Genomic DNA, 69406 nt, shown 5'->3' with positions numbered 1-69406 from the left:
AAAAACCACCCAGGAGAGGTAACACCTTCCATTATGAAGCATTTCCTTTTCAGGCTTGCTCTGGGCCAACAAAGGTCCATACAGTCAAAGCTATGGTTTTTCCAGTAGTATGGATGTGAAAGTTGAACTATAAAGAAGGCTGAGCGCCGAAGAATTGATGCTTTCAAACTGCGGTGCTGGAAGACTTGATGCTTTTGAACTGCGGTGCTGGAAGGCTCTTGAAAGTCCCTTGGACAGCAAGGAGATCAAACCAGTCAATCCTAAAGGAAATCAACCCTGAATTTTCATTAGAAGGACTGATGCTGAAGCTCCGATACTTTGGCCACCTGATGTGAAGAGCCAATTCACTGGAAAATTCCCATCACCAGCCATTTCCCTGATGCTGGGAAAGGTTGAAGGCAGGAGGAGACGGGGGAGGCAGATGAGATGGTTGGATGGTTTTATCGACTTCATGGAGAGGAGTCTGAGCAACTCCAGGGAATAGTGAAGGATAGGGAAGCCTAGTGTGCTGCAGTCCATGGGATCACAGAGTTGGACAGGACTGGCGACTGAACAATGGCAGCTGGGCATTTTAGATGAAGGCAGGAGGAGACGGGGGAGGCAGATGAGATGGTTGGAATACAGTGTCAGCAGGGCTAGGAGGACAAAATCTTTTGAGGAAACAGACTTCCAAGTGCCAAAAGTACTCTCACAGTATGTGTGCTGTGCTTAGTTGCTCAGTCATGTCTGACTCCTTGCAATCTTCTGTTCGTGGGACTCTCCAGGCAAGAATACTGGAGTGGGTTGCCATCCCTTCTCCAGATCTTCCCAACCGAGGGACTGAACCCAGGTCTCCCACATTGCAGGTGTTCTTTACTGTCTGAGCCACCAGTGAAGCCCCAAACGCTATACATAAATTACCTGTAACCTGCTTTTCTCCATATTTGGAGGAATTTGAATCACACCTGAATTTCATCCTTGGCAGTGTTGTATAGGACAATAGTTGCTCAGTTGCGTCTGAATCTTTGCGACCCCATGGACTGCAGCTTGCCAGGCTCCTCTGTCCATGCAATTTTCGAGGCAAGAATCCTGAAGTTGGTTGCTATTACCTTCTCCCGGGGATCTTCTTGACCCAGGGATTGAAACTGGGTCTCCTGCATTGCAGGCAGATTCTTTACTGTTTGAGCCACCAGGGAAGCTGCAGTCAATGAACGGACCTCTGTAGACCATACTGATTGTGCTAGACCGGAATCTCTCAAACTTTGCTGCACGGTGGGGTCACCAGGGGAGCTCTGAAAAACCTCCATGATGGAAGCCCACCCAGGAAGCACCGGTGTGTTTTTTGATTCTTGCTGCCCTGGGTCTTTCTTGCAGTGTATAGGCTCTGTTGGGTGTGTACACTTCTCTAGTTGTGGCGCTTGGGCTTAGCTGTCCCAAAGCATGTGGGATCTTAGTTCCCCCAATCAGGGAAGGAACCCACGTCTGCTGCACCAGAGGGCAGATTCTTAACCACTGAACCAGCAGGGAAGTCCCAGCATCAGTGGTTCTTAATGCTCCCTTGGGGAGCCTACCATAGATTTTGAGAACCACTGTGGTAGACTGTCAGCCCTCAATAAACCACATCTCCTGGTTGTCCGTGCCCAGAGAGGGTTTGGCAGTGACTTGTGTTGGCCCCATGGAATAGGTTACAAGAAGAGATTCTGGAAGACCTCTGGCACCATGCAAGTCACTGTAACTTACGTGAAATAAACCATACCTCATGAAGCAGAACCTCCCAGCTGAGCTTGGTCAACCCACAGAATCATGAGAAAGCCCATTGTTTTCGGTCTGTTTTGGAGTGGTCTGATGGGCAGGGAGAACTGGAATAGCCGTCTTCCCCACTGCCAATGCATGCTTTTCAAAGCACCACATCATGCCTGAAGACCCCAACTGCTGACTCATGGGTGGTAAAGGCCTGAAAGCACTTTCCAGTCAATGGGGGAATCTGCCCCAAGCAGCCACTGCTAATGAGACAGTACGTCACCTCCCTTAGGTGGGTTGCAAAGCACAGGTGAAAACCTGTCATCTAATTTTTCCAAATTGAGGGATAATGGTTTTGCAGTATGGACATTCTCTGTGAGTGACAATACAAGAGGCAACATTTCTAGTGGCAGTCAAACAGCCTGTAATTAAGCTACTCAGACTTATACTTAATAACTTTTTTGTTTTATTCTGCATTCCACATGTGGCAGTCCCCAAACCCAATATTTGTTTTTTTTTCCCTTTCTATTCTTTCGGCATCTCTGTCAACACACTTTCTCCCAATAGCAAATACAACTTGATTTTCATCTGCTGGGTACACAGAGACCCTCAAAGATCCTGGCTCTCCAGTATGGGGACCTGAGTCCTTCCTTTCAATTGTGTGCACGTCTGTCTGTGCTGGGGCTCTGCCTTGGTGAATGCCAAACGCGTCATGTACCAACTCTGAATAAATACAGGGGGCTGCTTGGAGCCCAGGGTTGAGGGTCAGATGGCAGGCTGTGTCTGGCTGGGTTCCCTTACAAAGAAAGTTGTGTTGACCGGCAATGTCTGCCATGGTGACACCCACTAGACCCATGTCTGGAATGGGGATGCTGGGAGAAGCGGCTACACGCTGGCCACAGGATCAGAAAGGGACGAGGTGTATGTCCCATCGGTGCCTTAGGTGGTGGTTCTGTTTCCCAGGCTGTCCTGCTTCACTGCCAGGTGGCTGAGGAAGCAGTCTGAAGGCTACGGAGCTCCAAGTGGCTTCTCCAGGCCCTAGGAGAGCACAAGCTCCAAGCTAGAAAGAACTTAGAAGGGCAGCCCGTGCAGGGCTCTACAGGGATGTACATGCTCAGGGCCGCGACGACATCAGCTCTTTGTTCTCTGGAGTCAGTTTTAGCCACACAAAGCCAGCTGGCTGGCTGTTGAAGAGTCAGAAGCAATTTGGGGTTAAGAACACTTTTCCACAGCACTTACCCAGAAATAACCTTCATCTCTGGATAAACTTTTCAAACTAAGAGGTCTCTCTTCTATGTGCTACTGAGAAATCAAAACTGAGGAAAAGGACAGTCTTCCTTTAATCAAGTTCCAGAATGAGGACACACAGCTTTGCAAAGCACTGTCTCAGCAGAAGACGCAAGGATGTGTGCACAGAATGTTTCTAGAAAATACCAAAGGCCCCAAACATAGCCGCGACGTTGCCTTCTGCCCCTCCTCGATGCCACTCGGTACCCATGGTGGGCCTGCTACTTGGTCCAGCTGACTTTGGGAATGTCATAGTGCTCTGTGAGCGTGTCCAGGTGTCTGTTGAAGTCCTGGGAAAGCCAAGGGGAAATGCCATGTCAGCAGTGCCCAGTCCCCTTTCTCCATGCTCTCTCTTCTCAGTGAACCCCCACCCCGTCTCAAATCCACCCTGCTAGGCCTCCTGGATGCCCTTCCCTTAAATGACCCTGGGGAGGTTGGGTAGATCTGCCAGCACGCCAATGCTCCTCTGCCAGGCTCCCAGCCTCTCGGCCCAGCCTGGCCCCTATGTGGCCCAGTCTCCCCCACCAGCACGTGACGTACCTCTACTCTCTGCTTGTGGGTTTTGGATGCTTTCTTCAGGATCCTTTCCATTTGCTGAAGAGAGGAGAGAAGTGGAGGTGAGTCACATGCCTGGTGCAGCCTGGGCCAGCCTGGCTCTCACACTCAGTATGGCTGCAGGTCTCAGGATATACACCTCGCCCCTCCCTTGACTCCACTCAGGAGGGTCTAACAGGGATGCGTGGCCATAACATGCCCCACTAGGAACTCTCATCAGCTGCCGTTTGGTCTGAGTGGTGGGAGACATACTACCATTGACTTAAGGAGACCCTGCTGGGAGCTATATATGCGCTTCCTGCATCCTTGGGCAACTGACTGCTTTCCCAGTTTGCAGAAAAAGAAAAGTCTCAGAAGGGGTCTGAGGAAGGATAATAAATGAGGAAGGCAAAGGACCTGACACATAGTAGGAGCTTAAGTGACAGTGTGTGCGTGCTCAATCGCGTCCGACTCTCTGCAACCCCACAGACTATAGCCCACCAGGCTCCTCTGTCTATGGCATTTTTCCAGGCAAGAATACCCAAGTGGGTTGCCATTTCCTTGTCCAGGGGATCTTCCCAACCCAGGAATCGAACCCGTGTCTCCTGTATCTTCTGTACTGGAGGCAGATTCTTTACCACTGAGCCTCCTGAGTGATGGTACACAGTATCAAGGGGGCTACATGATCCAGATCACCTTGACAAGCATAATGCTGGAACATCCATCCTGTACCACCATGCCCTCCCCCATTCCTTGCTTAACACCAGCGGTACCTGGTATGAGTTAAAAGCACGTGATGCAGAGTCAGACTGACGTGGGGCCACACCTGGCTCTCACTCACTAGCTGGGTGACTGCGGCCAACTCACTGTGGTGCTCCTCCACCTCCCCTGCAAATGAACCCAGCTGCCTGGTACTGCTGCCCCGGTGCAGTCCCCTACCATGCTGACTCTGGGCTGGTCCTGTGACACAGTTTACTTAACAGAATCCAGTGCCAGTGCTGAAAACATAAGAAGACTTAGCAGCTTTTGCTTTGTGTTCTTAGAAGCTAGTCATCATGCGCGAAGTCTGATGACCTTGCTGGAAAGGACGGACCTGGAGAATGAGATGACGTGTGGGGAGGGATGTCCTGGAAGGAGCACTGAGGTACCAGACATGCCATGGTGAAGCTATCTCAGATGTTCCAGCCCAGCTGGGCTCCAGCTGCCATCTTGGTATACCAGGTTCCCAGGGAGGCCAGCAGAAGAAGCACCCAATTAAAGCCAGTCAACCCAGGGAAGCTTGAGATACACTGTAGACTGCCACCTGGCTGTCTCCTTTGCTGCCTCCTCATCTCCCTCTGTATCCAGCTGGCTCCCACCTAGCTGACACTTCCTCTCTCTCTCAAGTCTCTGCTTTGTCCATCCCTGCCTCTTCCTGCTGTGAGTCCAGTGGGGTTCGTGTCTCCTCACAAGAGGCCATGCTGACCTGACCAGCTGTCACCAATGCCAGGCACTTGGCGGGGCTCTGCCCTCCCTCCTCCCACTCCATGCACCAAATTCACAGGCTATCACGGGTGCTGTCACATACCCCACTTCACAGACAAGAAAAAACCAGGACCAGAGTGAAGAGTGGGTGATGGAGCTGGAGATGCCAAGCCTTGACCCTTTCCACCAGGCTGGAGCCTTCTAGGAGCTGTCCAGCCTACAACACCCACTGTGCTCAATCCAACACTCTTCCATGAGAGAATCTGCATTTCCCAACTGTCCTCGCTTTGCCTGCACCTGCTCCCCCACGCCCCTCTCCTCCATCAAACAAAACCCTCAGGAGTACTTCATTTCCAACAACAAAAATTTCACCTTGATCTTCTACCCTCCAGCTGGAGGAGTTTCTCCATTCCCTTTGACAGCAAATCTCCTGAGACTCATTTCAAATCCTTGTCTGCACCTCTGCCTTTCCCCACCCCAACGTGGATCCACTCAAATCAGTCTTCCTTCCCTCCCCACCACAAACGCCAACCAACGGCTCAGAGTGCAGTTGATCACTTCTAATTAAAAAAAATTTTTTTTAAGGAATTCAGGGTAAATCAGATTTATTTATGGCTGTGTGAGGGTGGGCTCTTAATGGTGGTGTTCGGTCTTTCTCTCTAGTTGTGGCACTTGGGTGTAGCTGTCCTGCAGCCTGTGGGATCTTAGTTCTGTGGATCCTTCACCACTGGACCACCAGGGAAGTCCTGCTTATTCCTCCTGGAACACTTTCTCCACTCAGCTCCTAAGAACATGCTCTCTCCTGGTATCCTTCTGGCTTGTGCTCCCTTGCAATCTCCTCTCTCCCACCCTCTGATCATCAGAGGTTTGATCCTAGACCTCTTCTGTCATTATGCCTCCTCAAAGGATCTCATGCAGTCCCAGAACAACTACCCAGACCTTTCCTCCAAACCGCAGGTTCAGGTATCAAAGAATGTCCATGAGAATTCTCTGCCTGAATTTTTAACAGGCACTCAAATTTAACCTCTAAAACCAAGATCTTTCCTTTTTTTGGCTGCACTGGGTCTTTGTTGCAGCATTCGGGGTCTTCACTGCCATGCATGCTGCCTTGCTGCACACAGGCTTAGCTGCTTCAAGGTAAGTGGATCTTAGTTCCCTGACCATGGATGGAACCCATGTCCCTTGCACTGGACAACAGATTCATAACCATTGGAGTGTGTGTGTGTGTGTGTGTGTGCACGCGCGCGCATGCACAAGCTCTGTTGCTCAGTTGCCCCACGGACTGTAGCCTATCAGGCTCCTCTGCTCATGAAATTTTCCAGGCAAGAATACTGGAGTCGGGCAATAAGAGAAGCCACTTCAATGAGAAGGCCTCACAATACAAGGAAGAGTAGCCACTGCTGGCCACAACTAGACAAAAAGCCCTCACAGCAATGAAGACCCATTACAGCCAAAAACAAATAAAATTATATATATATAAAGAATACTGGAGTGGGGTGCTGCTTCCTACTCCAGGGGATCTTCCTGACCCAGGGACTGCATCTATGTCTCCTGTATTGGTACCATGTCTCCTGCATTGGCACCATGTCTCCTGCATTGGCAAGTGAATTCTTTACCACTAGTGCCACCTGGGAAGCCCAAGAAGTCCCTAAAACTAAGATCTTGCTCCCCCGCTTTATAGAAACCTGCTTTACTTATAGTCCTTCCAATTTCAGTAAACCAGTACCTCCATTAACCCAGCTTCTCCCACCAAAAATCTTGATCATCCTTGATTCCTCTTTCCCAACCCACACCCAACCCATCAGCTTATCTGGCTATTCTTCCTTCAAAACCTATCCCAAACCTGATACCTTCCATTACTTCCACTATGACTGCCCTACTCTGAGGGGCCATTATTGGTCATTTTGACAGTTGTATGAATCTCTCTCTCCCATGCCATCCCAACTCCAGCAGTAAAATCCCAGCCCTGCCTCTGACTAGAATCTTAAGGAAGCAGCTTAGCATTCACTTGTTAAATCCTCACCACAAACCTACTGGTTTGAGGCTGGGACTTGAGTCCATTACAGAGATGAAGAAATTAAGGTGTGGGAGGTGAGCCAGCTCGCCCAGAGTTACATCATCAAGAGCAGTGGAGACAGAATGGGACGCAATCTTGTCAAAGCCAGTGAGTTGTCTCTCTCTCTTTTTTCTCCTATGACTCAATTAGGCCTGGAAGTAATGAGTTAACTTTTGCTGATATTACTGGACCAAACCACCAAGTCAGGGTTAGTGTTTCTCAGCCTGGGCACTAATGACATTTTGGGCTAGATCAATCTTTGCGTGGGCGGGGTGGGGGTGGGGGGCCCACATTGTCCCAAACACTAGCAGCACCCCTCCCCACCCCTCAACACACCCAAGTTGTAAAAAAAGAAAAAAAAGTCTCTAAACAAAAAGTCTCTAAACATTGCCGAGGTGGGGGAGGAACAACATCCCGGTGGGAACCAGGGGACCTAGACTGATTACTCCCTCCCCCAAGCATAATGGGCAGAACTTATCTATCCCACGCTGACCTATCCTTCCGTCACCTGAATTTATTAAATATTTAACATGAAGAGAATTCATTCATCAGAGCTTGAAAATACAACATATTTGAAGCTGCCAAAGTTGTCATGCAAACACTTTGTGGTGACTTACAGCAGCGGGTACGCTCATTTAACATCAACTGTGAACATCAACTGAGCACTGACTTTATGCCAGACTAAGTGCCATTTATCCACGTCACCTCATGCAAAGTTTCCATCCCTCTTAGGAGACAGCATTATCCTGACCCTTATATTTGTGGAAACTGAGGCACCAAGAGGTGAGTCACTGACCCAGTGTCACGGGGCAAATGAGCGACAGCGTTGGAATCCAAACCTGGGTCTCTGTCTCTCCCGTTTGTGGTCCACTCTGGCCGAAGAACCTTCTTGTCCTCCCCACCGTGAACTCTTCCTCTCTTACGCACTATCTTCTCCCCGGAATTAAGGTCCTCTCTGACCGCTCTCCCTCCCCCGTGCGTCCCGGGTCTTGCCTCTGAATCCATCCAGGGAGACCCCGACTCGCGATGAGGGGCATCCCGAGGCTTCCCACCCGCCTTACCCGCTTCTCCTGCATCTTCTCAAATGCCGCTTGGGCCGGTGTCCGCTTGTCCAGTCCGCGTCGCTTCTCCTCCTCGTTCTTTTTGCTCGTTCCCATCGCTTCCAGGAGTTTCGCCTTGTCTTTGTCTTTCTTTTTCTTCTTCCTAGAAGATGAGTTGGGTAGGAGAGGTGGATAACGGCGCATCAGAGGGCAACACCCGGAGGTCTCAGGGAGAGGCTTAAAAAAGAGAATACAGGGCCTCCTGGGATCTCAGGACTTACCGCTTAGTCACTCCGAGCTCTGCGACGCCTTTCAGCTTCAGGGGCCCCTTTTGGACCTGCTCGTAGGCCTCCATGGCCTCCTGGAAAGTTCAGGACGTAAAACGCCACACTTCCGGTTTGATAGCCCCTCCCCCATACCCGCCTCCCTTCGTTTTTATTGGTCATCTCGGCGGCGCGCATGCGGTCTTGGAATCTTGACTTAAGCCACACTTCCGGGTTCCGGGCGGCTGGCCGGCAGAGTCAAGCTCGTCTCAGTCTTTGCATCCTGTTTCCTGCCAATATTGCCGACTTTGGCTCCCGACCCCGATTTCCCCCGCCTTGGGAGCCTGGACCCGGGAAGCCAATTGAACACAGGCCGTATTTCCTAAAACCCAGCGTTTTCTTGGGGCTTCCCTGGTGGCTCAGACTGTAAAGGATCCGTCTGCAATGCGGGACATCTGGGTTCCATCCCTGGGTTGGAAAGATCCACTGGAGGAGGGCACGGCAACCCACTCCAATATTCTTGCTTGGAGAATCCCGAGGGGTAGAGGAGCCTGATGGGCCACAGTCCATGGGGTCGCAAAGAGTCGGACACGACTGAGCGACTAAGCACAGCACAGCAACGTTTTCTTGAGTGGTTTGCACGTATTTGGATATTGTGTTCTCTGTCACTGCCATATTTGAGGGTTCAATGGATAAACTGATTTTGTAAACCGTATAAGTAATCGTTAGTTTTTCAGGTAAATGAGGATAGTATGTGAAATACTTTTGTGGTATTTAAAATATTTTTAAAAATCGATTTATTTGGGGTACAATTTATAGACAGTAAAATGCACCCATTTAAATTGTACCCTTTCACGAACATTGTAACTTGTATGTTGTTTTGTTGTTCAGTCACTAGGTCGTGTCTGACTCTGCCACCTCATGGACTGTGGCCTCCAGGCTTCTCTGTCTGCCACTGTCTCCCGGATAGTGCCCAGACTTGCCCAGACTCATATCCATGGAGCCTATGATGCCATCCAACCATCTCATCCTCTGTGGTCCCCTTCTTCTCCTGCCTTCAATCTTTCCCTGCATCAGAGTCTTTTACAATGAGTCAGTTCTTCGCATCAGGTGGAGAAAGTATTGGAGTTTCAGCTTAAGCATCATTCCTTCCAATGAATACTCAGAGTTGATTTCCTTAAGGATGACTGGTTTGATCTCCTTGCTGTGCAAAGGACTCTCAAGAGTTCTCCAGCACCACAATTGGAAAGCATCAGTTCTTTGGCACAAATCGTTAGCATTAAATACGTTCACAGTATTGTGCATCTATCTATTTATTTTTTATCAGATTACAAAAGATACACAAACATTAACTGTGGAATATGTAATTTAAAAAAATACAGAAAAACCCAAAGAAGACGTTAGAACCCATCTAGGGGGAAAAAAAATCTGTTGCTGTGTTAATTTCTTTATTTCAATCTGTTATCTCTAATTTTAAAAAGTAAAAATGGGATCTTACTCCATGCTTGCTTTCTCTTTGACTCTTTTCTCTATCAGAATATCATGACTGCCTTTATGGATTTTTTTTATTTTTTCTTTTCATGTATTGAGTTAAAATTTTTTATTGTTGAATTTTTAATACTGAGGAAAACAGGGAAGAAACCTAAAATCTCCCATAATTTTTTTCTAACATTAAAAATAAATATATACACACACACACACACACACACACACACACACACACACACACATACGTGCGCATGCTCCATGTAAGAAAACCATGCAGTACAGAAAAGGTTAAAAGAAAGAAAAAAAAGGAAAACAAGAGTAGAAAAACAAAAGAGTAGAAACTTCCCGTTTCTTTCCAAACCGATTAACACGTTCATTTTGATTCTTTACAGCACAGAAATGTGTGTTGGTTGTTGTATAGTCACTAAGTCATGTCCGATTCTTTGAGACCCCATGAACTGTAGCCTGCCAGGCTCCTCTGTCCATGGAATTTCCCAGGCAAGAATACTGGAGTGGGTTGCCATTTCCTTCCCTCAGGGAACTTCCCGACCAGGGATGGCACCCACATCTCACACATGGTAGGCAGATACTTTACTGCTGAGCCACCTGGGAAAGAGAAAAGTGTGTATATGCCTATATAGGCACATATATATATATATATATATATATATATATATATATATATATATCTGTGTGATGTTCTTGTATTTCTGTCTCTGATTTTTCTTATCAAAATATCTCGAAACGCTTCACAAGAAAGCAGGTCCACCTCTACCCCACCTTTCTCAAAGCTGCATGTCTGGTGGCTGAGTGACGCCCTCCCCAGTGACCATCTACCTGCCCATAAATTTCACCTGACTTTTGCAAGTGGCCTGAATCTGTAGCTGGCATATTGACTGCAGCACTTTCACAGCATCATCTTTCAGGATTTGAAAGAGCTCAACTGGAATTCCATCACCTCCACTAGCTTTGTTCGTAGTGATGCTTCCTAAGGCCCACTTGACTTCACATTCCAGGATGTCTAGCTCTAGGTGAGTGATCACACCATTGTGATTATCTGGGTCGTGAAGCTCTTTTTTGTACAGTTCTTCTGTGTATTCTTGCCACCTCTTCTTAATATCATCTGCTTCTGTTAGGTCCATACCATTTCTGTCCTTTATTGAGCCCATCTTTGCATGAAATGTTCCCTTGGTATCTCTAATTTTCTTGAAGAGATCTCTAGTCTTTCCCATTCTATTGTTTTCCTCTATTTGTTTGCATTGATCACTGAGGAAGGCTTTCTTATCTCTCCTTGCTATTCTTTGGAACTCTGCATTCAAATGGGTATATCTTTCCTTTTCTCCTTTGCTTTTCACTTCTCTTCTTTTCACAGCTATTTGTAAGGCCTCCTCAGACAACCATTTTGCTTTTCTGCATTTCTTTTTTTTGGTGATGTTCTTGATTCCTGTCTCCTGCACAATGTCAAGAAACCTCCATCCATAGTTCATCAGGCACTCTGTCTGTCAGATCTAGTCCCTTAAATCTATTTCTCACTTCTACTGTATAGTCATAAGGGATTTGATTTAGGTCATACCTGAATGGTCTAGTGGTTTTCCCCACTTTCTTCAATTTCAGCAAATTTGCTATTTTTTCAATATGCCAGCAAATTTGGAAAATTCAGCAGTGGCCACAGGACTGGAAAAGGTCAGTTTTCATTCCAGTCCCAAAGAAAGGCAATGCCAAAGAATGCTCAAACTACCACACAATTGCACTCATCTTACACACTAGTAAAGTAATGCTTAAAATTCTCCAAGCCAGGCTTCAGCAATACATGAACCGTGAACTTCCAGATGTTCAAGCTGGTTTTAGAAAAGGCAGAGGAACCAGAGATCAAATTACCAACATTCACTGGATCATCGAAAAAGCAAGAAAGTTCCAGAAAAACATCTTTCTGCTTTATTGACTATGCCAAAGCCTTTGACTGTGTGGATCACAATAAACTGCAGAAAATTCTGAAAGAGATGGGAATACCAGACCACCTGACCTGCTTCTTGAGGTCAGGAAGCAACAGTTGGAACTGGACATGGAACAACAGACTGGTTCCAAATAGGAAAAGGAGTACGTCAAGGCTGTATATTGTTACCCTGCTTATTTAACTTCTATGCAGAGTACATCATGAGAAACGCTGGGCTGGAGGAAGCACAAGCTGAAATCAAGATTGCTGGGAGAAATATCAATAACCTCAGATATGCAGATGAGACAACCCTTATGGGAGAAAGTGAAGAAGAACTAAAGAGCCTATTGATGAATGTGAAAGAAGAGAGTGAAAAAGTTGGCTTAAAGCTCAACATCCAAAAAACAAAGATCATGGCATCCGGTCCCATCACTTCATGGCAAATAGATGGGGAAATAGTGGAAACAGTGTCAGACTTTATTTTTTTGGGCTCCAAAATCACTGCAGATGGTGACTGCAGCAGTGAAATTAAAAGACACTTACTCCTTGGAAAGAAAGTCATGACCAACCTAGAGAGCATATTAAAAAGCAGAGACATTACTTTGCCAACAAAGGTCCATCTAGTCAAGGCTATGGTTTTTCCAGTAGTCGTGTATGGATGTAAGAGTTGGACTGTAAAGAAAGCTGAGTGCTGAAGAATTGATGCTTTTGAACTATGGTATTGGAGAAGACTCTTGAGAGTTCCTTGGAGTGCAAGGAGATCCAACCAGTCCATCCTAAAGGAGATCAGTCCTGGGTGTTCATTGGAAGGACTGATGTTGAAGCTGAAACTCCAATACTTTGGCCACCTGATGCGAAGAGCTGACTCATTTGAAAAGACCCTGATGCTGGGAAAGATTGAGGGCAGGCGGAGAAGGGGACAACAGAGGATAAGATGGCTGGATGGCATCACCGACTCGATGGACATGGGTTTGGGTGGACTCCAGGAGTTGGTGATGGACAGGGAGGCCTGGTATGCTGCAGTTCGTGGGATTGCAAAGAGTCAGACACAACTGAGCTGAACTGGAACTGAACTGAATCTGTAGCAGTGGAATTGCTGAGTCCAAGAGTATCTGCGTTTATGCATTTAAATTTGTATTTCTGTTGCCCAAACTGTGCCAGGGACTTTTTTGGGAGGGCATTAGCAGTGTGGAGAGGGAGAAAAAGTGAAAAGAAGCAAGCTCTCATAAATCTAGAGGGGGCCTGACGAAAGAGGGCAAGATGTCAGCCTTTTCCCATTCTACCTGCAGGGGGCAGCAAACGACTGCCCAATTTCCAGCCATAGGCTCAACCTTTGGCTAGCTGGAATTGACGAGATTGCCAAGGAAGGAACAGCTTTCCCATGCCAGCGCAACCAGGTAATACCAACTTCTCAGGGAGGGACAGGACAGACTCAGGTGGGAAGATCTGTTCTCCCCTAGGCAACCCAGCGGCTTAGGAGCTCCCTTTTTGTCACTTCCAAGGCTGTGTGCCCTGGAGCAAGTGGCCTGACTTCTTTGAATTTCTCTTCCCTCTATTATAAAATGAGAATGATGATCACAACAACAACAGGTAATACTTACATGAATTCATATGGATAACCTCATTTACTCTCACAGTCACCCTTTTATGTAAATCATCCTCAGTTCAATTCAGTCACTCAGTTGTGTCCAACTCTGCAACCCCATGGACTGCAGCATGCCAGGCTTCCCTGTCCATAACCAACTGTTGGAGCTTGCTCAGACTCATGAGCATTGAAACAGTGATGCCATCCAACCGTCTCATCTCACCCTCTGTCATCCCTTTCTCCTCCTGCCTTTAATCTTTCCCAGCATCAGGGTCTTTTCCAATGAGTCAGTTCTTCACATCAGATGGCCAAAGTATTGGAGTTTCAGCTTCAGCATCAGTCCTTCCAATGAATATTCAGGACTGATTTCCTTTAGGATTGACTGGTTTGATCATCCTAATTATACATTAATAAAACCCTAACCCTAAACCTAATTTTAATTAACATCCTAGTTTTATATTAACAGGTATAGAAACTGAGGCACAAATGTAATCCATGCATACTGAGTGTTCGGCCCTTGTCACCCACTATGAGGCCATCGTCTCAAATAAGAGGATTACTTTTATAAATCTTTTTATAAAGACTATGCATTATTTTATAAATCTTAGGAAAGTGTTTCTCAACTTTTACTCCCCATTATTACCTTCTAAAGAGACCACTTTAATTTAATTTAAAGAGACAGTTAAATACTGATGAATTAAGATTTTGTCAGGGAGGTTTAAGCTTTGGAGGGCCACTTTGTGGCCTATTGAAATATTTGTTTTCTTGTCCCCTACTCTTCCGAACCAGTTTTCATCCTCTTGAGGGTGATTAATTTCACTGATAATTTGTGTTCTAGGGGGTTAAACGTGGCAAATAAACTATGACACAATGCTTTTGATCGCTTAAAATTTTTAGTTCATTTCTTTTCATTTGTATTTTATTTGGCTTTGTCGGGTCTTAGTTGTGCGGATTTTTGGTGTGGTGCATGGACTCTTTGTGGCAGGCTGACCCAGTAGCTGCAGCTCACAGGCTCCAGGGCGTGTGTGTTTCAGTAGCTGCGGTGCATGGGCCTGGCTGCTCTGAGGCCTGTGGGATCGTAGTTCCCCCACCAGGGATCAGACCTGAGTCCTCTGCATTGCAAGGCAGATTCTTAATGACTAGACCACCACCCCTTAATTTATATCCTCTTAAAGGGTCTCAAGATTTTCATCATGTACTGCTGCTTTGTCTACAAACAAAGAAAATACAATGAATCAGTTAGGGCTTCCTCAACATCTTCATCCTGAAAGTATATTCTTCAAAATCACTTTCCAACTTTTCCAGGTTGTCAATGTCTTTGCTTTATCACATGACATCTCCTCCTGTGCTATCAAGGATTCTTGCAAGGAGCATTTCTTTAAGACAATCTGCATTGTTTTCAAAGAATAAGGTATGGAAAGGGGGAAAAACACATATGGTATGGTGGGAAAACAGGGGAAATAGTGCCTTCCAAGCAAGACAGAGTTGTCGGTAACGTGGCACAGCCCTCAGGTAATCCCTGGTGGGACTTCGCTGGTGGCCCAGTGGTTAAGACATCACCTCCCACTGCAAGGGGTGCAGTTTTGATCCCTGATCAGAGAGCTAAGGTCCCACCTACCTCATGGCCAAACTACCAAAACACAACACAGAAATAATATTGTAACAAATTCAGTAAAGACTTAAAAAAAAAAAGGCCCACATTAAAAAAAAAAACCTTAAAAAAAAAGTAATCCCTGGTATGACATGGTAATGAAATTGAGCAGGACCCTGTAGAGCCTTGCCTGAGACAGACCCTCTTGTCTTCTGCCTTTTGTTCTTAGAAAAGTTTTAGTGTCCTAGGCCTTTCCCAAGTTCTGAAAAGTGAACTTAATCAGAGAAGTGAGAAAATGTAGAAAGAAAGGAAAACAGTTAAGCAAACAAAATAGTAATAGTTTAGTCATTGACATAGTAAAAGACCTTTAGTTCCTCCTCAAAAACTATAGATGATATTCCAAGCCCTAATTGAGCTGTTTTGGTTTCCCTAATGGCTCAGACGGTAAAGAATACGGCTGCGATGCGGGAGACCTGGGTTTGATCCCTGGGTTGGGAAGATCCCCTGGAGGAAGGCATGGCAACTCACTCCAGTATTCTTGCCTGGAGAATCCACATGGACAGAGGAGCCTCGTGGGCTACAGTCCATGGGGTCTCAAAGAGTCAGACATGACTGAGTGACTAAGCACAGCACACAGCAGATATTGAAACCCCAGCAGGTGGAAGAAGTTAACTGTATGCTGCCCACAAGCAGGTAACCCCAGACTGGTTGGAATCAGAAGGTTGACGATCAAGATTCCCCCAAATAGCCACCTTGATACCTCACCACCACCCAGTGAAAAGGACATACAAGAGCTGACCATTCACCCTGTGACTTGCTCTTTCACCTTGCTTTTAAAAACCCTTTCCTGAAAAGCATTACGGTTTTCAGGTCTTTTGAATATGAGCTGCCCATGCTTCTTGTTGGGCTCTGCATTGGGCACCTTGCCATAAACGCTGAAATTTCCTTCCGAACAATCCGGTGTCATTAGATTGGCTTGACTACAGGCAGGGGATCAGACCCAAGTTTGGTGCAGTTCCAATGAGCTAGGTACATCACCTCTGAGGTCTTTCCCCCACCAACCCATAAATTCAGTCCAATCATAAGAAAGCATCAGACAAATCAAAATGAGGGCCATTCTACAAAGGCCCTAACTAGTACGCCTCAAGACTGTTTTTGTTGTTCAGTCACTAAGTCGTGTCTGACTCTTTGCAACCCCATGGACAGCAGCACGTCAGGCTCCTCTGTCCTTCACTATCTCCCGGACTTTGCTCAAATTCATGTCCACTGAGTTGGTGATGCCATCCAACCACCTCATCTTCTGCCACCCCCTTCTTATTTTGTCTCCAATCTTTCCAATGAGTTGGCTCATCACATCAGGTGGCCAAAACATTGGAGTTTCAGCATCAGCATCAGTCCTTTCAATGAATATTCAGGGTTGATTTCCTTTAGGATTGACTAGTTTGATCCAGACTATCAAAGTAATGAAAAAAACCCACCAAACTTCCCCAAAACCCCAAACCACAGACTGATCAGGGGCCTAAGGAGACATGGCGATTAAACACAATATCCTGCAACAGAACAAAGGACATAACTGCCGTGTACACTAGTGTTCACAGCAGTGTTATTCACAATAGCCAAAAGGTAAATGAAAGAACCCCAAGTCTCCATGGGTGGATGAATAGATGAACAAAGCATGGTAGATCCATAACATGGAATATTATTCAGTCTTAAAAAGGAAGGGGATTCTGACACATTCTACAACACGGGTTCGATCCTTGGTCCGGGAGAACCCCACGTGCCGTGGGGCAGCTAAGCCCATGTGCCACAACTACTGAGCCTGTGCTTGGGAGTCTGAGAGCAGCAACAAGAGAAGCCACCTCAGTGAGAAGCCTGCACACTGCAACTAAAGAGCAGCCCCCACTTGCAACAGAGACACAGCACAGGCAAAAATAAAATAAAAAATTTTAAAGGAGCCCTATGCCATTAACAGTCACTCCCCATGCCCCCTCCCTCAGCCTCTGGCAACCATGAATTTGTTCTCTGTCTCTGTGGATTTGTCTATTCTGGACATTTCAAATAAATGGGATCATACAACACGTGGCCTTTTGCATCTGACTTCTTTAACTCAGCATAATGTTTCTGAGGTTCATCTACGATGTAGCATGAATCAATGAATCATACCCTGTTATGACTGGATAATATTCCATTGTATGGATAGACCACAGTTTCTTTATCTATTCACTGATTGATGGCCATTTGTGTTGTTTCTACTTTTTGTCCGTTTTGAATAATGCTTCAGTGAACATTCACGTACAAGTTTTTATGGGGACATAGATTTTCAATTCTCTTCACCTAGGAGTAAAAATCGCTGGGTCATATGGTAACTCTAAGTTTAACTTTTTAAAGACCTGCCAGATTGTTTCCCAAAGTGGCTGCATAATTTTGCATTTTTGTCAGCAGTGTGAGGGCTTCCCCAATGGGTCAGTGGTAAAGAATCCACGTGCAATGCAGGAGACACTGAAGATGTGGGTTCAATCCTGGGTCAGGAAGATGCCCTAGAGGAAGGCATGGCAACCCACTCCAATATTCTTGCCTGGAGAATCCCATGGACTTCTGAGCCTGGCAGGCTATAGTCCATAGGGTCACAAAGAGTTGGATATGACTGAGTGACTGAGCACGCATGCATGAACACACACCAGCAGTGTATGCTGGTTCTGATACATCTACCTCCTGGTTGACACTGGTTATTGTGTGCCTTTTTTTATTATAGCCATCCTAGTGAGTGTGGTTTTGATTTGCATTTAACTTATCTAATGACTAGTGATGTGGAGCATGTTTTCATGTGCTTATCATTTGTATATCTTCTTTGGAGAGATGTCTATTCAAATCCTTCAACCGTTTTGTTTTGCTTTAATAGACATTTTTAGAGCAGTTTTAAGTTCACAGCAAAACCGAGAGGAAGGTGCAGAGACTTCCCTTACATCTCCTGCCCTACTAATGTACCATCTCCCCAGTTGCCAACACCCCCCATCAGAGTGGTGCATTTGTTGTAATTAATGAATCTACATTGACCCATAATCAGTCAGAGTCCATAGTTTTAAATTAGAATTCACTCTTGGTGTTGTCCATTCTGTGGGTTTGGACAAATGTATAATGATGCAAGTGTAATGATGCAGACTCATAGTATCATTCAGAGTAGTTTCACTGCCCTAAAAATCCCCTGCGTTTCGCCTATTCATCCCTCCCTCCCCTTAACCTTGGCCCATTTTTCACTTGGGTTATTTGCCTTTTTATTGTGATGGTGGTGATGGTGTAGTCTCTAAGTAGTGTCTGACTCTTGTGACCCCATGGACTGTAGTCTGCCAGGCTCCTCTGTCATGGGATTTCCCAGGCAAGAGTACTGGAGTGGGTTGCCATTTCCTTCTCCTCTTTTTTTTTTTTTGTAGACTTGTGACAGTTCTTTATGTAGCTTGGCGACCAGTCCCTTGCCAGTTATGTGATTGGCAAATGTTGTCTCTGTTTTGTGGGCGGGTTATTGTGTACACATAGGTTTTCATGTCCTCTGGGCAAATGCCCAGGAGTGGGATTGCTAAGTCATGTATAAGTGTCTGTTTAACTTTATTAAAAAACTGCCAACTCATTTTTCAGAGTGGCTGTACCATTTTGCATCACCATGAGCAATGTATAAGAGTTCCAGTTGCTCTATATCCTTGTCAGTACTTGGTATTGTCATTTTTTTTCCCCAAAAAATCATCCTCAGGGGTTCTTTAAAGCTTGATCGTAGTCATATTATATAAGATGGCTTCGCATATTTGGAAGCTGAGGCAGGGGCCAGAGGAGCCTGGTGGGAGGAATTGTGATGGTTCATGCCATGGAAAGCAGGGATGAGGGAAGGGGAAGCCTCAAGGGTGGTTCAGGGGGTCTAGAGTGTGGGGCTGGAAGTGGATAGGCAGGAGAGGAAAGTGGAAGGAGGCTAGATCCTGAGTCAGAAGGGCAGGGAATACCAGGCTGGGAACGTCCGACTCCCAGACCTTCTGCCCAGGAGGATTCTGGGTCTTAATAACATTGGCAGCTGCTACGTTGCCAGTAAGTTCTCTACATATGAACCTTCAAGTTACAAACTCAAAGATGTGAACCCGCATCTGGCTCCAGCAAGGAGTCGGAATTGGTGCCATCGATGTCAGACGGGAGTGAAATTGCAGCTTGCCCTCCATCTCCTATTGCTGATAGTCCTCCAGCTTTACCACATCTCCCCTCCTCTCCCTCCTCCAGTCGGTTCCTCTTCTTGACTGTTCATTTGATGCCAGCCCCTGTACGCCAGCTATTGTACTGTACTACTGCACTTTTCAAGGGACTGTACTGTAGGATTTGAAATGTTTTATTTTGTGTGTTTGCTTTGTATGTACCATGTGTGTGAAAAGTATTATTACTGTATGAACAGTACAAAAAGCCAATTGTATTAGTTGAGTGCTTAGACTAACTTTGTTGGACTTAATGAATGAATTGGACTTAAGAACGTGCTCTTGGGATGAAATTCATTCAATACGTAGGGGAAATTACTGAATTTACCCCTTGAGGATGCGTGGTGCACATTAACATATTAAAGGGTCTGACGAGTCCTGCAATAAAGAACTATGGTGTTAATTTAACCCAAACTTAGACGTTAGATTGCTTTTCTCAAGCCATAACATCATTCTCATCATCATCTCCAATGCACACCTCATCTAGCTTGTTCACTATCATGTGTCTACAATTGGCTTACATTCAATGGTCAAAAAAATTTTGCTTTTGGTTGGGGAAGTTGAGTGAATGATCTCATCAGATCTTCAGAACAACTCTGTGTTTTTGTTGCTTTGTCACTAAGTCCTGTCCGACTCTTTGTGACCCCAAGGATCGTAGCCCACCAGACTCCTCTGTCCGTAAGATTTCCCAGACAAGAATACTGGAGTGGGTGCCATTTCCTTCTCCAGGGGATCTTTCCGACCCCAGGGATTGAAACCAAGTCTCCTGCTTTGGCAGGCAGATTCTTTACTACTCTATGAAGTAGGTACTAATATAATTTCCATCTTGCAAACAAGGCTCAGAGAGGCCAGGTGACCCGCCTAAGACCAGTGGGTGAAGAGCTGGAATTTGACCTGAAGTGTGCCGGCAGCCTCTCCATCACCCTGCCCATTTCTCAAAGATGCCCCACACCCCACACCAGTCTCACTGGTGATGGCAAGTGTGGTCTCCCCACTGAGGGATGCCCTGTGACCTCCCTGAGCCCTTCTCCTTGCCCTGATGACTGTGGACATATACTCAGGCCGTTGCCCAGAGAGCTTGGCTGTAACTTGAGTCTCACCCAGGCTGGGGGTGATGAGGAGGGTGGGCAGGTGACAGCCAGGGCAGGGAGATTTGCCCAGACACTGGTGAGCAGCAGCCTGGCAACCGGTGTGGCCCTGAGGAGATTGGGGGGCTTTGGGAGCCTGTTCCAGAGTCCAGGCAGAGGTCTCCACTAATGGGCAACAAGCAAACAGTCTTCACTCATGAGCAGCTGGAAGCTTATCAGGTAGGGGTGATGGACCAAGCTGTCGGTGGGTTTGGCAGCCTGGTTGTTTTCTTGGCTGAAGAAATGAGGACAGCATCCCTTCATCCTGGGGGGGTGGGGGGCGCAGTCAGCAAGAGGTCCTGGGGTGGCTCTGTGTGTGGATTCAGGCAGTGATGGGTTGTGGGAGAGGAAGGAGGCACCCTCCGCATCAGGCAGGGTCTGGGTTAAGCCAACATCTCTCTCCACAGGACTGCACCTTCTTCACGAGAAAGGAAATCATGAGGTCAGTCTGAGGAGGAAGGGAAGAAGAGCTGGGCCCTTTCTATATGCTTTGCAATTTGACTGCACTCGATGCTTAATGGGGGAATCGTGTGCTCAGTTGGTGGATGACGCAGAGATGGGAAGGCTGCTGAGACGTCCCATCTGGCCCTATTGCCACACCTCTAGGCTGACGAGCTCGGGCTTTCTCCTGAAGGTGGCAGGGAGCCATAGAGAGTGTGTGAGCAGGGGTGATGCAGATCAAAACTTCCCCCTGAGGCCCAGTGAGAACAGGCTGGGACCCCAGGAGGCAGAGTCTAGAGCCAGCTCTGGGTGGTGGGGTTGACATCAAGGTTAGAGGGTGAAGAGGTGGCCCCAGGCTACTGCAGGTTCCTGGTGTGAGCACTGATCCTCCTACAGCATCACTCAGCCCATGGAGCCATTATCCAGATTCCGGACCCACCCATGAACTTTGACTTGTGAAACCCAAGCTGGCTGGGGTTTGACTGCAGAGTGATCAGGGCCAAGGTCCCAATTGCGTGGGTGCAGGACATCCATTATTGATGGGCACAACTTCCACCAGTAAGCCCCACTGTCTGGGTGAGGACAGTTCACAGGGTCACCCTGACCATCATGATTGGATTACTTATGGGGAAACTGAGGCTCACACAGGGGAGGCTGACCTCAGACCCCTGGGTAGATGGGTAGAGCCCCAAAGAGTTTGAGGCTAACACTTTGTGTGTCTCAAGCTTCTTGCTTCTCACGCAGACCTACTGAGCAGAAAGAGGGGAAAAGGGGAAGAGGGACTTACTCGAGGCCATACAGAAACCCAAACGCAGGCTATTCTCTGAAGGGACCCAGCAGTGAAGTTCCAGATAACCCCTCTTCCAGTTCCTAGCCATCATATGACCCAGAGGCTTCTATCCCCCGCTGAGACGTCCCTAACAACTTCAGGATCTCTGGCCCATCAAGGATGGTCTGTACAGGTGACTGCTCAGCATGTTCCAGTGACGGTACGGTATCACCAGGCAAGGGCATTGGAGTAGACACCTGACCCCACCATCTGGGCAGTGTGTATGGCCTTTGCTGTTTTGCAAAATGCCTTCCATTTACCCCTTTGAAAAACCTGAATATTAGACTGTGTCTCTGGCCCCTTGAGGGAACTGCAACCCCCATTATGGAAGGACAGAGGGAAAGTGTGAGGATGAGGGTCTTGCCAACAGTGTGATGATGTCTAGCAAATCGTAGATTGACTCAGAGTCTCTGAATGCTCAATGTGAGATGACCTTGCCTTAAGCACTCTCTTTTCTGTCAACCCCACCTGCCTGCTGAGCTCTTATTTGTGCTTCAAAGCCCAGCACCTAGCACCCATGCCCCCTCCTCCAGGAAGTCCTTCCTTCTCCTTGGCTTACTTTTCCCACTCTAGTTTCCCCTAGCTTTGGGGTCTTCTCTCTCTCTTTTTTACATTTTAAAAACAATGAATGAATTAATTTTCTGGCTGCTCTGGGTCTTGGTTGCTGTGTAGGTTTCTCCAGTTTTGGTGAGCAGGGGCTGCTCTCTGGTTGTGATATGTGGGCTTCTCACTGCAGTGGCTTCTCTTGGGAGCATGGGCTCAAAGGTGTGCGGGCTTCAGTGGTTGTGGTGTATGAGCTCAGTAGTTGCCTCATGGCATGTGGGATCTTCCCAGACCAGGGACCAAACCTGTGGCCCCTGCATTGGCAGGTGGATTCTTAATCACTGGACCTCCAGGGAAGTCCCTGGGGTCCTCTCTTTACCTTGGCCTTGTCCCTAGGGAGATAAAGATGTCTCTGTGTGAGGGTTGGGCCCAGGGCTGATGGCTCAGCATCCTTCAGTGTATAGTGAGCATCTGTGAAAGTGAGAGAGTAGAGACAAGCTCACCCTCACTCATCACCCAGACCTTCTCATTGTTTCCCTCCCCATACCAGGCTCTTCTATCGCTACCAGGACCTGGCCCCTCAGCTTGTCCCTCTCGACTATACCAGCTGCCCTGACGTGAAGGTGCCCTATGAGCTCATTGGCAGCATGCCTGAGCTGAAGGTATGCCCGGGGCCCTGGGGCAGGCATGGGATAAAAAAGAAGGGATGTGCCTTGCTGTATTTCTATGAGGTGACTGTTGCAATTATTTCTATTTTACAGGTGAAGAAACTGAATTTCAGAGAGGTTAAGACACTTGTTTATGATCACACAGCTAGGACATGAGAGAGACACAATTCAAACTCTGGGTTGTGGGAAAGATGAGATGAGATAATGCAGGTAAAGGGCTTAGCACAGGGCCTGTGACATGGTAAGTACTCAGGAACATTGCACTGAGTACGTGCTAAGTCTCTTCAGGCATGTCCATCTCTTTGCAACCCGATGGACGGTAAGCCCACCAGGCTGCTCTGTACATGGGGATTTTCCAGGCAAGAATACTAGAAGTGGGTTGCTGTGTCCTCCTCCAGGGGATCTTCCCAACCCAGGGATCGAACCTGCATCTCTTATGTCTCCAGCATTGGCAGGCAGATTCTTTACTGCTAGTGCCACCTGGGAAGCCCACTCAGGAACATTAGTTCTTCTTTTTCATAGTAGAAGCCATTAAAGACAGATTCTTCTCAGCAGGATGTTTGACACTAGTTTGTGACTCTGGAGGGGACTTGTGGGATAAAGGACAGAGAATAGAGATTATTTATCACAAGGACAGAAGCCTCATTCAAGAGGGGCAGAAAGTGTTGTGCTTCAGAATCCCCCTCCATAATTCAGCTTCTCCCAGGAAAAGGCTTCAGTCTCAGGCAGCCTGATCTCTTGAGGTAGTGAAGGGAAACACCAACTGCCCGAGATTTCCTCCCATCAGCTCTGCAACAAGCAGAAATGAGGTTCCTCCACCCCAACTGTTCAGAAACCCTCCCAAGGCAGCCTCTGATTGGCCATCTGGAGTCACATGATCATCCTAGAGGCAATCGCCATTGCCAGGTGAATGGAAATCCCTGATTGGCCTCACTGGGGTCATGTGACTGCCTCTGAAGCCAGAATGGGGGTTAACTGGCACCCAGGCCATAGAGGAAGAGACTGGAGTTGCCTGGGGTCCTCTCCAGGGATCATATGAGGAAGAGAGTCTTAGTGAAGGGTACTCAGAGGTTTCCAGGAAGGTGGGGGTTGACAGTGAAACCACACGGAGCCCCAGAAAACCTGGTAAGGGATGGATTTCCTGTCTCTAGGACAACCCCTTCCGTCAGAGGATCGCCCAGGTCTTCTCCGAGGATGGGGATGGCCATATGACCTTGGACAACTTCCTGGACATGTTTTCTGTGATGAGTGAAATGGCTCCCCGTGACCTCAAAGCCTACTATGCTTTTAAAATTTATGGTGCGTGCACAGACCCCAGGGTGAGGAAGTGGGAATGAACCCAGGTCTTGGGTCAGGGACTGCATGGCCATCATATATGTCTCACCAAGGGTTCTGAGGCCCTGCCTGGCCCTGTCCTTCATCCCAACTTGGTACCTCCCCCTCCACCCTATCCCTCTGCTAATTCCATCCAGCTACACTGGCCTGGAAAAGACTCTGATGCTGGGAGGGATTGGGGGCAGGAGGAGAGGGGGATGACAGAGGATGAGATGGCTGGATGGCATCACTGACTCAATGGACGTGAGTTTGAGTGAACTCCGGGAGTTGGTGATGGACAGGGAGGCCTGGCGTGCTGCGATTCATGGGGTCGCAAAGAGCTGGACACGACTGAGCAACTGAACTGAACTGAACTGAACACTGGTCTGGCTGTTTCCCCAACACATCAAACCCTTTCTGCCTCTGGGCCTTTGCCTCTGCTGTGCTTTTTGTCTGGAATACCTTTCCCCTAGTTCCTTCTTACCTTGATATCTCCGTCCAAAGTAGTCCCTGCCTCCTAGTCACTCCCATGCCACATTCAATTTCTCTCCTGGCATGGAGCAGTGCTGCTTAACTTCTTGTTCATTCATCTGTTCACATCTTATTGATTTTCTCTCTGAAGAGACCCTAGAGCAGTGGCAGTGTTTGGTTTGCCATCTGTCTCTGGCACATAGTAGGTATTCAGTAAATACTTGTTGAATGAATGAATGAAAATTTATCACAGTGCCTGGCACAAAGTAGGCACTCAGTAAATACTTATTGAAAGAGGGAATGAATGAAAAACAATGATCACTCGCCTGACACATAGTAGTGTTAGTCTCTCAGTTGTGTCCAACTCTTTGCGACCCCATGGACTGCAGCTTGCCAGCCTCCTCTGTCCATGGGATGCTCCAGGCAAGAATACTGGAGTGGGTAGCCATTCTCTCCAGGAGATCTTCCCCACCTGGGGATCGAACTTGAGTCTCCTGTATTGCAGGCAGATTCTTTACCATCTAGGCCCCCAGAGATTGACACATAATAAGTGCTCATTAATACTTGAGTGAATGAATGACCTCCTAGCAGTTACCTACCCAATTCCAAAGCAAGATCTGGCTAATAGCCCAGGGTCTTGGGTTCCCTCCAGTGCCTCAGTTTCTTCCTTTGTCACATGGGGACAAGATGTGTTCACCACTGGCCCAGCCTGCCTGGTCCCTGTTGTCTGGTCACCCCCATGTCCCCACCTGTCCTGCTTTGCAGACTTTAACAATGATGACTACATCTGTGCGTGGGACCTGGAGCAGACGGTGACTAAGCTGACGCGGGGGGAGCTGAGTACTGAGGAGGTGAGCCTGATATGTGAGAAGGTGCTGGATGAAGCCGATGGGGACCACGACGGGCGGCTGTCCCTGGAAGACTTCCAGAACATGATCCTTCGGGCACCAGACTTCCTCAGGTGATATTCCTTGCCATCCTGCACAATCCATTCCTATGTACGAGAGGAGTGCTCATGGATTAGATCCACAGACTGTGAAATTTCCTCCATTTTTTCATTTGTGACACTGGGGAACTTTCCTGACCTCCCTGGCCTCAGGCTGTGTCTTTTGAATGGGGCTAATTAGAGACCCTGGGGACACCTCTTGTGGGTGGACACAGCTCTTTGGGTGAGTAGAACATGGTTGGAACTTCAGTCCTTACTTGCCTGAACATTTTGCAGTGAACAGACTGGACAACTGTACTTGGCAACACTAGGGAAAATCAGCACTCTAGGGAGGATTGTTGTTCAGTCGCTCAATCATGTCCAACTCTTTTGCGACCCCATGGACTGTAGTCTGCCAGTCCAGGGGATTTTCCCAGCAAGAATACTGGAGGGGGTTGCCATTTCCTTCTCCAGGGGATCCAGCACAGATTAAATGAGTTAATACAGGGGGTGGGTGGGAATACATGGGAGATGTTTTTATATCTCCCATGAGCTTGGAATGGTTTTTACATTTTTAAATGGTTGGGGGAAAAAAATCATACTCCACAACACATGAAAGTGATATAAAACTCATATTTCCATGTCCATTGCTGGTTTTATTGGCATACAGCCATGCCTATTTGTGTTCATAGTGTTCACAGCTTCTTTTGAGCTTTAAGGTGACATTGAGTCATTGTGCAGAGTTGTAAATATCAATCATTTGGCCCTTGGCAGAAGAAAGTTGACTGACCTTGAGCTAGTACACGGAAAGAATTTACAGCAGTTCTTTGCATACAGCAGGTGCTCAATAACTGTGCGCTATTGTTACTGTTGTGGCTTTCATGCCCAGAGGATCTCCTTCCTCTACCCTGGATAACAAGGCTGGTCTCCTGACCACTGAGACATGAATAATGACACCATGATGAATCCCTTGCCACTAACTGAGTACCTAATGTGCATCCTGCTCTGTATATTTGCCTCTTTTTAGCCCTCATTACTGTCTGAGCCATCAACTTCCCTAGAAGCTCAGATGTTAAAGAATCTGCCTGCAATGCAGGAGACCTGGGTTTGATCCTTGGGTGGGGAAGATACCCTGGAGAAGGGAATGGTTACACACTCCAGTATTCTTGCCTAGAGAATCCCATGGCCAGGGGAGCCTGGGAGGCTACAACCCTGGGGTCGCAAAGAGTTGGAAAAGACTGAGCAACAAACACTTTCCATTCTTTCAGCCCTCATTACAGTTCAGTTAGGGAGGGATAGCTGTTACTCCCATTTTGTTGTTCAGTCTCTCAGTTGTGTCTGACTCTCTGCAACTCCACGGACTGCAGCATGCCAGGCTTCCCTGTAATTCACCATCTCCTGGAGCTTGCCCAAACTCATATCCATTGAGCCCGTGATGCCATCCAATCATCTCGTCCTCTATTGTCCCCTTCTCCTCCTGCCTTCCTTCTTTCCCAGCATCAGGGTCTTTCCAGTGAGTCAGCTCTTCGCATCAGGTTGCCAAAGTATTGGAGCTTCAGCTTCAGCATCAGTCCTTCCAATGAATATTCAGGACTGATTTCCTTTAGGATGGACTGGTTTGATCTCCTTTGTATTCAAGGGACTCTTCAAGAGTCTTCTCCAATACCACAGTTCAAAAGCATCAATTCTTCCGGGCTCAGCCTTCTTTATGGTCCAGCTGTCCCATCCTAGACTGCTAGAAAAACCATAGCTTTGACTATAAAGACCTTTGTCAGCAAAGCAATGTCTCTGCTTTTTAATATGCTGTCCAGGTTTGTCATAGCTTCCCTTCAAAGCGGCATGTGTCTTTTAATTTCACGGCTGAAGTCACTATCTGCAGTGATTTTCGAGCCCAAGAAAATAAAGTCTATCACCATTTCCATTGTTTCCCCTTCTATTTGCCATGAAGTGATGGGACCAGATGTCGTGATCTTAGTTTTTTAAATGTTGAGTTTTAAGCCAGCTTTTTCACTCTCCTCTTTCATTTTCATCAAGAGGCTCTTTAGTTCCTCTTAGCTTTCAGGCATAAGGGTTGTGTCATCTGAATATCTGAGGTTATTGATATTTCTCTCAGCAATCTTGATTCCAGCTTGTGCCTTATCCAGCCTGGCATTTCACATGATGTACTCTGCACATAATTTAAATAAGCAGGGTGACAATATACGGCCTTGATGTACTCCTTTCTCAATTTGGAACTAGTCCATTGTTCCATGTCTTGTTCTAACTGTTTCTTCTTGACCTGCATACAGATTTCTCAGGAGGCAGGTAAGGTGGTCTGGTATTCCCATCTTTTTAAGTATTTTCCACAGTTTGTTGTGATCCATACAGTCAAAGGCTTTAGAGTAGCCAATGAAGCAGAAGCAGGTGTTTTTCTGGAATTCTCTTGCTTTTTCTATGATCCAGTGAATGTTGGCAACTTGATTTCTGGTTCCTCTGCCTTTTCTTAATCCATCTTGTACTTCTGGAAGTTCTCAGTTCACGTACTGTTGAAGCCTAGCTTGGAGAATTTTGAACATGACTTTGCTAGCATGTGAAATGAGTGCAATTGTGTGGTAGTTTGAACATTCTTTGGCATTGCCCTTCTTTGGGATTGGAATGAAAACTGACCTTTTCCAGTCCTTTGGCCACTGCCGAGTCTTCCAAATTTTCTGGCATATTGAGTGTGGTTCTTTTAGGATTTAAAGTAGCTCAGCTAGAATACATCACCTCCAGTAGCTTTGTTCACAGTGATGCTTCCTAAAGCCCGCTTGACTTTGCACTCCAGGATGTCTGGCTCTAGGTGAGTGATCACACCATCGTGGTTATCCAGGTCACTAAGATCTTTTCTGTATAGTTCTTCTGTGTTTTCTTGCCACCTCTTCTTAATATCTTCTGCTTCTATTAGGTCCATACCATTTCTGTCCTTTATTGTGCCCATCTTTGCATGAAATGTTCCCTTGGTTTCTCCAATTTTCTTAAAGAGACCTCTAGTCTTTCCCATTCTATTGTTTTCCTCTTTTTCTTTGCATTGTTCACTTAGGAAGGCTTTCTCATCTCTCCTTGCTCTTTTTTGGAACTCTGCATATAGATGGGTTTATCTTTCCTTTTCTCCTTTGCCTTTCGCTTCTCTTCTTTTCTCAGCTATTTGTAAGGCCTTCTCAGACAGCCATTTTGCCTTTTTGCATTTCTTTTTCTTGGGGATGGTTTTGATCACTGTCTCACATACAATGTTATGAACCTCCATCCATAGTTTCAGGCACTCTATCAGATCTAATCCCTTGAATCTATTTGTCACTTCCACCATATAATCATAAGGGATTTGATTTAGGTCATATGTGAATGGCCTCGTGGTTTTCACTACTTTCTTCAATTTTAGTCTGAATTTTGTTATAAGCAGTTTATGATCTGAGCCACAGTCAGCTCCTGGTCTTGTTTTTGCTGACTGTATAGAGCTTCTCCATCTTTGGCTGCAAAGAATATAATCAATCTGATTTTGTATTGACCATCTGGCGATGTCCATGCGTACAGTTGTCTCTTGTGTTGTTGGAAGAGGGTGTTTGCTATGACCAGTGCGTTCTCTTGGCAAAACTCTGTTAGCCTTTGCCCTGCTTCATTTTGTACAGGGCCAAACTTGCCTGTAATCCACGTGTCTCTTGACTCCCTACTTTTGCATTCCAGTCCCCTATGATGAAAAGGACATCTTTTTTTTTGGTGTTAGTTCTAGAAGATCTTGTATGTCTTCATAGAACTGTTCAACTTTAGCTTCTTCAGGCTTGGATCACTGTGCCAATGGGGCATACTTGGGGCATAGGCTTGGATTACTGTGATACTGAATGGTTTGCCTTGGAAACAAACTGAGATCATTCTGTCATTTTTGAGATTGCACCCAAGTACTGCATTTTGGACTGTTTTGTTGACCATGAGGACTACTCCATTTTTTTTTTTTTTTGAGGGATTCTTGCCCACGGTGATAGATATAATGGTCATCTGAATTAAATTCTCCCATTCCCAGCCATTTTAGTTCACTGATTTCTAAAATGTCAGTGTTCACTCTTGCCATCTCCTGTTTGACCACTTTCAATTTGTCTTGATTAATGGACTTCCCTGGTGTCTCAGATGGTAAAGAATCCGTCTGCAGTGTGAGAGACCTGGGTTCGATCCCTGGGTTGGGAAGATCTCCTGGAGGAGGGATGACAACCCACTCCAGTATTCTTGCCTGGAGAATCCCCACGGACAGAGAAGCCTGGTGGGCTACAGTCCATACGGTCGCAAAGAATCGGCCACGACTGAGCGACTAAGTACAGCACAGCACACAGGGACCTAGCATTCCATGTTCCTTTCCAGTATTGTTCGTTACAGCATCTGACTTTACTTTCACCTCCAGACTGGGCACTGTTACCGCTTTGGCTCAGCCTCTTCATTCCTTCTGAAGCTATTTCTCCACTCTTCTCCAGTAGCATATTGGGCACCTACCGACCTGGGGAGTTCATCTTTCAGTGTCGTATCTTTTTTCCTTTTCATACTGTTCATGGGGTTCTCAAGGCAAGAGTGCTGAAGTGGTTTGCCATTCCCTTGTTCAGTGGACCACATTTTGTCAAAACTCTCCACCATGACCCATCTATCTTGGGTGGCCCTACACTGCATGGCTCATAGTTTCATTGAGTTTGGACAAGGCTGTGATCCATGTGATCAGTTTGGTTAGTTTTCTTGTAATTGTGGTTTTCATTCTGTCTGCCCTTTGATGGATGAGGATGAGGTTTGTGGAAACTTCCTGGTGGGAGGGACTGGCTATGGGGAAAAGTAGGTCTTGCTCTGGTGGGCGGGGCCGCACTCAGTAACTCTTTAATCCAATTTTCTGCTGATGGGTGGGGCTGTGTTCCCTCCCTGTAGTTTGGCCTGAGGTCAAACTATGGCAGGTGCAATGACTGCTGCATTCACCTGGTAGGTAATAAGTCCTTTTTAGGAGGTTGCCATTATCCTCATTTTACAGGGAAGTAAATGGAGGCCTAGAGAGGTAGCCTTAGAGTCTGGGGCAGAGCCAGGATGTAATCTCTGATCCAAAATGATGTGTGCTCTCAACCCCTGTAGGGGCCAGGAAGACCATGGCCTAGGGTTTATTGAAGGGGTCCATCTCCCCCTCACCCTCACCACCATGGCTCCTTGCCTGCCTTGGGGACTCGCGGTGGGAGTGTTGGGGAGGGGGATGAAGAGAGGCTGCTCTCTGCCTGCTGACAGACTCCTTTCCTCTTTGCACCCAGCACTTTCCACATCCGCATCTGAGGGCACCATGGAGGAGCAGCTGGGCCAGAGGACGTCGGGGTGACCCCTCATCCTGTTGTGAAATCTGCTTTCCCTGGGCTCCGGGAATAAATGCACGTCACTGAGTCACAGCTGCCTGGACAATGTGTTTCCCCTCTAAACCTGGTAGATCAGAGGGAGGCAGCCTGGGATCGCACCTCTGTCCTCACTGTGTGATTCTGTGTGGCTGCACCCTCTGTGGGCCATGATCTTCCCATTTGTACAAGGAAAGGGCTGACTCTGGACATCTCTCCACTGTGAGGGCTGGAAGTGACTCACCTGGTGGGCAGAGGAGATGAGGCCCCTGCTGTGTCCCGCCCCAGGGCATCCCCAGGGGTGGAACATGACTACTCAAGTCCCCCTTTCCCCCCCTCAATCCCTGAATTTCTCAAGGAAACTAAAGCTTCACCTCCTCGTTGAATCATCAGAACTGCCAGGGGAGGCCTCTGGGCAAGAATGTCACTCACTGAGTCTGGCACAGTGCTTTATTGTCACGAAGCACCTGCCATTCTGCCATTGCATTGACTCCCTGTGACATCCCTGGCAGAGAAGCACTCCACTTCATTCAGAGACAGTGGAGTGACTTGCCCAAGGCCACACCTGAAGTCATTTGCAGGGGCAGACTTGAGCCCAGGCCCACCTCACTCCAGATCCCAAACCTCTACATCTTGCAGATTTGGGAAGCCACACACTATTTCACTTGGGCTTCTCTGGTAGCTCAGCCGGTAAAGAATCCACCTGCAATGCAGGAGACCCTGGTTTGATTCCTGAGTCAGGAAGATCCCCTGGAGAAGGGATAGGCTACCCACTCTAGTATTCTTGGGCTTCCCTGGTGGCTCAGACAGTAAGGAATCCGCCTGCAATGTGGGAGACCTAGCTTCAATCCCTGGGGTGGGATAATCCCCTGGAGGAGGGCATAGCAACCCACTCGTATTCTTGCCTGGAGAAACCCCATGGACAGAGGAGACTGGCGGGCTACAGCCCATGGGGTTGCAAAGAGCTGGATACAAGTGAGCGACTAAGCACAGCACAGCACATCACTCTGCTCCACCTAGAGTCATCTTGGGGGCCCATTCCATGGCTCTGATCCATCCAAGGAGTAATCATTCTTATGACTGAAACCAGACTCCAGGGACCTTCCCAGACACCTCCACTGTGCATAATTTCTAGGGTGCCCCCTCCAACCCAAATCCCCATTTATTAAGCACCAACTGTGCACCAAAGCCCTAGGTTTTATTCACATTCTGCTGGTTCATCCTGAGAAAACGGAGACTGTTCTTCTCATTTTCTGGATGAGGAAACAGGCCCAGAGAGGCCTAGTGACTCACCAAAGCCCCATAACCCAAGATTTCCTCCTGAGCCCACTCCCAAACACAGCCATGGACTGCCTCTCCCTTCTTAAAGCAAAGGGCCTCCTATGCTTCTCCTACAGCTGCCACTGATGTCAGGAATGCTACTGTGCCGCACTTTCCTCGAGTCTCATCTCCTCCATTTGCACAAAAACCCAGGGGGAAGGCATGAACAGCTGTGCTCAGGTGCAGGGGATGCGGAGAAAGAGTTCAAAGGCCTAGCTTCAAGTCCTGGTGCTGACACCCCAGCCATGTGTGTGACTTTGGCCACACCTCTTCTCTTCTCTGAACCTGTCTTCTTCTTTATTTTCTAAATTTAATTTAATTTTTTTTTTTTTTTTGGTTGCACCTCAAGGCTTGTGGGATCTTAGTTCCCCGACCAGGGATCAAACCTGGGCCCTTGGCAGTGAGAGAGCAGAATCCTAACCACTGGACTGCCAGGGAATTCCCCTGCCTCTTCTTTAAAATATGCAGAATGAGCCTACCTGGCGCACCTACACAGAAGGTGAAAAAAAGTGAAAGTGTTAGTTCCTGTCAGGCTCTTCTGTCCATGGGATTCTTCAGGCAAGAATACTGGCGTGGGCTGCCATTCCCTTCTCCAAGGGATCTTCCTGACCCAGAGATTGAACCTAGGTCTCCTGCATTGCAGGCAGATGTTTTACCATTTGAGCCACCCGGGAAGTCCCTAGGTCTGCTGAGAGGCGTGAAAGAAATAATGAATGTGGAGGGTCTAGTGTGAGGCCTGGCGCACAGTAGGTGTCCTAGCCCCATCACTATAACTGATTGTTATTATTACTATTATGTTTTGATTGTGCCACATGGCAGGTAGGATCTTAGTGCCCTAACCAGGGATCAACCTGTGCCCCCTGCAGTGGAAGTGTGGAGTCTTAACCACTGGACCATCAGGGAAGTCCTCATTATTATTATTAAAATGACCAGGTTGCCCCACTGGCAATCATAGGACCAGACCCAAGCAATGTTTTTATTACATTTCTCAGGTCCCTGAGGGCTAGTGGGTTACGGCAGAAAGCAAGAGGCCCAGGCATGAACAGCTCCCAGCATTGAGGGTCCCAGAGCCAGGGCGAACCTAGCAGTACCCAGGGGCGAAGGGTGGCGGGGGACGGTACTCCTCAGGGAGAGAGTCCTGGGGTTCTCTCAAGTCCACTGGGCCTGGTTTGGACGCCTGTAAGGACAGGACCCTCACCACCGTCTGGTGCCAGTCCTTGACCTTTGAGGCTGCCTCGTTCCAGCTGACCGACCTTGAGGTTTTCCTGGAGGGGCCCTGTCTGTTTCTTGGAGCTTGGGGCTGTGCGGGGCTTGCGAGGGATGTGGCCACAAAGGGGTCCTTGTCGACGTTATTTTCCCAGGCTGTGTCACCCGTCCCAGTTTCCGAGCCGTTGGTCACTGACGATGAGCTCAAAGTCGCCAGGTGGGATTTCAGCTGCTTCTGGACCTTCCTGCCCGTCTTGGGGAGCATCCTGAGATTCCTCCAGAGTTTCTGACGAGCCTCCTCGAGAGGACCCTCCATGGATGCACCTTTCAGCCCTGCTGACAGCTTCCTTTCCTTTGACCGATGGAGCGGGCCTGGCTTTGCAGAGGCCTGAAACGGAGAACAGATGAGACCTGGGGCCACCCCACCCACCAGAGTGCTGAATCTCCCCCAGAAACTGGGACCCAGGTCCCACCCAGACACCCCGGGATAGACAAAGATCCCAAGAGAACCCCCCAAACCTGATCCCACGGCCTATCCTTCCTGTCTCAGTAAAGGGCTTCACTGTCTCCCCCAGCGTGCAGCAGACTTTTCCCATAAAGGTTCAGAGAGCCAGTGTTTTCAGCTTTGCGAGTCCAATAGTCTGTGCTTCATTACTCAGCTCTGCTATTGTGGGAAGCAGCCAGAGATTATAGTCAGTGAGCCAGCATGTCCGTGTTCCCAAAATACGGACACAGAAATGTGGGTTTCACCTGATTTTCACAGGTCGTGAAATACTATTTTTCTTTTGACTTCTTTCAAACACTCAAAAACACAAAAGGTGCACTTAGCTCATGGGCCACAAAGAGGGCGGCCACTCCAGTATTCTTGCCTGGAGAATCCCATGGACTGAGGAGCCTGGAGGGCTACAGTCCATAGGGTCACAAAGAGTCAGACATGACTGAAGTGACTGAGCATGCATGCAGGCATGGGGATTCAAACCATGACGATGACCTTCTTCCCTGCTTACCCTCCACCTCCAAGTCATCGGCAAGCTCCACCTTAGACACAACCTAGGGACTTGAACAACAGCAGGATCTAATCTTCATTCTAGAAACTCTTCTCTGGCAGCTGTGGGTCACCTCTGCCCCTGCATCCTGCCACCCCACCTCCCACTTTCCAGATCGGAGATGCCACCTTTCTGTCACATACCTCCTTGAGTGGGGCTATGGGATAAGACGAGGGAATCTGATGTTCACTGAAGCCAAGAGCAGAGCTGGAGTCTTCCTCAACCAGTGCGTTGGAGTAAAGGAAGAGATCTTCATAATCCACATTTACTGGATCCCTCTGCAAGGCAGAGGGGACCTATAGCTCAGTCCCAAGGCAGGGGACAGGGATGGGGCTGGGGTCCTGTCCCACCCACAAAACTTCCCACAGCAATGACTGAGGGCTAGGCTCTGTCCTCTGGGCCTTATAAGGATTATGCTACACTCACAGCCAGTTTCTGAGGGCCTAGGCCACACTCATCAGTCCTTATAAGGAGACACACCCCTCCCACAACAGCTTCTGGGGGCCTAGGCCACGCCCATCAATCCTTATAAGGAGATATGTCCCTCCCACAGCAGCTTCTCAGGGCTAGGCCCCACCCACTGAGGCTTATAAGGAAATATGCTATTCTGGTAGGTCAGACAAGGTTATACCTGGTACGTGAATCCCTGTAAAAAAACCAGCCTGGGGACCCAGGGAACAAGGACCAGGAGGGGCGGGGCCCCAGGGGAACAGGGACTGCAAGAATGATGGAATCTCAAGAGGCAGAGGGGGCATGCAGGAGCAAGAGTTTGGGGGGCTTGGCCCTTGGGGGGTCCCAATCCTCACCTGTGGGCAGGACTGCATCAGCAGGTCCCCATGTGGTCGCAGCGGTTGCTGCTGATAGAAGGTGACCAAAGCATCTAGAGAGTCATGGACCCTCTCTTCCCCAGGGATCGTGAAGCTCCCATCATCCAACAGTTTCACCATGAAGTGGTGGCAGCAGTTCTGAGCTCTGTGGAGATACGGTTGGAGCTAGGCTATCCCATTCTCCATCATATGGTTCCCAACCCAACCCCTCCTCCCCACTCCACCCCCAGCTCTTGAGCTGGCAGCATCATGTCTATAGCCCGCTGCCTAGATTCCGTTGTACGCTCCTCCACTCATTAGCCATGTGACACTTGGCAGGTGACTGTACTGTGCCTCAGTTTCCCCCTTTATAATGGGAGGCTATTCAGGCCTTCTTGTGAAGATGGAAAAATCTACTGCAGGTAAAAGCTTAGCTCCATGCCTGGCAAGGGTAATTGATCAATAGAAATGACAATGAAAATTGGTACAGATACTCAAAAATGTTTCATTATTAATGAATGAATGCATTTACTGATTGGCCACTGTGTGCTTACTGAGCTTCCCAGGTGGCGCTAGTGGTAAAGAACCCACCTGCCAATGCAGGAGACATTAGAGACATAGGTTCAATCCCTGGGTCAGGAAGATCTCCTAGAGGAGGGCATGGAAACCCACTCCAGTATTCTTGTCTAAAAAATTCCATGGACAGAGGAGCCTGGTAGGCTATGGTCCATAGGGCTGCAAAGAGTCAGACACAATTAGAGTGACTTAGCATGAATGCAAGCATGTGCTTGTTATGTCTCATTTAGTCCTCACATCAAGACTCTGAATTAACTTTAGCATTTTGATGTTAGAGGTGAGGACTTGGAAGGAGGCACAGAAAGAGTGAGTAGCTTGTCCAAGACCACACAGCATGTTAACTGGCAGCCTTGGGCTGCCTAAGTGACTGAAGGCGTGAGCTTTTCCCTCTGTGGGTAACTCTGTAATAGGACCATTTAAAAAATTCCTTTGGAAAAAGAAAAATTCCTTTGGCCTGGAATCCTTTTGAAAAGTAGTCTGTGCTACTAACTCCTCTAACTGAGATGCTGGATCAGGCATTGAAAACTTAGGGAGCTGAGCTGCCCTGGTTTTCCATAACATGTCCCCAAGGAAGTCAGGGAGTTGCCATTTATTTATTTATTTTTAAGTTAACTTATTTAATAATTTCATTTTTGGCTGTGCTGGGTCTTCTATACTGGGCAGGCTTTTCTCTAGTTGTGGAGAGCGGGGGCCACTCTCTACTTTTGGTTCCCGGGCTTCTCATTGCAGTGGCTTCTCTTATTGCACAGCGCAGGCTCTAGAGCGTGGGCTTCAGCAGTTATGGTGCTCAGTAGTTGCGGCTCCTGGGCTCTAGAGCATAGCTGTGGGGGCTTAGCTGCTCCATGGCATATGGGATCTTCCCAGACCAGGGATCGAATCCGTGTCTCTTGCATCTCTTTCATTGGCAGGCGGATTCTTTACCACTGAGTCACCAGGGAAGTCCAGGGAGTTGCCATGTAAATGGCTGGGGAGAGGGAGTTAGAGGAAAGGCAATAGCTACTCTTGGGTCTCATGCAATCCCTGTTATCACACAGTCTCAGTTACCACCAAGCCCACGTCTGCTGGCTTCAGCCATACCTGCAGCTGCCCACTCTTCAGTTAGATTCTACCAGACCCTCATAGTGATTGCTCCCTGAGAAGCTGTGGTGTGAAGCACCCATGCCCCCTCCAAGTAGGCCCCAGAGTCCCCCTGCTGCCTCCCCTAGCCCAGGCCTTACTTGTAAGACAGTGTGTAGCCCACGTGACTGTGACTGACCCTGATGAGGAAGGATCCCAGGGGCTGTGACTCCAGTAAATTTTCAGCATCCCTGGAAGGCAAATACAGGAAAGAGATGGATAAACACACTGGCCAGACATCTGGTATAACAATCACCCAGTAGTGGCACCCCCTGAGCCACAGCGGTCTGCTCTTTTCTTTTTTAAAAAAATTTTTATGTATTTATTTTAACTGGAGGATAATTGTGGTGGTTTAGTTGCTCAGTTGTGTCCGACTCTTTGCGACTCCATGGACTGTAGCCCACCAGGCTCCTCTGTCCATTGGAGGATAATTACTTCACAGTATTGTGATGTTTTTGCCGTACATCAACATGAATCGGCCATAGATACACATGTGTCCCCCATCCTGAATACTGCTCCTCCCTCCTCCCCCCCACCCTTTCCCTCTGGGTTGTCACACGGCACCAGCTTAGGATGTCCTGCTTCATGCATCACACTTGCATATGGTTTTCCATTTCCTAAGTGAACAAACAGCTTAAAATCACTTCTTTTCTTGGTTGTTTCAGACCTTGGGATATTCAGAGACAAGGATGTTCTCCCAGAGGTGGTAGGAAGTCTCTGATGACCTTGACCATCTCTCACAGCCCCTGCTTGCCTTCCCAACAACTGGAAGGCAAATCAAAGACAGCTTTGGGTAGATCAAGGTGTCACAGGTAATAAAGCAGGAGCTACTCTCAAATGCTTTTGATTAAAAAATTTTTTTAAAATATTTTATTTATTTGGCTGTGCTGGTCTCAGTTGCAGCACACGGGATCTTCCATCTTTGCTGTGACCTGCGAACCCTTTAGTTGAGGCTTGTGGAATCTAATTCCCTGACCAGAGATTGAACCTGGGCCTCCTGCCTTGGGAGCGCGGAGTCTCAGCCATGGGACCACCACACGCATTTGATTTTAAATGCATTTGTTTTTCATTAGCTGTGTGACCCCTGGCGAGGGTCAGTCCCTTTCTGACCTTCAGCTTCCTTAAGGGGAAAGTAAACCCTAACTCCCAGGGCCCATGGGAGGACAGATGAAATGCACATGGTATGCATATGGGAACTGCCGGCTGGTGGGAACACACAAGGTGCTCACTATTATTATTACTATTATCTTGGGTTCACACCTAGTGAGAGGTAGCCTTCTAGGAGACAGAAGGGGGATTTTGGACATGAGCTATCTACTACAGTGGAAAAGGAAATGGAAACCCACTCTAGTATTCTTGCCTGGAGAATTCCACAGACAGAGGAACCTGGTGGACTACCGTCCATGGGGTCACAAAGAGTCGGACACAACTGGGCAACTAACATCTACTACAGAGGCCACTGGCCACGTGTGGCTGCCAAGCACTTGAAATATGGCTGGTAGGAATCGAGATATACTAAAAGTATATAATACGTGCCAGATTTTAAGGACTTAGGGCTAATTACATGTTGAATATCCTGGTTTAAATAAAAAAATATGATTAACGTTAATTCCACTTCTTTCTTTTCACCTCTTTTAATAAAGCTACTAAAATGACATAAAATTACAGTGCATGGCTTATATTATACTTCTGCTGTGCACCCCAGAACTTAGAAACCATGCCCAATTCCTCCTTTCTGTGGCTTTCACAAGGTTTCCTCAACTTCCTGCATTTAGAATGTGGCAATAAAGGTTCTTTTCGCTGTTTATTTAGAGCTAGCCCCTGGGGGTGACTAGGTGGATTTGTTCGTGTCCTAGGAGCTCAGTCTGATGTAGAAAGTGCATTCTGGCTAAACCCTGATGGACAGAGAGCAGCTGTTTGTGGGGCACTGTGTAAAGAAAGATTCTGAACCTGCATTTCACCATCACTGACTCAGTGAGGTTGCAGCCCAGCCTGAGCGAGGTGATGGGAAGGGGCCTGTCAGGTCCTGGGCAGGACTGCTCTGGTGGCCACGTGTATAGAGAGAGCTGAGGTCCAGTAACTTGCCCAAGGTCGCATAGTAAGTCCATGGAGGAGACAGAATTTAACCCTCTTAACTCACTTAGCACAGCTGAGCCCAGGATCCTAAAGTCAAAACCTGCCTAGGGTGGGGGTAGACCAGGAAAGAAGGTGAAGGGCAGGGTGGAAGGTGTGGCGGTGTCCTTACTCTCTTGAGATGGCACCGTGGAACCACTCAGGGACCCCTTCACAGGTCAGCTGGTCCACCTGCGTCTGCACGAACCAGTCCAGTCGTGGAGGCAGTGGTGGGGGCAGCCTTCTGGCCTCAGTCATGGCTTCCAGGGGTGAGGGCTGACCTGGCAATGGGAAGGAGGAAAGAGAGTCAAGTGTGGTCCACTTCCCACCTTCGCTTCATTCATGCAGTTCATGCTGCCTCCTCCTTTGAGAAGTCCTCCAGGTTGGACAGAGCCAACAGGATTGAAATCAACTTGTTTCTTGAGCACCTACTATGTGTTGGCACTTAAAGCACATTCATTCATTGACTCATTCCCCCAAAACCCCCTCCCAAGGATTCTTCCTTTTCGTTTTATTCTTATTATGTGTACCATTACTACAAATATTAGAAAGCTCCTTTTATACATACATGTACTTAAGTTTAGAGCTTCCCTGGTGGCTCAGTTGGTAAAGAATCCACCTGCAATGCAGGGAGACCTGGGTTCAATCCCTGGATAGGGTAGATCCCCTGGAGAAGGAAATGGCAACCCACTCCAGTATTCTTGCCGAGAAAAATCCCATGGACAGAGGAGCCTGGTGGGCTACAGAGCATGGGGTTGCAAAGAGTTAGACACGCCTGAGCGACTAAACCACCACCATTTAAGTTTAAGAACTGAGCTTGTGTCACTCAGTCGTGTCTGACTCTTTGCGACTCCATGGATGGTAGCTCCTCTGTCTATGGAATTGGATGGAATTCAGCAATTGGATGGAATTCAGTATTCCAGGCAAGAATACTGCAGCGACCCGACCCAGGGATCAAACCCAGGTCTCCTGCATTGCAGGCAGTTTCTTGACCATCTGAGCCACCAGAGAAGTCCGAATTTATGTAAAAGTTAAATTTAGTAACTATCACTTTCCCAGGAGGGATGTGGAGATGGCAAAATAATGAGTGAATGAATGAAATAGCAGGTACACAGTGGATGTCGTAAAATGTTGCCATGGTTTCATTAAACACTACAGAGATGTGGCCCCAAACAGCTGCCGCCGCCACTGTTGTCACCGAGGGTGGCGGCTACAGATGGCACATCTATAACTTGACAAATGCATGATTAATTCACACACATTCTCAACAGTTTTAAGCTCAGGTACCAATGGACTTCATGAGGCAATGACACAGAGTTGGAAAACACAGAAAGAAAACAGCAGCAATTCGCAAAATGGTATTAATTGAGTGAAGAATCAGCCAAAGGGTTGTGCCCTGCTTGGTTGTCCACACATGACCCTTCACTCTTACCCTTAATTCTGTGCCCACACCAGAGCTCAACCCTCCCCCGTTCCCCATTGGTCTGATTTTTCAATATCTCAGAAGGTCTTTGTTACCAAGCTGTTTCTACAGGGAGGGTGTGTTTATCAACCCAGCCAATATTGACTTTCTCTTGCCAGAAGACAGATGCTAAGCACACCCTCTGGGGAAGAACCCAAAGAAACTGTAGTGAGTGAAATTAAAGAAATCTATTAAGAAATGTTTAATAAAGCAGGGTGATAAATCAACTGAGCCCAATCAGAGCCAGACAAACTGGGTTCAGACCGCAGCTCTCCCACTTGGCTGCTGTGTGATCTTGAGCATCTCACTTAACCTCCCTGTGCCTGAATTGTCATCTGCCATTTGGGGCTAATGATGGTAATTGCCTGAGAAGGTACAGTTAGCACAGAGGTCAGCATGTACTCATATAATGAATATTCATGAATCCAGTAGTGACGCAGAATGAGGAAATATTCACAGGCTTGTTCTTTTTGCTACCTGGGAGAACTCTTACTTATCCTTCAAGACCCAGCAAGAATATCCCTCCTCCAGGCAGCTTTCTTGCCTCTTCTCCAGGACAAAGCCCTGGCATCCATCTCTGTCTTCCATCTTTCCTATCATTCCCGCCTCTGCCTTAGCCTTGCCTCGTGGAACATCTGTGTCTGGTTCTGTCTCTCCCATATTAGGGGCTCTTGGGGATCAGGTCCAGGGCTAGGTTCTTTTGGATTTTTCTGGGTCCCCAGCATCACCTGGCACTGAGAGGGTGGCACAGGGGAGGGTGCAGGGTGATGAGTGAAGTCATACTAAGTTTTAAGCTCCTGACCACAGCCTCGGAGCCTCCCCCACCTCCTCATCACCCACATCCTCATCACCCACATCCTTGCTCTGCTCCACATTGACCAAGCTCGCTCTCTCCTCTCCATGTGTCTGCCCCAACTGTGCCCCTGTCAGGGATGATGCTCTTTTCCAAATTCCAGCTCTATTTTCCAATGGTCACCTACCAGTGCCCCCAGAAGGTTCTTCCTGCCTCTCTGGACCCCGCCAGCCCTGGCTCTCCTTCTGGTCCAGCCTGGTTCCCATGTGTTATCTCCTCAAGGGTGGAGATGAGGCTGAAGCTCTTGGGGCCCCAGTCTCACCCAGCATGGGGTGGGCACAGAAATAGGCACGTACCTGGGAGACCCCTGTGGGGCCCAAGGCCCTCACTCTGGCTCTGCCTCCGCAACTACAGGAGCCTTGGGTTTCGGTTTAGGGTCTGCACGTCAGCAGGGCGGGGCACTCTGCCCCAAGTGGTTCCTGTTTCCTTAAGTAGGTGAGCCCTGGGCGGGGACTAGGACGCCAACTGGCCCCCACCCCCACCCTCAGCCCCATATGCAGGCCAGCTGAGCTGCTGTGTGCAGGCGGATGGACACCCTTCCTCCATCCAGACCTTGACAAGTCTTTTTCCTTTTTTTACGGTTTTTTTTGGTTGGGTCTTCGTTGCTGCAGGTGGGTTTTCTCTAGTTGCGGTGAGCTGGGGCTGCTCTTCATTTCTGTTTTTCTTGTTGCAGAGCATGGGCTCCAGGGCGCGCAGGCTTCCACAGCTTCAGTGTGTAGGCTCAGTAGTTGTAGCTCTCGGGCCTAGCGGGTTCTCAGCATATGGGATCTTCCCAGACCAGGGATCGAACCCGTGTCCCTTGCACTGGCAGGCAGATTCCTATCCACCAGCTGCCAGGGAAGCCCAGACCTTGACAGGTCTTTACTGAACACCTATTGTGTGCTAGATCCTCAGGAGACACAGAGGTGACCCCAAGACAGGCATATAGGCCCTGCCCTCCCAGCATTGATAACCTGGCAAGCAACGAAGAGGAGTGAGAAATGATTCATGTCGTCGTTTTAAAGTGGACAGCCTATTAGGAAGGGGGAACTGGTGTTGCAAGAACCCCCAGAGGAGGCCAAACTGATCTGGAGGAAGGGCTAGGGAGGGGCAGGTTGGAGTCAACTTGACTTGGGGGTTGTTGCATGGGAAGAATGCTCTGGGTGAGGGTGGGGTGAGAACAGCAGAAGCAAAGGGCCTGAGGCAGCAGGGCTGAGCCTGAAGGGGCAAAGGCCGCACTGCATAAGCAGGGCTACATTACGACTTCCTCCGTAAGCAAACAAACAAAGCACCCATTTAACATTCTACTTTATGACTGCATTGACATCAAGACCAATGCAGGCCAGGCTGGATACATTTTATATGTTCATTATTATTGTACCCATTTTTTTTTTCTGATTAAAACAAAAACAGAACTAAGACATTTTGACGGGCATCCTACACACACTGTGGGCCCCGAGGGTGGGAACCTGGCCTAACGGATCAGCTAGCCCCACATGTATGCTGGCTACCTCACCCCTCCCCGGCAAAACCACTTCCTCTGACCTTCTCAGACAGAAACGGCCCAGATCGCTGCGGCTGAGCTGGGGCCTCCCTGCGGACCTATCGCCCTGGTACAGCTGGTCTAGATAGCTGCCTCCCCCAACCCCCACTGCCAATTGAAGGCTCCAGTTGGATTGCCCCCAGCCCCCTGCTGACCCCTCACACCAGGGGTTGTGACGGGAGTTGGGGGTACTGGTCCTGAGCTCGTGAGTCCACTGTGCTCAAATAGGAGACGCGTGGAGCTCGGTTTCTCACTCACTCACCCACTGTGTGGCTTTGCGTGAGTCAGACTCCCTTTCAGTTTCTGCATCTGTGAAGTGGGCACAGGGACAGCCCTCCTGAGTCACGTGATGATAAGGTGAGACAACCTTGCAGCATGCAGCATGGCGTTCAATTAAGAGGAACACGGGGACTCTTCACTGTGATTTAAGCTGATGCCTTTGTTCCTGGCTGGGGGAGAGGCAAGCTTGGCCTCCCCACTTCACCTCTCGGATCCTCTATGCCTTCCCCGGCCCGATGGATGGGCTCCCAGCCTTGAGGAGGGGAGCAATGCTGTTGTGGAGGGACAGAATCGACCAACAGACCTTTATCACAGAAAGTCTGACCATCAGGGACCTCATTTACATGAAGCTCAGTCTCTAGAAACATGAGGTTTTTCAGTCTCCAGGCCACCTCCCTGAGGCCCCACCATAAAGGGCGCCACTCTGATGATGCTGACTGCGTGGGGGATGTGTTCTTTCACAGGCCAAGTCCTCCCCTGAGGCTGTCACAACAGAATCACCCCCACCTCTTGGTGACCAGTCTTTGAACCTGTGAATAGACACGTGGCCCTCGGAGGAACATTCCAGAAGGGGACCAGCACGGAGACAGTAGGGCTGGGGGGCTCTAAAACCCCTGTTCACCCCCTTAAGTCAGCCCCTTACTCTAGGATCTGCAATCCTCGCTGGAGCCCTCAGCTGGTGTGACATTCAGTGGACCCCGAGTGGCGTGGCTCTCTGGTAGCAGTGGCCACAAGGGAGTCTCAGCCCTGGGACACTCTGGGCTGTGGACGTCAGGGCTGGGGAAGCCCTGTCAACTAGGCTGTGTCAACTCTGGGCTTCACGTGGCTTCATGGTCTCACGTTTGTGCTCCAATGCCTCCATTCTATCAATTCATTCACTCGTTCATTCCACAGACACTGGCGAGCCCGACCTGTGGGCACCATGCTGCTGCTGCTGCTAAGTCACTTCAGTCGTGTCTGACTCTGTGTGACCCCATAGACGGCAGCCCACCAGGCTCCCCAGTCCCTGGGATTCTCCAGGCAAGAACACTGGAGTGGGTTGCCATTTCCTTCTCCACGCTAGATGCTGGTAAAGAAGACCAAAGAGATTCTGTTCTTGTCCTGCCGGAGCTCATTATGGTCCATGAGGAGACTGATGCCATGCAAATCCACATGCAGGAGAGGCTGGCAGGAGAGAGAACAGCAGGGGAAATGTCCTGGGAGAGGAACAAACTCAGCAGGCTTGCAGAGCAGACAGGCAAAGTATCCAAAAGGTGGAGACAACCCAAACATCCATCAGCAGGTGAACGCAGAAAAGACGAGGTCCATTCACACAGTGGGATATTACCCAGCTGTAAAACGGCATGAAGCGCATGACTGATCCCCAAAACTTTATGCTGAGCGAAAGAAGCCAGATGCAGGTCACACAGTGTATGATTCTATTTATATGAAACGTTCAGGACAGGCAAATCCAGAGACAGAAAGCAGATCAGCGGTTGCTGGGGGCTGAGGAATGGGGAGTGACTGCTAATGGGTAGCAGGTGATAAAAATGTTCCCAAACTGGTGATGGTTGCACAACGCTGCACTCTGCGCTGGGTGAATGCTATGTGTGTGAATCACATCTCACTAGAGCTGTTATTGGGAAAGACACTGATGCTGGGAAAGACCGAAGGCAGAGGGGAACAGATGAGGTGGCTGGATGGCATCACCAACTCAGTGGACGTGAGTTTGAGCAAACTCCAGGAGATGGTGAAGGACAGGGAAGCCTGGCGTACTACAGTCCATGGGGTCACAGAGTCGGACACAACTGGGTGACTCAACAACAGAAGCTGTTATTAGAAAGAGCCGAGGTATCGTGTGTCTCTGTACGGGGGCGGAGATGGTAGTGGAGAAGCTGATTCTCTACCTGCCGCCTCATCAAGATCTTTAGAAACAAGGAAAAATAATGACTCTGAGCAGGAGGCTGATACAAGGTGGGACTGAGCTTAAGGATCCCACCTGACCTCGGTGGGAGCAACCGATGGAAACTTGGGGCATAATGGAGCAAATACTTTACAGCTCAAAGCTGGTAACTTGGATGACCTGTCCCTGTTAGACAAGATGTAAAACAAGAGGTGAGCTTTGCTCTTGGGAGACAAGTTAACAGTGCTAATGGTAATGAATCAGATAATGACAGAGGCCTTAGCAGCAAGCCAGGGATGTGCCCTCAGGACTTTTCAGAGCCATCCCGTAAGGTGGAGACCATGACACTGTCCACTTTACAGATGAGGGAACTGAGGCTCAGCCCTGGTTGAGAGCGGGGTCTGAAGCAGGATCTCCTGATAGGTGAGGGAGGGAGCTCACAGTGGAGTGCTCAGCTTGGCAAAAAAGGTGTCAGCAGGACCAAGAGAAGCTTGGTGGCATGGCAGGGTAAATGTGGACACAGTGGGCTCAGTAGAGGGCACGATGCTGGCAGTGAGCGCTCTGTTTTCCTATGCTGTATGTGTATGTGTGTTTGGGGGTGCTGGAAAGCTTATTTTCCCGTCAGTCTTCTTATAATTGTGTCACCTCCTCAGAGCTTGAGGCTACCTTCTCCTCCAGCTTGGGTTAACCTGCCGCCTCCACGTTGATCCCGTCCAGACCCGAGGCCCCTGCTGACCTGGGCTGCATTTTAAATAGCAGGCATCCTGTGAACCCAAGTCTGGCCACATCCGTGTACCTACACGGAAAATGCGGACATAAAGATCCGTTAGCTTTGAAATGAGCTTTAATTTGTTTTCTGTAAGTGCATTTATCGACGTAAACAGAGCAGGTTAAAGAGATTTCCAGGGGAGAGCAGACTATTGCTGGTATGTTGGTTTTAATTCAAAAAAGAAAGAGAAAGGCTCCCTGGTGACACCCCTCTGACCTGGCGACCTGGTCCTGACTGCCGTCTCTCCAGGAACTTAAGAGCTGTTGAAACAGCAGTTGGCGATGACGGCAGTTGAAAACCCACCCAGACTGCTCTACAGCCAGGCCCTGCAGGCCACCCCGAGCTCTCGGGGCGGGAAGGGTGTGCGTGTGTTCCCGATAGATCACCTGGGCCTGCCATTGTAAATCAAAGACGGAATCACCTCCTGACACTACAGATCTGGAAAAATAAAAATCTCTAGCAAGAACGTTCAATTTGGAGACGACGGGGAGGAGGAGGAGGAGGAGGAGGAGCGGGCGCCCTGGCGGAGGGCGGGCTGAGTGGAGACGGTGCTTGAGTGGGGCCCCCGAGGCACGCACGTGACCCCTCAGCGCTCAGGGGGGCTGCGGGAGAGACCTACCAGCCGAGTGCAAGGCCCGGCTGGATCAGGGGACCAAACCTGGCTGTAAACAGGAAAGGCCACGCCATGCTTCTTTCCTCAGGATTTCCTTAATTTGTGCTTCCCTTTGGTTTGACAGTTAAAATGAGATGGGATGGGGGGAACAGGGCGGGGCCGGGGATAATGGTTTCTGTCACTTGTCCAGAAACTGAGAGAAGAGCTGACAGCGGGCGTCGGATGTGCAGGGCGGGTGCTTCCCGGCCTGACGTGGCTCATCGTGCTCAGCGTGTGGAGCCGAGCGCTCCGGGAGCGGTCGCCAGCCTCTGGGGGCCTCGCTTCTGCCGCAGGGGGACGTGGATGGTGGGCGGGCTTCCCAGTGGGGCTCTGGCTCTCGAGGCCCAGAGGTGGTGGCCTGCCGCATGGGCTGCTGCTGACGGCCACGCCGCGACTCCATCTCTCTCTCTAGTTACACTGTGTGGACCCATTCAGTGGACGTCGCAGGAAAGACAGCAAGTTCTTTTCACTCATTCCATCTCCAGAGTTGAAAAAGAGCAGTTGCTAAAATAAACGATTTCTCGATTGTGTTCTGGTGGCCGTGGGCCCAGTGGCCGCGGTGCGGCTGGGGGTGCTGGAGGGGGGAGGGCCCCGGCTGAGTGAGGGGCTCACTCAGGACAGGCACAGTCAGCTGGGCCGAGCGAGGCTCAGAGTAAGGCGGCACTCCTCACAGAAGAACACATCGGAAGAAGCTGCTCCTCTTCTGCTGGTCCGGGGTGATTTTGACTCCTTGGTTGCTCCCCTGGGGGCTGTTGCCTTCCTGAAATCACAAAGGGTTTTCTGGGGTTACAGCCAAGTAACATGAGCTCTACATCCCTCAATCAACCAGCCAATGTATCCATCTGTCACCTTCCAACCAACTGTCCACCCGTCTCCTTCCTTCCTTCCATCCAACCATCCATCCATCCCCTTCCATCCAACCACCCACTCCCTCCCATCCATCATCCATATACCCTCTTCCTTCTTTCCATCCATCCCCTTCCATCCAATCATCCATCCATCTCCTTCCAACCAACCATCCCAACCATCCCCTTTTATCATCCATCAATCCTTCCAGCTGTCCCCTCCAACTGACAACTCAAATTTCAAACCCCCTTAGATCTGCTTTTCATCTACTAGCCATCCATCGCTCCTTCTAACTGTGTATTCCTTCAATCACTCATTCATCTACCCATCCACCCTCTCCAACATCTTTCCAACCACTGATTCACCCATCTCACGCTCTTCTCCCCTATTTCCTTCTTTCCAGTCACCCATCCTTCCCTCCTTTCCATCTCCTATCAGTGAGGCAGCCGAGGGGCAGCGAAAGGCTCTGCCTCTTGGGATGTGGAGGTGCTGCGTCCCAGGTCCCGCTGCCACTCACACCCTCTGGCCTCCCTGTCCCTGTGCCAAGGCTCCGGCTCCCACCTCTCCCCACGGTCCGCCCTCCACCCTGCTGCAGGTGAGGCGCACCCTAAACTCGAGCCCTTCTAAACCCATCAGTGCTGCTGCCCAGCATCTGAAGCCTCTGATCTGGCCCTGCCAGCCCCGACATCTGAAATCCTGTTTTTTCTGACATGTTTGGAAGGGTACAGGTGCTGTTTCTTTGGCTAATTTCTTCTCATCTTCCAGCTCTCAGGTAAAATCTGAATTTATTCGACAGTAACTGTTGAATGTTATAACAATGCCCAACTTATACAATGTCCCATGTCAATTACATTAATAAATAAAAAGACCGACAGGAAATGATCCGGGACTGCCACTCTGAACATAAACAAAGGTAGTAAGAACTGGACAGAGTTTAACTGTTGGTGATTTGCAACTCAGTTAAAAAAAAAAAAGAAATTACACAGATTATCACTGAGCATCAGCATCTCATAATCTATGCCTTGGAAGGAGGCAACCAACAGGCCTGGATGAAAAGCACAGGCAGGGACGTTCCTGGTGGGCCAGCGCTTAAGAATCCACCTTCCAACGCAGGGAACGTGGGTTTGATCCCTGGTAAGGGAATTAAGATCCCACATGCCATGGGACAACTAAGCCTGTGCACTCCAGAGCTCACGCTTCGTAAGAGAAGCCTACGCGCTGAAATTAGAGAAAAAACCCACGTGCCACAACAAAGATCCAGCACAGCCGAAATAAAAAATAATAATCGTACAATAAAATAAAAAAAGAAAAGCATAAAGCGTTGTCATGATGGCCAGTGTAACTCCCAGTGGGCCCAAGTGAGTCAGAACGATGCTTAAGAATCAAAATTTTACCGTTATATTGAAGAGAAAAGCATTCTAAGAAAATTACAACCGTAAGAAAATTTTTCTAAAAGTACGTTGGCTTACATAGACTGTTTGCTGTTTTGGCTAAAGAGCTGCTACTCTATCGATCATGTGCCCTGCAATTCAATTCAGAGCATCTTAGAATTAATGACCAGATGTAGAATGGGTCATAAAGAGAGTGCTTCAAGCTTTTGTATCAGACAATAGGAAGCATTACTCGGCAGGAAAAGAATGGTTCCTGAAACAGAGGCCCTGGAGCAAGACTCACGACAGCATGTAGGTGCTGAACATGCCCAAAACACAGTTCAGCATTCAGACCCCACCAAGAAAGCATGAGTGACGCTTTGGGACCATGAAACTGCTCGTGTGGTAAACCAACAAGCTGGAGATGAATCAAAGGGTGCATGGGGAAGGACTCAGGCAGAACCTCGTAGAAGCCTCAGAGCCCTGGGATGCACCGAAGGTTGCCACAATTTGCAGACTGAGGCTGGAAGGAAAAAGCCTATCAACTTGCCAGACTTGTCAGGATGGAAAACCAGCAGCTGTCAAGACACAAGCCTTGCTTGGGGGCCTTGCTACTGGGTAGACTGTGGTTCTAAGCCTGCCTGGCGGGTTTTTCTGCAGGAGGCCCTCCATCTTCCTGCATGCTTGGCTCCTGAGAGGGGAGGAAAGGGCCGTGTGTCCCCAGCCAGCTGGTGGGCTTAGTGAGCAGTGGGTGCTACTGAGTAGCTCTCGGCCAGAGGAAAGATGAAGCTTATGACAGACTTCCCTCGTGGCACAGTGATACGAATCCGCCCGCCAAAGCAGGGGACACGGCTTCGATCTCCCATCTGGGAAGATGCCACATGCTGTGGAGCAACTAAGCCCGTGCACCACTACCGAGCCCGCTCGTTGCAACTACTGAAGCCCTCGAGCCTAGAGCCCGTGACCCACAACAAGAGAAGCCAGCCCCCAACTCTGCAACCAAGACCAGTGCAGCCAAATAAATGATACAATAAATAAATTAAAAACAACAAAAACAACTATGCCATTCGTGAAAAAAACATGAAGCTGATGAGCAAGCTCAGGGTGGATGCCCCACCCCACCTGCTAACTCGCCCCCCTTCCTAGCGATGCCCTACTAGGTGCAGCCCTCAGAAGCAGGGCCGGGCCCAGGGACGCATCACACCACTGGTGGCGATGCTGGCCCGTTCCAACAGGGACACCCACTCACCAATTTTTTATCCATTTTTGCTTTGATGTCTCTGGCGAGAGTGTAAAATGCCTGTGGAGTAAGCACACAGTTAGCACCCTGGGGGTGGGAGGCAGATGGGGGCTGGCTGGCTCCTGGCCTCTGCCACGCAATGCGTGTGGCTCAACGGTGGAGCCAGTGCGTGTAACAGTGTTAGGGCAGAGACCCAGGCATGGGGCTCACCTGTCCATCCCCATCTATCTCCTGTCACTGCAGGGATACCCCCCTCACCCAGACCACCACTTCCCCTGAGCCAATGATCCTGGGAGGTGGGATCACCCTTGACTGGTGAGACAGGAAACTGAGGCTTGGAGGGGGCCACGTGACTTGTCCCAAGGCAGCCAGTGGCTCATTGACTCCTTGAGCTCTCGTCCTCGACCCCTGTGCTCTGTCTGCCTGCTCTGCCCTGCTTCTAACAGTCAGAGGCAGGGCATAAAGACAAGTGGCTGGCTCCCTGGCCAAACAAGCTTCATTCTGGGTTGCTGCCCTGAAAGGCCTGGTAGGTAGGGTCAAAGGTTCATCTTCCCAGGATGGGTGAAGGCTCGAGCTGACCTGGCCCTAGGCTGCTGCTGGTCCCAGTCTCCTGACCATTTATTTCCTCCCTTCCCTCATCTGGGCAACACTTCCAAACCCCACTCTGGCACCAGCCCTGCCCCAGGCCTAATACAGGGACGAATCAGCCTTAGCATGTGCTGTTGAGGGGCTCCTGGTCTGGGGAGAGGCAGAGTCTCACCGAAGACTCGTTGATGTGGTCAAGTTCTGCTGTGGAGAGGGTCTCGGGGTGCTGGGGATCCCCAAAGTGGTGGGCCTAAGGGCCTGGGGGATGGCACAGGCCTCCTGGGGGAGGGGCTGCATAGGCTTGTCCCTAATGGGAAAGGGAAGGGGGACGGGACCACAGAAGGCTTGGAGGAGGGCACCGCCCAGGGGGCCAGGGACAGAGAGAGGTGGGTGAGGCCTGAGTCATGGGCGACACACATTGGCTGGGCCAGCTGGGGACGGCCTTCTGTGCCTCTTGTAGGTGGCTGAGGTCGGGAGTGGCGTGGAAGATCCATTCTGGAAAGATCTCAGAAGTGGTAAAATGCAGCAGAAGGCAGGGGAGCTACAGGGCTGGTGGAGCAGAGAGGAAGGCCTGCCTTGGCCAAGTCTTGGCAGGGCCCCTGCTCTGGATGGGCGGGCGCTGTGAATGAAAGCACGCACCCGGAGGCGGGGCTGGGCGCCGGTCGCTGGAGCACTCTCTGCGCCTCGGTCCCCCCACCCACAAAACCGCGCCTGCTCCCCGAGCGTGGCCCGAGAGCCAGTGAGATCCTGTCCCAGGTACCCAGCTGGGACCAGCCCCTGCTGGTGTCAGAACAAGGGGGCGATTTCCCCAGACTGCTTGGGCCTTGCAAGGGGCCTGGCACGTGCTGCTGCTCAAGGAGAACCTCTCGGTCATCAGTCTAGAGGCCGCGGGAGCCTGTGGCCGGTCCCCGAGACAGAGCCTCCTTGGAGGGTACTATCTGAACCTCGGCCCAAAGGGGCTGGTGCTGCGAGCCTGGGACTCACGTTCTCCACGTTGATGTTGGCCTTTGCGCTTGTCTCCATGAACTTGATTCCATAGTCCAGGGCCAGCTGGGAGGGAGGGAGACACACATGTGAACATCAGCCGCTGGGCTTTGACCCCCAAACAGCACGTAAGTGGGTAACAGTGAGGGGGGCCTACGCCCTCCAGCTGGGGACGGCGGAGAGCAAGTGGTGAGCGTCCCTGGCAGGAGGGTTGCGGGGCCTGGCTCAAACCGTGGCTCTGTCCTCTGCCCCTCCGGCCTCACGGGGACTCACGCGATGTGGGGTGGGGGCAGCAGGGCACGCCAGGAAGCCCTCGCTGCTTTCAATCTTTAGGTGAAGCCTGGCTAGGCACGTGCGTCCCACCTTCCCTTCCCACGGCACATGCCCACTGACATCCGACTCCACTGTGTGCCTTAGCGAAGCCTAGCATCCCGGGAGGGTGGGTCACCTTCGTTCATAAAGATGGTGAGGGATTCTCCCCTTCTAAAGCCTGCCCCCCAACCCCATCAGGGGGCCCATCTGGGGCAGGGCAGGGCTGGCCTCCGTGCAGGAAACTCTAGACCCTGAGGTCCCTCTGCCCCACAGCATCTGGCAGTGCCAGGCCCACACTGGTCACCACACCCACCTTTTCTCCCCGTTCCTTGGAAACTTGTCTCTTGTCATTCACGTCGCACTTGTTCCCAAGGATCATCTTTTCGACGTCTGCAGAGGCGTGCTGGGGAGGAGGGGCAGGTGGGGGAGGGGAGGGGTGAGGCAGACTGGACTGTAGGCCCACTGCCAACCCGTGTCCAAGGCCAGAGTGGCGTGGCCCGGACGGCTGGACACGCCCCAAACACAGGGCAGGCTGCAGCTCAGAGAGGGCGAGGGGCCTGTCCCGTGTCTGAGAGCCAGTGCCAGGGCCGAGCACAGGGTTCTGCCTGCCACCCCGACCAAGCGCACGCTTTCTGGCGGCCAAGGACGCCTTCTCTATGGGCTGCATCAACCAGGTTACCGTGCTTGTCCTTGGACTCCTGGCGGTGTCTGGCCTATGGGAGGCAAGTGACCTCCTATGGGAGGCAAGCGACCAGGTCCTGACCCCTGCTTGCCTCTCTCCTTCCCTGGCTCCCCTGCTAGAGGCGTCAGCTGCTGTCCTAGGACTGTCTGCCTGGCTCCAGCTCCCCTTGTTTTGGGCTCCAGACACAGGCTGTGCCCGGGGTGGTCCTAGCCCTTGGCAGTCACCAGCCCTGGGTGCTCTGCCTTAAGGGTGTTTCCTTAACTCTGCACTCATGCCTGAAAGGGCTTCCCTGGTAGCTCAGCTGGTAAATAATTTGTATGTAAAGCAGGAGACCCCAGTTCAATTCCTGGGTTGGGAAGATCCGCTGGAGAAGGGATAGGCTACCCATTCCAGTGTTCTTGGGCTTCCCTGATAGCTCAGACTGTAAAGAATCCACCTGCAAAGTGGGAGACCTGGGTTCAATTCCTGGGCTGGGAAGATCCCCTGGAGAAGGGAATGGCTACTCACTCCAGAATTCTGGCCTGGAGAATTCCATGGACAGAAGAGCCTGGCAGGCTACAGTCCATGGTGTCGCAAAGAGTCAGATATGACTGAGTGACTTTCACTTTCACTTCACGCCTGACAATGGTTCCTTGTTCCATCTCTCCTCTACAATCCACAGTGGGCCTCACTTCCTGAAGGATTAGGCCATGAGAGGCCCTTAGAGATACACCAGCGTGCAAACTATTACAGGAGGATTTCAAAAGGTCCCTAAAGTACAGGAAATGGAAAGTTATCCAGACCCACGATCAAGCCTATCTAGTTTCTCAAGGAGGGAAAAAAAGAGTGGGCTGACTTCATGGTTACTCACTTTAAATCAGAGACATCAGAAAAACAGAGGAGGGTCTGAACCTCAGCTCTGCCACCACTGACAGTGTCGCTTTTCACCACTCTGACCCTGGGTCTCCATTTTGGTGTTATAAATGAAGTGATAATGTTTCTTACCTTTAAAAAGTGGGTCAAAGGTGACTAAAGAAAACAGAACCTTTCTGTTCTCAAAAATACAGTTCTTTTTTCAAAAAGTGTGTGTGTTTTTTCGTTCGAGCACAGAACGGTTTAACGTTATTGCTTTAGGTAAATAAGTAAATACACTTTTTTAAAAAATGAAAAGGTTCTTCTTGCTGTAGCTCAGATCTGGCCTCAGAAAAACGCCCTCTGCTGCTCCCAAACGTCCAACTAACTGGAAGGCTCTTGCCTACTGGCCAGAATGGAGAGCTTCCAGAGGCTGCAGCCCCTGCCTGCCAGCACACACGGGGTCCTCAGCCCAGAGCACCTGTCCACAGGTGCCGACCGTGCTGGGACCTTCAGCCCTGGCTTCACAGGTGCATGAAATTCTCAGATCGGAAGCCTCACCCGGTGAGTCATCAAAAGCCACAAGTTTGTCATTGGGGGAGGCTTTGGGGTGAGGGCAAGCTCTTTGGAGAGCAGGAAGATGACCACACTGGTTTTGGGACCAGTGGGGCAGGAAGGGGGGCCTGGGGTTCTCTTCCCTTGGGGCTCAAGGTCTCCTCCCACGGGCTGCTGCGGGGCCAGCACGGTCGGCCTGAGCATGGGTCCCTCCTCTCAGCTCACAGCCCGCTCCGTGGCAGCTCAAAGTCTGGCCTGACATGCCCTCACCACACCCTCCAGGTACAAAGGTCACGCCACTTCGAGACCTTTCCTTCTCTAGAAAGCAGAGTGCTCACGGGGCCTGGGTATCCTTCTTCCTTGATCTGGGGCTGCCCAAACCAGACAGCCCGGCTGGCGGAACGGGCTCTCGGGGCTGCTCTGTGACGAAGCCACACTTGGGTGGTTTCTGGGGTCGACTGTGTGGATTCCCGTCCCTCTTTGTTCCTAGTGAGTTACTTCGAGGTGCCTCTGTGCTCAGGGATCTCATGGGTAAACCAGGGCGCTCCTGGAGACTTACCTCTTCAATGTTCCGAATCCAGTTCCGGATGTTATCAAAGGACTTCTCGTTGGTGATGTCGTAGACCAGCATGATGCCCTGAGCAGGGGGAGACAGACACACAGGCTCTGGACAAGCTGCAAGCTCTCTCGGAGGGAGGACCCAGGAGGCGGGCAGCAGGGACCCGACAGGACACCCTCCCGGACCCTTCCTTCTGCTGGGCTCAGGCACCAGCCTCCCCCTGGTGGCGCAGGCTCTAGTCCTGTTCCTTGGCCACCAATGTGACCCTTCCTCAGAAGCCCAGACACTACGACCCTCATGCTTACAGAGGAGCCCTGCAGGCAGGAAAAACACAAGCTCGCATGCCTTGGCAGCCAGCGAGGTCCCAGTGGCTGGCCTCCCAACCTTGCCTCCTGCAGCCCCTGCTCTACAGACTGTGCTCCGTGGTCCTGATGCCCACTGTGCCCCCCCTCTTGCCACCCTTGGCGATGCTCGGCCTCTTCCACACCCACTCACCCTGCACGCACCCTGCCGAGCCTTCTCCTAGACTCAGCCAGGGCCGCCTCCTCTGTTTATCCCAGCATCACCCCTCATCTGGTGCCCACCATGAGCTGGGCACTGTAATAGAGTCTCCCTGAGACCCACAGGCTTGGGTCGGGTGCCCCACTGTCCCCACTGTGAGAACGGGGACCCTGAGGCTGCAAGTGGGAGCGGGGGGAGGGGGGCTAGGTCCCTCTCTCTGGACACATGAGAAAGTAAAGGACCCAACTGGAGTCTAAGCCTAGGGGGACAAACCCTGATGCCCATGTGCCTTCCAGCAACCCCACCGTTACTGGGCTGGCTTTAAGCCCTGGGGCAGACAACGCTGAGGCCTCTGTGGTTCTGTAACCAACGTGTGAGCAACTGGGAGATGGTCCATGGGTTCTGAAACAGCTGCAAAGTGAACCCGCCTTCGCTTGAGCCTACAATCTGCCATCGCCAAGAAGGACAAATACCCTACTTGATAAAAGAGAAAACTGAAGTACAGAGAGAAGTGACCTTTATGATTCCAACCCGGCTCTAATGCAGCTGATGACAGGAACCGCCTTGGACCCTCCACAGGATCCAGCAGTGCTCACGGCCACCCTGTGACAGGCCCCCTGCCGCCCTGGACATCCCCACAGGGCACGTGGTGAGCCAGCCTGCAACAGGATCTCCGGCCCCGTGAGGCTCAGCCCCTGGGTTCCGAGGCACATGGCCCCAGCTGTCCTGCCGAGGCCAGGCCCACTCCATTCCATCACGTTACATGGTTCCCTGGGTGGGGGTCAGTGGTAGAGAACCTGCCTGCGACGCAATGCAGGGGACGTGGGTTTGATCCCTGGGCCAGGAATATCCCCCAGAGAAGGAAATGGCAACCCACTCCAGTATTCCTGCCTGGAGAATCCAATGGACTGAGGAGCCTGGTGGGCTACAGCCCATGGGGTTGCAAAGAGTCAGACACGACTTAGTAACTAAACAAGCACAACCTGCTCCAGGGGCCTAAACCCTCTGTTCACAAGCTCTGGTGCTGGCCAAGATGTCTCTAAGGCCGCCTGAATTTGCAGAGTAAGAACGCGGGCCATGTGTCCTGGGCAGATAACCACAGGGCGAGGCTGTGACAAAACCACAGAGAGGGCAAGCAAGCCACTGCAATTCCCAGTCCCCGTTGTGACTGTGAGGCTATGTAAGTGGCCGTATAGCCCGCCACAGCCACGACTTCTCAAAAATGCCACCTGGGAACCCTCGTTCAGTGGTCTCTTGCAGAGGCTAAACGGAGACTGCGGACAGGAAGACTTGGAGGAGCTTTTAGTGGCTGTGATGTGCGCCACGCTCCAGCCAAGGGGAGCGTGAGAAGATGACTCCGGCAGGTGGACACTGAATCGAGCATCACTGGGGCCTCTACCCATGGGGCAAGAAACACCACAGGCTTGGGAGGCCTTTCTGCCCCTTTATTCAGGGACTGGCCCCTCTGATGGCCTAGGATTCTGCAGCCACCACTGCTGGGTTGGCGCCTTGGAATCAGGTCCCAGATTTTTACCTGTAGGGGCTTGGGGGGGGCGGGTGGTTAATGAATACAACTCTATCAGGAAGGCACAGGAGTCCCTGGAAAACATCTGTTGTTGCTCAGTCATGTGCAACTCTTTGCGACCACATGGACTGTAACCCACCAGGCTCCTATGTCCATGGGATTTTCCAGGCAAGAAGACCTCTTTACATTCCTACAGAAGGTAAAAGTCTTCTGTGTAAGAAGTGGGTTGCCACTTCCTTCTCCAGGGGATCGTCCCGACCCAGGGCTCGAACCTGCGTCTCCTACATTGGCAGGTGGAATCTTTACCGCTAAGTCACCAGGGAAACCAAAAACACAGGATCACTCTATCTCTGGGCCTCCCTGAAGCTCCCCTCAAGGCTCCAGTGAGCTTCTTCCTGGCCTGTTAGGGCACAGCTCCCCAGACCTGACTGCAAGCTTACAACTGGACACCGGATGTCCGATGCTCCCCAAACTTCGGACCCACGGGTCTAGTGCCACAAGGACAAAGGAAAGGTGATGACGGGCTGCAGCGGTGGCAATGCTCCCCGCCCCATCCTTTATGGTCACCCCTGGCTGTACAAGGCTCTGGGGCACCGGAAGTGTGGCAGGTGCGACTGAGGGCCTGGGTTGCCAACGTTAACAGATTTAGATTCAAATGGCCACACCAGCTGGCAGCTTCCGTATGAGTTAGCGTAGGTCTGGGAGGACACAGTCATCTTGGGGCTGGACAGGGTCTCACAGATGGCTCAGTCCTGCCTTCTCGGGAGCTCGCTGAGGACACGAGGGCTGGGAAGAGCCCCTCACTACCGGCCCAGACATTTATCTTCTGTGTGAATTTAAGCAGGGCCTGAAATGGTGCCAAGCCTCAGGCTCCTCATCTGTAAAATGGGGACGATCATGGCACCTACACTCAGGGATTTATGGTCAAGACCTAGGCCCCCTGCCAGCTGCAGAGAAGGGTCTGGCGAATGGGGTAAGTGGCTGGTGGGTGGGGGTATTATTTCAGCCCAGAGAGGGACAGGGTCTGCCTGAGGCCACACAGCAAAAGCTCCCCCAGGACCCAAGTGCCCCAAGACCTCTGCTGTACCAGAGCACAGCAAGGTGAGGGGAAAATTAGTAAATTAATTTTAATGAGGAGCACTAAGGTTGCAACCCACATGATTGAGTTTCTATTATGTTCAGATGCTGTGTGGGATGCTCTAAATACTTAATGCTTCTATTCATTGCTGCTGTCTGCCAGCAATTCCCAAGCTCCTAGCACCCTCAGTTTGGTCCCAGGTATCGGGCATGTGCCGGGGACCCAGAGGCAGCCCAGCCCTCCTGGAGCTTTCGGCCTAGTGGAGGAAACAGGTCTAAGCAGCTGATTGATGGGGCAAAGCTGGAGCTGGAAACGGGGAACTGGCCATCTATGCTCACAACTGCCTGGGACACTCCTGTTCTCTGTACCACTTCCCAAGGAAGGCGAACGTGCTCAGAGAGCAACCCAGGTGGCTGAGTAGGTCTTGTGAACCTTCCTCCCACTCCCCGCAGCCCCTGGGCACCCTGCTTTGTATACACTCCTCACAGGTGCAGGACCTGCTTGGAGATCCTGAGGACAGGACCCTGGCCCAGGCCAGGTTGCTCTCTGCATCTGATTTGGGCCTGGCCTAGAGAAGGTGCTTGGTGAAAATATCTGATGGATGAAGAGTGAGTGTCCCCAGTCGCCTCATTCCGCCTCAGGCCCAGGAAGCAGATATAACAGACAACAACCCAGAGCGAGTCGGCTCCTGGAAGATCTTCAAGTTTTCGGTAGCAAATTCCACAGAGACTGACGTGGGCCACGTGAGCGCTCCTCAGCGTTGGGGCATGCCAGCTCTGATTTACCTGACCTTACCTGGAAGAACCGGCTTCCTGTGTCTTCCTTCATTCCTGGGGAATTAGGTTTCCTTGAACCCTGCATTGTCTCTGGAGCTGGAAGGGGATGCATGGACAAGGGGGTGGAGGTGGGGCACAGAGCCTTTTCCTAAAACTAACCTGGAACCAAGGACCCCTGAGAAGCCAGACCATGGGCTCTTCAGAAACTTCAGGTATCAGTGTCTAAGGACGAGATGTTCACTTGACTTGAAAAAAAAAAAGCCTCAAACCCCACGCAAACCAATACATACCATTGCACCCCTGTAGTAGGCCGTTGTGATCGTCCGAAACCGTTCCTGACCAGCTGTGTCCCTAACGATGAGAAGGAGAAGGGATATTAGCAGTGATGCAGAACAATCATCACAGTGAGAATGAGGGGCATTTACCCAGGACGGACAGCCAGCTTTCTCATGGGCCATCAGCTCCTGATTCATTACTCTGCTGTGGGGCACTGCCCCCCATCATTAGAGAAAGAAACCACGGCCAGGGCAGCTGTCTGACGTCTCCTGGCCAGGGATATGGCAGAATGACTCCTCTTCCATACCCTGTCTTCCTGGGGATTTCCCCCAGGGTTTATGGGCCCCAGAAGAGCCAAGGTTGGATGGTATTATCTGAAAATCTGGGGCCAGGTGTGTGGAAGGGGCTGGTCAGGTGGCAGGGGGACACAGCCCTCCTTGGTAGGCTGAGTTAGAGGAGCCCCGAGAAGCTCAGGAAGCAGCTCCATGCTCACCATCTTGGTGGAGACCCCGGGGGAAAGGCCTTCCTTGTGGGTACGGTGGCGACACCTGGGTCAGATATGCCCCTGCCCAGCCAGCTCCTGGCACGGAGGGTATTCATTATCCTGTTTGAAGGCGACAAATGGCCGGTGGCAGAGCCAGGACAAGACCACAGCTTTTGTCTCTGGGCCCAGGGCTCCTCCTGTGACCCTGCACCACCCTCTGCTCAGGGCTCGGCATGTCCGGACCAGACAGACACACCTGATTTGGGGCCATGTTGACTTTTGGCCGCCAATAGCAGGTGACGTTAGCGGTTATGATCAGTTATGATTTTACGACTGTTCTAGAAGAGTTTTAAGACAGTCATTAACCCCACTGTGATTGCTAAGAGCAGAAGCAGGAGGAGGGGAGGAAAAGAAAGCACAACTCCTCCTTGCTGGTGCAGTGTCCCTTTGAACTTGGGCACTGAGGCTGCCAGGGAGCCAACATGTTGTAAAATAGAGGAACCTGAATGGCCTGTAACTTACGAGGCGGCTAGAGACCGGCTGCCTCCCGAGCTCAGGAGGATCAGTTAGGCCACAAACAGAATTCAATTCTGAAGTTGGGCTCAGAGGTGGAGACCCCTGAAGTTGAGGGGACCCGCCAGGCAGATGGGGCAGCGCTCAGCATCTGAGACTTGAGCTGGGGAGATGAGCTGCAGGGAGGGGGCTCCGCAGCCCATCTCACAGCCCCCATCCCACACACAGGCATGTGCCTGGATTGGAAGGACTGAGTTACCCTCCCCAACGTGACCTCTCTCTGTGTGGTTCAGGGTTTGTGTTTCCCCTGCGAGTGACGGGGCTGCAGGCTGAGGCTCTCCTACATCTGACCACCTGAGCCCAGCCTTTCCAAGGCCGGTAGCCTACAGACCACAATCTGTGATGGGGACTCACAAATTCTGATTTTATGGAGCACAGGAAGTCAGTCCCTGGTGAGCCGAACAGACACAGATCTCACTGTTGGGCCTGGCCTCAGCTCATTTTTGGTTCTGGGGTTTCAGGTCTGCATGTTAGGAAGAGAGGCCTGGGTGTCCCCAGGAGAGAAAAGAGGAAGTGATGTCAGGCCTCCTTCATCAAGCTGATGGGCTCATGGAGAGGCCGGGCAGACGTATCCTGCTATTTTGGCGGCCTTCACTGCCGCCACGAGGGTTCTCTGAGAGCTCAAGGGGAGCAGGCTGCTCTGAGGCGCAGTGTGTGCCCACATGTGAGCTGGGTCTGGTGGCTATGTCCTCAGAGCGGGTGGACACTGACTCTAAGCCCCATCAACCAGCAAAGCACCGTTCCTGGGGCTTCTGTCGGCTCCTCCTTTCCTTTTCTGGCCATATAGCTGGGGATATGGGGCTTCCCTAGTGACTCAGATGGTAAAGAATCTGCCTGCAATGCAGGAGACCTGGGTTCAACCCTGGGTAGGGAAGATCCCCTGGAGAAGGGAATGGCAACGCACTCCAGTATTCTTGCCTGGAGACTTCCATGGACAGAGAAGCCTCATGGGCTGTAGTCCATGGGGTCGCAAAGAGTCAGACACGACTGAGCGACTAACATTCACGTTTCTGGGTATGTGGGATCTTAGTCTGATCAGGGATCGAACCCATGCCCCGTGCAGTGGAAGTGCAGAGTCTTAACCACTGGACCACCAGGGAAGTCCCTTCACCTGTGGCTTCTGAAGAAAGCCCAAAGTGTTTGGGCTAGGCACAAAGAGATGAGGGCCATGGTCGGGTGGTGCGGGGCATGGAACCAGGGGCTTCTAGCTCAAAGCACTTGCTGGCAGAGGGGCTGATGAAGGCCACAATGCTTACCATATCTGTAGCTTAATTCTCTTGCCATCGAGCTCTATGGTCCTAATTTTAAAGTCAATTCCTGAAAGAAAAGAAAAGAAAAAAGGCACATCACTGTTAGCCTCTCTCCCAAGCTGCATCTGCGGTGGGTGCTGCCAACCTGTGCAGTCACAGTCTCGGGGGCACCTGCTGGCGCTTGGGCAGGCAGGATCTCTAAACTCCTCAAACAAATCTGGAGGTGCCTGGTGAACTTTCTCCTCTCACAGAAGGGGAGGCTGAGGCTCAGAGGACAGAATGGAGCTGCACAGAAGGAAGCTGGCGAGGCGCAGGGCTGGCGGGCAAACCCAGGCAGCTCAGGTGCCGAAGCCTTGCTCTCTTCCCTTCCCTGGTCGGCGGCCTCATGGAATGGGTGCCAGAGCCTCCCACTTCCCGCCACCCGTACCTGGCCCTCCAAGCACAAGGGCGCTGGGCCTGAGATGTGCCTGATGCAGATGGAGGGCTGGCATTTACACGTGTAGGTCCTTCTCTGTGAGTGGTCCCCACCTGCCTGCCTGTTAGCCTGACAAAACCTGCTGAAAGACCCCCTCCCAAGAAGCCTTCCTGACCCTGCCCTCCTTCTCTCCCACCCTCTGGCCCCAGGCCCCTTTCCCCAGCATCAGGGCGACCTCTCAGCCTTCTTAACTGCCCTCCAGGCTCTCCCACCACTGTTCCCTCAATCCCCTCCCGAGCTTCCAAAACACACACTCAACCATGTCACTGAGCTAACCTCGGCTCCAAACCTTCCAGTGTTCACCAGCACGCGAGTGGATAAACAAAACACAGTCCGTCCCCACAGAGGAATATTACTCAGCCATAAAAAGGAATGGAGCCCTGACACATGCTGCTACGCAGATGCACTCTGGAAATATGACACTGAGTGAGAGAAGCCGGACAGGAAAGGTCACATAGTATATAATCCCAGTCATGAAACATCCAGAAACGGCAAATCCAGAGTGACAGAAAGGAGACTATTGGTTGCTGAGGGGTGTAGGCTGTCTTTCTGTCATAATGAAAATGTTCTCAAATTGACTGTGATGATGGCTGTACAACTCTGTAAATGGGTCTGAAGCCACTGACTTATACACTTTAAATGGGTGAGTTGAATTATATGTCAATAAAACGTTTTTTTTTTTTTTTTTTTTTGGCCATGCCATACGACGTGCAGGATCTCAGTTTCCCGACCAGGGACTGAAATGAGCCACAGCAATGAAAGCCTGGGATCCTAACCACCAGGCCACCAGGGAACTTCCCATAATAAGATTGTTTAAAAATTTCCCCCAACACCTTTCAGTGGCTTCCCACTGACTCCTTGGTCCCAAGATAAAGTGAAAACAGTTGCCCAAGTGCGCTAACCTGGCCCCCTCAGAACCCATGGCTCTCAGCCTCCTCTCTGGCCACATCGCCCAAGCATGTTTCAGCCTCAAGGCTTTTAGGTTTGCTCTTTCCCCTCCTGGAATGTTCTTTCATTTCATGGCCACCTGGCTCCCCTCTCCCTTCACTCAGGTCTCTGTTCCAGTCACCTCCTCGGGGAGCCTTCCTAACCATCCTCTCCCCTCCAACCTGCTTCATCTTCTTCATGTATTACCCCTGACATTGTTTATTCACTCCATGACGCTAGGAGCAAAATGTGATGATCTGAATGGCCTGTGTGGAGGAGTAACAGCTAAGTCCAGTCCCTGCCCCTAGGAGTTTGTTCTGAACCTCTACCTGTGGGGACTTCCCTGGTATCCTGTGGCTGAGACTGCACTCCCAATGCAGGGGACCCAGGCTGGATCTCTGGTCAGGGAACAAGATCCCACACACAGCAACTAAGAGTTCACACGCCACAATTAAGCCCTGGTACACCCAAATCAATCAATCTATATCTATATCTATATCTATATATTTAATCTCCACCTGTCAACCTTTGAGACTGAGGCCTGGCTTGACCCTTAGAACCTAGGGTTCACGTGTGTGTGCTCAGATGTTCAGTTGCGGTTGGACTCTTTCCGACCCCACGGACTATAGCCCGCTAGAATACCTCTTAGGGATTCTCCAGGCAAGAATACAGGAGCGAATTACTATTTCCTCCTCCAGGGGATCTTCCTGATCTGGGGACTGAAGCTGGTCTCTTGCGTCTCCTGCATTGGCAGGTGCATTCTTCAACCACTGAGCCACCTGGGAAGCCCAGAACCCTGCAGGGGAATGCTAATTCCATCCTTGCCTGCCTTAGGAGCTGTCCTGTGGACGAGAGGGAATGTAAGCCTGCATCTGAGTACTGGCCTTCAGAACATAAGCTCCAGGAGGGCAGGTGTTCTTTATTTATGATTGCATTTCCAGTGACCAAGTGCAGCAGGGGTTGAGTATGTATTTGCTAGAAGCTGATCACTTAGTCCTGCACACAAACTTTGACTGCAGGCCTAGTTAGTTAACAGTTCCGCTTCCTCCTGATCCATCCAAGTCACCCCTCCAGCTCCTACACTGAGCCTGATGCCTGGTGTGCAGCAGGCACTGGGGAAAAGATGGCTGCGTAAAAAAAAAAGGAAGAGCAATAGATCTACGTGGTGCTGCGTGGTTTAGCAAGCACTTACACGTATATCATCCGCCTCCCTGAAGGAATGAATGAATGGGACTCTAAGGAGAAGCCAGGGCTTGAGCCAGGCTGGGGAGAGCTAACTCCAGGAGCCACGGGTCCAAGTTCACACCACAAATGATCGATGGAGCTTATGAGAGCAGGCTTTGGCAAAATGTAACCTGGGCAGAAAATGAACAGCCACTTAATCCCCAATCTATAAAGAAAATACAGAGGCATGCCCAGTGCCAATCGCCTCTATGCATTAGGCTGTATTTCAGGACTAAGCCACATGCAAGTGGCTTCTTAAAGCATTCTAAAAGTCTTCCTAAAACATCCTCTGCTCCTGTTATACATGTGTGTGTGTGTGTTACTCAGTTGTGTCCAATTCTTTGCGACCTCCAGGCTCCTGTGTTCACGGGATTCTCCAGGCAAGAATACCGGAGTGGGTTGCCATTCCCTTCTCCAGAGGACCTTCCCCATCCAGGGATCAAACCCAGGTTTCCTGCATTGAAGGCAGATTCTTTACTTTCTGAGCCACCAGGAAAGCCCACATACATGGGAATGTATGAAATCAAGAAGCACTGCCCAATCAACAGAACCCAAAGCACCACTCTATCTGCCTCTTGGGTTTTACTAACACACCAAGTTTTATTAGGAAGTGTAAACTTTACAAGGCCTAAGAGTTATGAGGCCATACCTTCAAGGTCACAGGGAATTAAAATTTCCTAGAAAACAGAGGCCAGCAGGAAGGCTACACATGTAATGAGGATCCTGAGGTCGGGGGGCGGGATCCTGGGTTTAAGTGCCACGCCCACTGCCTTAGATGACCTTGCCCAAGTTACATCCTCACCTATAAGTGGAGGCTGGCCTCCTCAGAGACTAGACTGGGTTTTCCTGTCAAGAATTAAGAACCAAACAAAAAACTCAACCTCCAAATTCTCACCAGGAAGGTTCTGACTCTGGGAAACTGAGGTCTGGACTGAGAGCGAGCCACAGTCTACCAGGAGTGAATATCACTTCCTGATTGGTGGGGGTGCAAAGGTAAAACCCCAAAGTTTGACCTTGGTGTTAGTGAAGGGGAGGAAATCAGAAGGACCTGTGTCTGGGGAAGGATGCTGTCACGGTAGGAGACACTGTGCTTCCTCTAGATGGCCACCGATAGTGGAGAAAGCCCCCTGTTCATTGTACAGCTCTGATCCTCCACCATCCAGGCACTGGCCAAAACAGAAAACACCACTCCCAAACTGAATAAACAGGGCTCGGAGAGGTGAAGTGCTCGTTCAAGGGCAAACAGCACCTGGACATCAGAATAATGACTGCCAGTCCCATTCTCTTTCCATTTGGCAGCTAAGTGTCTTGCAAAGTGCAGCTCTGGAAGAAGGCAAAGATGGAATTGGCAGCGCACTATGGGGATTAGGGAGATAAGGCACACAGGGGCAAAGCAAAGCCCATTTCCTAGGTTTTTTCCCCAACTCCTGGGCTTAGTGATCTTTCTCCCAGTTCCCCACTCCACAGCAAGGCTGCATAGTTTACAGGCTATCAGCTTAATGGATGTTACTTTCAGGTCAAGCCCTTTCATACGGACAACGGTCATTTTTGTGGGGTGGGGAGAAGTCAGCCCCACTTTCATGGATGTCAGAACTGAGAAGCAACAACTCTGTTCCACCACAATGTGGGCTGGCCCCTGCAGGCAAGGGCAGTTCTGCAAAGTGACAACCAGTGTCCTGGGCCGAGCGATAGGGAAGTCAGGGCTGTCAGTGGCAGCGGCTGATTTTGGTTTCTCACTGAAGCTTTTATCTGGCATCCGCCTCGAGATGACAGGTCCCAGAGCAGACAGCTATCAATCGCCATTTCTGTCACCCTCGAGTGGGATGGAAGGCTGGGCACGGGCAGGGAAAGTCTCTGGACTCCCTCTTACCATTCCTTCTAGAAGAAATTCATCCACGGGGGAAACAGGTCAGGGAGAGGGATGCAACCCCTGAATATTCCAGAGGAAAGAAGAGATGTCTGGGTTGGAGTCCTGGCTTTGAGATGGATCAGCTGTGCTTGTCCTGGGGGTGTGTGCTCACATCTCTCTGGGATGGCTGAGCCTTAATTTCTGGGTTCAGACATAAAGTGAAAGTGAAGCCGCTCAGTCCTGTCTGACTCTTTGCAACCCCATGGACTGTAGCCTATCAGGCTCCTCCATCCATGGGATTTTCATACATATCTGGGAACAAATACCATCCTTGCCACCTGTAGATGGTGTGACCACAGGCAAGTCTAGTATCCTCTGTGAGCCTCAAATTCCTCATCTGTGAAATGAACTAATAACAGCACCTAATTCAGAGCATTCGGAAGTGTGATAATGCACCATAAAGAGCCTGGCACACAGTAAATGCGTAATAAGATCAGATGTCACTTGTCGCTGTCCCTATTCTCCATGCCTGTTTCCAATTAGTAAGACGAGGAAACCAAAAACTTCTTCAAGGGCTGCTGCAAAGACCGAACAAGACGACGGGGGCCAAGACCTCAACCAGGACATATACTCTCTGAGCAGGCTGAGGGTTGGGGCCTCAGTCTTCCCATCTGCAAAATGGGCACCTGGTCCCCACTCCCTCCCATGTCCGGGGAACCCCCAAACGATGATGCAGGCGACTGCTCTTTAACCCTCTGCCTCCCTTTGATCCTCTGAGATCCCTGGTCCATCCCGCCCGGCCGCTCCCTCAGCCCCAGCTCCTCAGGGGCGCGCCCGGCCCGGGCCTCTCGCGCCCCCGGCCGCTCCCCAGCCCCGCTACCTATGGTGGAGATGAAAGTGGAGTTGAAGGCGTCCTCGGAGAAGCGGAACAGGACACAGGTCTTCCCCACCCCCGAGTCCCCGATCAGCAGCAGCTTGAACAGGTAATCGTAGGTCTTCGCCATATTACACTCTCTCCCCGACGGGAAGTGCTGCTAGCGCCTCGCCACTGGCCGCTAGCCCCGTCCATCAGCGCGGATCCCGCCCCCGATTGGCTCCTGGCCCGACGCGCGTCACCGCGGCCGACGCCAGCCCCCGCACCCCGCCCGCCTCGGGAAGACGTGGGGAAAAGGCGAACTGGGCGCAGAGCCGGAAGCGACCCAAACGCGCCGTTCATTGGCCGGCGCTCAGGACAAGGCGGGCTGCGATTGGCCAGCGGTGAGACGTCAAGGAACTTCAAATACGGACAGGGAGGAGGCGTGGCATCCCCCGTCCCCGCCTTCTTCCCTCCACTCTGGGGCGGCCCCGCCCCGCGATGGGATGGGGATAAGCCGAGAGCTTGGTCAACGGCTCCGCGCGCCCTCAAACCAGGGGCCGGTCTGGAGCTTGTGCGCACGCGCGCCGGGAAGACCGTTGGCGCCAGCAGAGGGCGCACGCGCGTGGGGTCTGTGGAGCCCGCGCTCCAAGACCCGCGCAGCCTCAGTTGGTGCCCGGACAAGTGTTGGGAGGCAGCGTGGCTGTGGTGGTGCGGTGTGGAGGCGTGTGCGTCGTTCCAGGGGAGCCAAAGAGCAAAGGAGAGCAGGGGCGCCGTCATAGTCGAAGCGAGGTCCCCTTGAGACCTGCTGAGGGACCTCGGCGCTGGCCAGGGGACCTACCTAGAGATACCCAGACTTCATTCACCAAGCTGCGCCCTGAGGCCCGCAGGACTCCTCAGGACGGGCCCACAAACCTGTTTAGAAGTTATCTAAGTCTTACCCTGGAGCCTCGCCTGCGGCAAACCAATCAGCTCTTTGAGGCGCACCTTGGGGGCTTCGGAAACCTCAGGAGTTAGCACAGTGTGAATTATAGGGAATACTTAACGGGCGTTGGTTCTGTGCCTGCCAGTGTTGTCAGCATTTACATAGTGTTTTATCCCCACCCCAACCCACTGAGGTAGGTATTATTGTCGTCCCCCCATTTTATGATGAGGAAACCGAGGCCAAATAGGTTAAATGACTTTCCCACGGTCTTAACCAGGTAGGCTGGATTTTGAACTCAAAGGGATCAGCTTCAGAGGTTGAGGTCTTTTTTTTGTCTGCACTATGTTGCTCAAATGGTAAAGAATCTGCCTGCAATGCGGGAGACCTGAGTTCGATTGCTGGGTGGGGAAGATCCCCTGGAGGAGGAAATGCCAACCCACTCCAGCATTCTTGCCTGGAGAATCCCCGTGGACAGAGGAGCCTGGAGGGCTACAGTCCATGGGCTTGCACAGAGTCGGACACGACTTAAGCGACTAACACACACACACACACGTACATGTCGCATGTGTAGACCTTAGATCCCTGACCGGGTATGCCTCTGCAGTGGGAGTGCAGATTCTTAACCACTGGATCGCCAGGGAAGTCTGGAGGCTGAGGTCTTGATCACGATGTTTTCCTGCACCATTGAGATGAGCCATACCACTTGCAGGGCTTCCCTGGTGGCTCAGAGGATAAAGCGTCTGCCTGCAATGCAGGAGACCCGGGTTCGATCCTTGGGTTGGGGAGATCCCCTGGAGAAGGAAATGGCAATCCACTCCAGTATTCTTGCCTGGAGAATCCCATGGACAGAGGAGCCTAGCGGGCTACAGTCCACGGGGTCGCAAAGAGTCGGACACGACTGAGTGACTTCACTCACTCACTTACATACCATTTGCATGGCCACCGCTAGGTGTCGCTCTGGGGGTATCATGCCTGGAGACTTGCCCGAAGAACTTATAAAAGATGCCCCCTACCTCTCCTTCCTCCCACTGCAGCACATTTTTTTGCTAATCTTGCTATGGCTAGAGCTTCAGCCAGAGCCATTGGTCACTTCGCAGGTTTCTGCCTGTGTTGTTTGCTACTTTGACCACATTCTCTGGTGGTCCTTGGTACTGTTCCCATTTTATTTTCCCGTTATTTTTATTACCCACACCACTTCTTCTCTGGGTGCTGCTTCTCAGATTTCATTGCAGTCTTTAGAGGGGTTTTTGCTTGTCTCTTAGATATTGCTGTTCCTCATGGTTCTCTCTCTCTTCTCACTTCCGGGGTGATCTTATTCACTTCCTTGGCTCCTATTATCTTCATGCTGGGTGATTTTCTAGCCCATAGCTGAACCATCCCTCCACATCCCAACTACTTTTTGGGTATCTGCCTTTGTATCTGTTAAAAGATACCTCAAACTCATCATATCCACAACTGAACTTGTTATCTTCTACTCATACTAGCTTGAGTTAGCTTCTGAGTGAGACCTAAGTTGCTTTGATACTTTTTCATCCTTCACAGCCTGGTTTTTAGAGGTTCTAAATGGCTCTTAAATCTTGTCCTTCTATCTCTGTTGCCTGTCAGATCACATCTCTCCACTAGTCTCCCCAATCATTGTCTAATCCAGATTCTGCCCTTCAGTGTGCTTAGTCTAAAACATTTATCCCTTATCCATCCATGGTCTATCGGCAGGATAAAGTCCTCAAAATCTGGTCCTAACCTCACCTCTGTCCCACTCACACTTCATGGGATTGGGTACTCCCGAAGAGCTGAGACAGGTCAGTTTAACAAACATTACTTGTATTAAGTGCTGAGGCACCAGGATGACTAAAACGGTATACTGAGATTAGATTACAGCCCAAGGGGGTAGGGGGGAGATAAGGAACTTCAATCTAGCAACGGTAGGGCACTCTAGCAATGGTAGGGTAGAGGACTGCATTATACTTCATTCGATCTACCAGTTTAACAAGCTCACAGTGTCAGCGTAACTGTTGAATTAAAATGAAGGAAATGTTTTTGATTGTACTAGGTGACAAAAAAATTGTTTGCCTTAATGTCTTAAAGGCTTTCTTTTCTCCTTTTGATTCCCTATTCTCCTTCCTCAAGATCAGATCTTAGAGCAAATATCAAAGCAATTCAGGTAGTGAAACTGCAGTCATCTTTGACCTTTTCTTCTTTCAGTTCAGTTCAGTTCAGTAGCTCAGTTGCGTCCGATTCTTTGCGACCCCATGAGCCACAGCACGCCAGGCCTC

The 69406-nt window shown here is 50.3% G+C and overlaps 4 protein-coding genes across 7 annotated transcripts; 1 reads left to right on the top strand and 3 right to left on the bottom strand.

The window, feature by feature from the left end:
- Positions 1-2165: 2165 nt before the first annotated feature.
- FAM32A (family with sequence similarity 32 member A) lies at positions 2166-8510 on the bottom strand. Its single transcript, XM_027548095.1, has 4 exons — positions 8382-8510; positions 8122-8263; positions 3547-3600; positions 2166-3296 (listed from the first exon to the last, which is right to left on the bottom strand). Exons 1-4 carry the CDS (start codon positions 8453-8455, stop codon positions 3228-3230), a joined length of 339 nt encoding a protein of 112 aa, XP_027403896.1. The 5' UTR covers positions 8456-8510; the 3' UTR covers positions 2166-3227.
- Positions 8511-22333: 13823 nt separating this feature from the next.
- CIB3 (calcium and integrin binding family member 3) lies at positions 22334-30904 on the top strand. Its single transcript, XM_027548666.1, has 6 exons — positions 22334-22345; positions 22520-22539; positions 22674-22785; positions 23943-24090; positions 25342-25537; positions 30778-30904. The coding sequence occupies exons 1-6, from the start codon at positions 22334-22336 to the stop codon at positions 30797-30799; spliced, it is 510 nt and encodes a 169-aa protein (XP_027404467.1). The 3' UTR covers positions 30800-30904.
- A 2217-nt stretch (positions 30905-33121) lies between these two features.
- HSH2D (hematopoietic SH2 domain containing) lies at positions 33122-45760 on the bottom strand. 4 transcript variants are annotated; one of them, XM_027548092.1, is made up of 6 exons: positions 43134-45760; positions 39168-39315; positions 37024-37113; positions 35231-35396; positions 34568-34702; positions 33122-33766 (listed from the first exon to the last, which is right to left on the bottom strand). In XM_027548092.1, the coding sequence occupies exons 2-6, from the start codon at positions 39290-39292 to the stop codon at positions 33254-33256; spliced, it is 1029 nt and encodes a 342-aa protein (XP_027403893.1). In that variant the 5' UTR covers positions 39293-39315; positions 43134-45760; the 3' UTR covers positions 33122-33253. The 4 variants fall into 4 exon arrangements, with proteins under 4 accessions (XP_027403893.1, XP_027403891.1, XP_027403892.1 ...); XM_027548090.1 differs by lacking the exon at positions 43134-45760 and adding an exon at positions 41477-41817; XM_027548091.1 differs by lacking the exon at positions 43134-45760 and adding an exon at positions 41646-41817.
- Positions 45761-45858: 98 nt separating this feature from the next.
- RAB8A (RAB8A, member RAS oncogene family) lies at positions 45859-66537 on the bottom strand. The gene is made up of 8 exons (XM_027548094.1): positions 66236-66537; positions 60887-60947; positions 58588-58648; positions 54418-54495; positions 52104-52193; positions 51479-51544; positions 49919-49969; positions 45859-47213 (listed from the first exon to the last, which is right to left on the bottom strand). Exons 1-8 carry the CDS (start codon positions 66357-66359, stop codon positions 47121-47123), a joined length of 624 nt encoding a protein of 207 aa, XP_027403895.1. The 5' UTR covers positions 66360-66537; the 3' UTR covers positions 45859-47120.
- Positions 66538-69406: the final 2869 nt, after the last annotated feature.

Source organism: Bos indicus x Bos taurus, chromosome 7 (genome assembly GCF_003369695.1).
Source record: "Bos indicus x Bos taurus breed Angus x Brahman F1 hybrid chromosome 7, Bos_hybrid_MaternalHap_v2.0, whole genome shotgun sequence".
NCBI classification, from domain to species: domain Eukaryota; kingdom Metazoa; phylum Chordata; class Mammalia; order Artiodactyla; family Bovidae; genus Bos; species Bos indicus x Bos taurus.
Note: the sequence above shows the minus strand (reverse complement) of the source record. Positions and strands in the feature narration are given on the sequence as shown.

Coding starts and splice junctions, on each gene's coding strand:
- FAM32A (XM_027548095.1), bottom strand. CDS start 8,455: ATGGAGGCCTACGAGCAGGTCCAAAAGGGGCCCCTGAAGCTGAAAGGC. Junction 8,264..8,381: donor GAGCTCGGAGTGACTAAGCG/GTAAGTCCTGAG, acceptor CTCATCTTCTAG/GAAGAAGAAAAAGAAAGACA. Junction 3,601..8,121: donor AGAAGATGCAGGAGAAGCGG/GTAAGGCGGGTG, acceptor TCCTCTCTTCAG/CAAATGGAAAGGATCCTGAA.
- CIB3 (XM_027548666.1), top strand. Junction 24,091..25,341: donor CTATGCTTTTAAAATTTATG/GTGCGTGCACAG, acceptor CCTGCTTTGCAG/ACTTTAACAATGATGACTAC. Junction 25,538..30,777: donor CGGGCACCAGACTTCCTCAG/GTGATATTCCTT, acceptor CTTTGCACCCAG/CACTTTCCACATCCGCATCT.
- HSH2D (XM_027548090.1), bottom strand. CDS start 41,555: ATGGGAACCAGGCTGGACCAGAAGGAGAGCCAGGGCTGGCGGGGTCCA. Junction 37,114..39,167: donor CACGGTGCCATCTCAAGAGA/GTAAGGACACCG, acceptor TTTGCCTTCCAG/GGATGCTGAAAATTTACTGG. Junction 34,703..35,230: donor TGATGCAGTCCTGCCCACAG/GTGAGGATTGGG, acceptor TCTGCCTTGCAG/AGGGATCCAGTAAATGTGGA.
- RAB8A (XM_027548094.1), bottom strand. CDS start 66,359: ATGGCGAAGACCTACGATTACCTGTTCAAGCTGCTGCTGATCGGGGAC. Junction 58,649..60,886: donor AGAATTAAGCTACAGATATG/GTAAGCATTGTG, acceptor TCTCATCGTTAG/GGACACAGCTGGTCAGGAAC. Junction 47,214..49,918: donor CAAAAATGGATAAAAAATTG/GTGAGTGGGTGT, acceptor TTGTGATTTCAG/GAAGGCAACAGCCCCCAGGG.